The 72,089-nt window shown below is 39.3% G+C and overlaps 3 protein-coding genes across 3 annotated transcripts; all 3 read right to left on the bottom strand.

Annotated features, from left to right (window-relative positions):
• Positions 1-2,314: 2,314 nt before the first annotated feature.
• Positions 2,315-3,724, bottom strand: LOC139741869 (uncharacterized). Its single transcript, XM_071652445.1, has 2 exons — positions 2,873-3,724; positions 2,315-2,824 (listed from the first exon to the last, which is right to left on the bottom strand). The coding sequence occupies exons 1-2, from the start codon at positions 3,722-3,724 to the stop codon at positions 2,315-2,317; spliced, it is 1,362 nt and encodes a 453-aa protein (XP_071508546.1).
• Positions 3,725-16,953: 13,229 nt separating this feature from the next.
• On the bottom strand, positions 16,954-23,615 carry LOC139741867 (netrin receptor UNC5B-b-like). The gene is made up of 7 exons (XM_071652444.1): positions 22,955-23,615; positions 22,267-22,535; positions 21,308-21,544; positions 20,387-20,533; positions 19,232-19,396; positions 17,869-18,044; positions 16,954-17,125 (listed from the first exon to the last, which is right to left on the bottom strand). Exons 1-7 carry the CDS (start codon positions 23,613-23,615, stop codon positions 16,954-16,956), a joined length of 1,827 nt encoding a protein of 608 aa, XP_071508545.1.
• A 1,642-nt stretch (positions 23,616-25,257) lies between these two features.
• LOC139741866 (netrin receptor UNC5C-like) lies at positions 25,258-69,807 on the bottom strand. The gene is made up of 6 exons (XM_071652442.1): positions 69,789-69,807; positions 68,390-68,509; positions 53,539-53,823; positions 51,488-51,655; positions 50,249-50,398; positions 25,258-25,460 (listed from the first exon to the last, which is right to left on the bottom strand). Exons 1-6 carry the CDS (start codon positions 69,805-69,807, stop codon positions 25,258-25,260), a joined length of 945 nt encoding a protein of 314 aa, XP_071508543.1.
• Positions 69,808-72,089: the final 2,282 nt, after the last annotated feature.

The following is a 72,089-nucleotide window of genomic DNA, read 5'->3' as shown; positions in this document are numbered from 1 at the left end:
ATATACTGTATTTCTGTCGTCAATATTGCAACCGACACTGATGCTGCGCTTCTCAACATCTTTTTTTTTTTTTTTTTGAGGCAAAGTTGCATGCGTAGATCGAATACAAATACTGTATGCTTCATTTTCATTTTGTAAGACATCACGCCCCACCTGCGAGTGCTTCACGGCCTACTGCTTGAGAAGCACTGCTCTAAAGGGAGTAAGCTTACTATTTGATTTTTATTGTTTAACTACCGAGACATTTTCGGGGTCTTGTGTGTGTGCGGGAGCAGGGGGTGTGGTATTGGGACCCACATTAACTTCTTGCTGATTATGGATGATTTTAGATACAGCTTACAGTGCATGTGTATATATATATATATATATATATATATATATATATTATATATATATATATATAATATATATATAATATATATATTATATATATGCATGCATACATACATTTATAACCATACATATATCTTATATGTTGATAAAGTAAGAAATGGTTATAATATGAACTGTGATCCTTATATAGGTGAAATTTGATGGAAATATGAATTACGTGCAAATGAGGATTTTCTCTGTTAATAAACTCGCTCAGTTTCAGTCTATTATACAGTTGTATGATGTCACAACGACTTTGCAATCTTTTGTGAGGTGATAACTATACATGGTGTCAGCTATCATGAGGATATCAGCATGCTTTTCCATGCTCAAAGAATTTAACATAATCTCATACGACTAAAGGTTACATGTGATACATTGTTAGAATAACAGTTTAAATGGACAGCAAAAATAGATCAAACCAGCGTCACCGTTGAGAATTGAATCGAGTGAGAATTGAAAACTATTATTTTGTCTCGTTTCGGCCTGTCATAATAAATTTAGCTTGTTAGGGTGATAATTGAATATGGTAACATTTTATGTTGACCACTATCAAAATAATGATGAGGTCACTGGGGAAAAAACATGTCGGAGATCCCAGTATGTTATATATGTATATGTCTGTTATATATATATATATATATATATATATATATATATATATATAGGCGTACCTCTGTTTTGGTGCCTTGTCTGCTGCAGCTGCTACCGACGGATATATACCCAACGGATATATATATATATATATATATATATATACATACACATGTTTCTGTGTATGAATATGTAATGTATAATGTATCATTGATGGAGAGACGAGAAATATACAGAGTCATTGAGAAGTCACATGAAGTGTTTGATTTATCATTTCCAGGATGTCGGATGGTATTGGTTCTAATTTGTTAAGACTTTTTGTAACAAAATAAGTTAGATTAACAAAATAAGTTTGATTGAATAATCAAATAACTAAGGTGCAAATGTCAGGTAAGAATGTCAGATTTTAAAAGGTCAGAGCCAGAGGAAAGGGGTCGTGTAAGAATTCACAATTTGAAAATAAATATCAATCCAAATACATGTGTTATACTGTTGTATTTTCCCCTGCACATCTTTCTGTTAATCTCTGGCACACTGAACAAACAACTCTATCAAATCGAATTGGAATGTGTCAACAACAGCTTCCGATGTCACGATTGTTTTCAAAGATTTCAAAGATTTGATGGTTATTAGAAGACCCAATGTAGCGTTGAGGGGAAAATTTCACACTGCATGTGCGAATCCAGTGAATGTAGGAAAAGTAATTCTGGATGGGCGTGCATTTGCTCCACGCTTTTTTATTCTAAATATCTTCAAAATAAATGATATCAATAATGCATTATGATATCATTACATCACAAACTGGTACAAAGTAAAAACCAGGGGCCTGCTTCACAAAGAGTTACGATTGATCTTCACGCTTGATATCTTGAGCGTAACTCTGCGAATCGGGCGTAAAATCCTGGTCATAAGTCTGTTTCATAAAGATACATGAACCGTGCGCTTGATTTAAAGCACAGATTAATAGCAGATCGAACATGTCGAACGAAACTTGTTGGAATTGCATCAATCGAAAGATTAATCTTACTTATCAGTGTTCATGAAACAGACCCCCAGAGACAGTGCGTGAAACCAATTAAACTTTCGAATGGATGGTCCGATTTTCGTCAATTTTTCACATAATGTTTCACTATTCTTATAGCATTTATTAAGTCCATAAATATTATAGTCCTACATAATAACAGTAAAATTCTACTTTCCACAGATCAAAATAGGTTTGATTTTCCACAATATTTCAATAGAAATAATGTATGACATTTCCTAAGGAAATGGATATGACAACATCGCCTGAATACTTCAGGAACGTTTCAAATAGGAAATTATCATTGAAAGCACATGAAATACTGTATCATCTTGCATTGACAGATGGTTCATTGTGTTCTTTCATTTTCTTCAAGAATCGTTTTGGCTTTTTCGTTGTGTCTATCGTCAATGCCTGCAGCTGATTGACAAGAGGTTGATCCTCGTTCAGCTCCTCGACAAGTTCCTCGTCCTGTCCCCATCGGATGTAGCGAACCTTTCGCATCTCGTCGAACAGTTCTCCTTCTTCCAGATCATCAATGCTGGGAATGTCATTCTCAAGGATCCCAAGACTCTCCCGCTTGAATTTGCGGTAGCTGTTGACGGATTTGATCTCACTGTGGAGAGCATTCATTCCAGACACGGCCGCCAGACTTGTTCGGCGCATGGACTGTAGACTCTGTCGTAGTGACGGGGGCTGTTTGTCCTCCTGGAATACATCCTCCTCCTCCTCATCATCGTCAGGGTAAGGCTCCTCCTCCTCCTCCTCCTCCTCGGTTACGCCTAGGGCAGTTGCTGGTCGGGAGTCGTTCTCCCACTTGGCAAGGACATCGGCTCTCTTTGGCGGTGCTGACAGGGGAGCATTCTTACGGCGTTGACGATCAACACGGTGCTCTTGGATAGTGGACATCCTGCGCTGGTGCTTCACAAGCTGTCGTTGGTACATGTCCAGAAAGTTTGTCCGCAGGACCTTGTTCTTCGGATCCTGGGCTTGCTCAATCATGAGGGCGGTCGCGTTGGGAATAGATTCGCGTCTCTTTCGCCGCCTTGCGGCTTTCGGAATAGGCGAGCGTGCCCGCTGCTCGCGCTTTTTTAGTGCCGCTAACTCCACGGCGGTTTTGGGCCGCGGGGGCAGGACGGGGGATTGTTCTGGCGTTGCTGAAGGGACGATTGGTGTTGCTGGAGTACTCCTAACATCCGTATTTACTTGTCCAGTCTCCACTGTCTCATCAGCAATACCTTCTTCCTCCCCTTCGACTATAGCCTCGCTATACAATGGCGATGAAGCATACTTGTCACGGAGGGACTCGAGGGCCTTGCGGTAGTGGTAGATGTTCAAATCATCCGTGGACATTGACGACAACCTCCTGCGGGACAACTGAGTGTAGTTTCCCGCAGACTGTGTACGCTGCTTGGCTTTCTTGTTAGGCAATAAGGAGCTCAGTTCTTGCGGCGTTGGGAGTGTGGCGTTGAAGTGCTTGCCCAAATACGAAGGCTGGTAGTCATCTTTAGTGTACTTCTGTGCAGGAATCTTCGAGCCGGTGACGAGCCAAATTCTCTCCTGGTCCCTTCGGATGGCAAGGTCGCGGTTCCGCTCCAGACTCTTGACGGCGGTCGATAGCTGTTTGTCCAGAGTTCTGTTTAGGCTCTGCGCACGTGTGAACACCCTGGCCGAGCGCGCCCGCCACTTGTCTAGCCGCTTCTTGTAGTAGGCTTGGGAATCGGTTGACGCTGACATAGCGATGCTGCGAGTCTAGGACACTGCAAACGCAACAAGAAATAATTGAAATTATACACAAAATGAAATATTGACAGAATGAAAATGATACGAGCAAAGTCAGTGTAATAGGGCGCTCATGATATTTGAGAGCAACTTAAGAGAAGTATTTAAAGATCTTTTATTGCTGGATGTATCCTAGAACAGGATTAGAGACAAATCCATCCAGTCGAATGTCTTAATATTCCGGGGCATGGTGTCGGGCACATAAAAATATTTTTAATTAGGGCCCTTTTGTAGAAGATGCTGACCACTGGACAGCCCCAAAGTGACCAAAGTCGCGGATCAGCAAGGACTCGTATCGCTAAGCAGTCTCCGAGACCCCCAAAACGTTGTCTCATTGGTAGAAATGCTCTAGAGATCCTGGTACACGCATGGAGGGAGCAATCCCTTCTCATGCAGAGGGTGGTCTTCCGATAATTTTCAGCAATCTTCGTGACAAAAGGTTCATTTTATATGCTTTTCTATTTTCACTGGTCTTTCAATTATCTTACACTGATGTTTCCACTATTAGGGCGGCGAGGGGAAAATTAGTCAAATGATATTAAGTGTAAAAGCGTTCCTTGATCCGGATCGCTGAGAAAAATATGTGTTAGAAAATGTTTCGAACTATTTCAACATGAGACCATGCGAAAGAGCACTCACGGAAATATCATCATAGAATTAAGGGTTCATTGATCTCTCAGTGGAAAAAAACAAAACAAAATACACTATGAGAGATCTTGGCCCCGGTGCATAAAAGTTACGATCAATCGCAAGTCGAGAATATCAAACGTAAGTCCCAAATGCTCCACTCTGATTGGTTGAAAATCAAGTTGCGTATGATTTTCTTGACTTGCATTTGATCATAACTTTTATGCAACTGGGCCCTGAACCCGTACTGGACATTCAACGATGGTCTCTGACAACGGTCTCACCTCTGTGGAAATGGAACAATGCATAATTCTTGGATTGGCTGTAAACATTGGTATACCGTCAGGGAGATCTATGACATACATTTTACCAATCAAAGCAAAGTGTAGGCGTGCGGCAGCGCGGTTTGGACTCTCGAAAGAACAGGGCAGTTTTATCAAAAAGTTTGAATATTAGTAACTGATAGAAGTGAATGAATCAAGTTCATGCTTATGTAGACACCCACGTGTAGTCTCGCATAATTCCGATCACGTCACAAAATGGACCGCTCATGGATCGAGAGGGCTAGGGCCTATATATAGGGCCTATAGTTCATTATTGCGAAGGTTATTCGTTATTCCTAAGCTTCGTTATTCCAGAAGTTCGTTAATCAAAATATAAAATAAGGTTCGTTACTCCGAAAGTTTGTTTAGTATCTATGCACCTTCTTTTTCATTTTTGGATTGTAAACGAACCTAATTTCACTTTCGGATTAATGAACCTTCGGAATAACGAAACTTGTTTCATCTCGGATTAACAAATCTTCGGAACAATTCTACATAATTATATTTGGATAAACGAACCCTATATCATTTTCGGATCGACGAGCATCTAGAGAATTTGTATTTCAGAATAACGACCCTTCGGAATAACGAACCTATTTCATTTTCGGATTAATGAGCCTTCGGAATAACTAACATCATCCCACGGAGAGTGTGATAAACGGAGTGTGATGAAATGCTTCGCTTTTTTACTTGGATTTATAACTCTCTCCAGTTGTTATATTACAGTATCAATGTAGCCCTGCATCAGGCAAACATTCTGCAATTTGAAAGATAGCATACATCTGATCACCTCGCTATATATACTGCCAAAGCATCTAGGCAGTAGTGCCCCCTTATGGTTAGGCCTACTGTTGTATAGCATCTCTCTTTTTATCAATTTGTCGACTGCTGTGCAGAGTAACAATTTCACAGTCTAATAAGTATCCCTTAGTAATGTTACACGCACGCCTGTCGGAAACCTACGTGTAAAACAGAGTAAGATAATTTGACAATTTCAAAAGTATATACCTCTTCACAATTGACCCATGCAATGTATTCTAATACGTTCATTAGTTTTATGCTTCATGTCTTCTCATAAGTGAATATCTTTAGAAAGCGAGAAAATTGAAAAATGCAAGTAGCATTATTGAGATTTCAGAGATGTTTCGCTATACGTCAAGAAATTGTCATATATATTTGCATAAAAATGAACACGTGGTGCTGCTCTAAGTGCAGGAATTATAAATAGCATTGACTGGTTAGGCATATACATATTTTCGTACTGCTTATTGTTCAGTTCAAGTGTTACAGGAGGCCGTGGTGTCACAACTGGAATATGAATAGAGATGATCTGGAAGACATTTTAGAGGTGGGGTTTGACAGGGTTTGACAGAAAAAATAACGAGAAATTGATTGAAATACATGGCACATATATGTACATATATTTTTATGAAGTATTTAGCGATTAATTGGTTACGTGCATACCAGAAAGCATCAATAGAGGTCAACATGCATTTTGGATCGCAGTGACCATATAAGTCTGCAGACAAATGGTATGATATAGCATAGATAACTAAGTATTCAAACACGATTATTTACCGTCAGACCGATGCTAGATAGTGATCCTTTCGTTTGCTGTGTCTTCTGGAGATGAGTCAGTGGTTCGATTGTCTCTGACCATGCCCTGACCACCTGTCACTGAAGGTTGGTTAATCATCCAGCGTGGTAGAGACAAACAAGCCATAGTCACAACGACCTTTGTCACGAGTCAATGTCATTTCATCACTGGTGGACAAAGGTACCAGTGCATTTAGAATAAGATGTATAGGGCCTATAAGTTTCGATATAGACAACCGTCGGCTGCACACACGGACGATGAACTTGTTTAGTTGTGACAATTTTTTCCCGTGTAAAATGCTGGCGATCTGACTTTGGTGTCCGAAAGGTTTGCAGTACATAATATGTGTTCAAGTCACGCAGGTGGCCCCAGACAAACCGCTGTTACCATCACATGGTTCGATGTCCTCTCACTCGATCGTTGATGTCTAGTTTATGTCAGATGTTGTACATGACGTATCCTGCAAGTTTTCGTCTGCTGATATTTCAGTGCGAAATCACCAACATCTCCAAGGGCGCCAAAGCTTGGAAGAAGATTTGATGAAAGTTTTACAACGCTGATTGTGAATATAACGGTATCATCGACATAGCTATGATGAGAACCAAACAAGTCAGGTTAGCTTCCCTGAATAGACCCCTCGTTGCTACCATTCCTCGGCTCTTTGTTGTTGTCGATGACACGTTCATAGAATACACAATGCCTAAAATCAATCAGCTATCGCAAATGCAATCGAGGACAGATAAAGTATAGAGAGAGGCGATCGATCAGGCAGGGTGAGTGGAGGAGACCATTGTCGGTAATCGATGGCGTCATCCCACGCTTTTGTCTATGAAAGGATAATCGCTTCCCCCATTATTGACCCAAGGGGCCTGGATGGTAAGCTACGGTCACTCGTGTCTTGACCCTGCCGGGACGGAAAGCCACCCGTCGACTTATCAAACATAATATTTGGCACCAGATCAAGGCAAATCATTGCGTTTTCGATTGCAGTGGTAAAATGTTCACTCTTCAGTTGAACTTTATATAAGACACATGGATGCCGTAAAATCGAAACAACGAATCAACATAATTATGCCATATCATTATTATATGCAAATATATTACTGATACGAAAAGAGATACTAGTGTATAAATAGCGCGCTATCACGGCCAATATAGGATGCTTAAAACGGAGAAACATTCTCGCCCTGAAATATACGATATTGAAAGTGCACGAAATGCAATGAGCAGATATGTAATGAGATAATATGGTCGTAGTACGCAACTCCAAATTTTAATGAATTTGGTCACATGACTGACTTTGGTTACCTGTTATTTTTCATGAAATTTAAGAATAATTTATTTTTAATAATTGTCTAGATTTCGAATATTCTATTGTTTTGAAGTTTCAATGGAAGGAAATGTTTTTATTCATGAAATAAAACAGTTTCATAACAAAAATGAATACGGAATGGGGAATGGATTTACTTCTTCTGCAGCATAATGCCTTAAGTGCACGTCTAAAATTTAAAAAATTCCAAAAATATTTTGATTTTATAAATATAACAGAATTTCGTAATAATATGATTTATATCTCTCAAAGCCGGTAAATGAGTGCAGCAAAACTAAAAGGTAATTGAGAAAAATGGGACAATCCTTTTGAATTTATTCTTTTTCACAGTTTGGTTGACTCCATATTGATTTCACTCTGGACGGGGAATTGACAACAACGCATAGCAGTAAAATGATATGTAGAACATCGAAAAGGAGATTCACATATTTATCTGATTTCCTTTAATTAAAAGTAATATTACTCTCTTGCCCTATTTCTGAGATATATTAAAGGAAAACATCCACAATTCATTCAGGGGAAGCTATAACAGATTATCTTCTTTTAATGTTACCGAGGAAGTGACTGAAGGGTAAAATTCTTTTGATATTTTCACTGCACTATTTTCCTATCATCCTGAGTCCTTGTAGAGTTTTGAACTAGAGTAGCTACTCGTCGCATTAACCAAGCAAATATGAAAATTCAAAACTTTTGAGAACCGACAGTCCGATTTTCCTCACTATAACTGTCGTGGAGTGTTTCATCAATAATTTTGCGTTGGCGTATGCACTATTACTGTATTTTTATCCCGAAAATTTCACACACCTGTCGTAATACTGCGCCATGGAAACATGTCAAGAACAAACAAACAAACAAACAACGACAGAATGCATAAAGGTAAAGAAGGTTGTGTTCGTTTTCCAACTAAACCATATAACCAACACATAACACCATCAGTCTTAAAATTTGCAATGCTTTTTCTTTTCATATAGTCATGTACTCCGGTTCGCTATGACATCGGCTGAAAATCCAGACTGTGCTTGTGTTGCCACTGCTATAAACTTACACAGTACTGTATACTGTATACTGTATTCTATTAAATCCTCTCTGATATGTTTTTTCCTTAGCTAGGTATATAGGTTTCGTCAACCTCAGAATTTATCATCCACCCACCAATCATTCAATGACTGAATACATTATTACGTAAAGAAGTAGCCATCACAATCCTTGCACAGCTGCATGCAGCGCCAACTCTATGAAGCACATTCTCTGCCATCCCCTGTTCCATTTCCCTTGTTCAGCGTGTAGACATTCTCTCATTCTCTCTTTTTCTTTCTTTCCTTCCATACTTTTTATCTATTCTGGCAAGTTGTGTCATGTTGTTGTGTTTCTTCTGTTTTGTACCGTCCTGCCGTATATCATATTTGTCACAAGTGTCTGTAAATAAGTAATTCATAAGTTTTATGAGTGGTTCACAATCTACAAGCTTTGCTTTTAAGTGGACCTCTCTATTCTTTCTTCCTTTTTTCAACTGAAGCATGACTTTGTATTTTTTTTTGCCAGTATGCGTTCTTATGTTTATCGATATAATTTATTTATTGCAAAGGCAAATGTTTTGTTTATGATGTAATACCTGATTTATCTTGTGTTCTGTTTTTGTTGAAATAAAAAAAGAAGAATAAAAATAAATGAATTGAAACTGAAAAAAATTGAAAATCTTATAATAGTATCATTACCATTCTTTTGCTTTTGTTTTGTGGGAATTTTTCCGCACATAAGCTAATGATATTCGCTCTTCGACTATTATGAGCAGCCATTAATCATTTATTAAAATATATACAGAGAATATAACGGAGCGTCATGGTTCATAATTCATAATTATATTCATCTAAATTTGGACCTTAGATTAAGTTTATTAAGATGGAAAAGCCCTTGGTTTTATTTAAGAATCGTAAGAATTAATTTCATGCGCAAAATTGTATCGGCACGTCACAGAAGAGTTTCATCGTGGTATATATCCTGGCCAAGCCACTCACTTCTCCTTCTGCTTTATAAGTCCAGATTATAGCAAAAATCACAGTTCTATCTAAACAAGTCGGTAGTGTCAGTGGATCCTGATAAACCCGATGCCAAAATAGTATCTCCTATTGAAATGGTGGAAGGGGGGGGGGGGGAATTATAAAGGAGATAAATCGGATATGTTATCTTAAAACATGATTAATATTTTTAGTCTGCCTTCCCGACGTAAGGTGTTTTTGTGTGTGTGTATGTGTGTGTGTTTTAGCAATTTTAGCAATTATAATAACAAACTTTGTCCGCATGAAACCTGTGTTCGTCTCTGTGTTCAATATTTGCTCTATACCAAAACAGCCACACACACACACACACGCACACACACACGCACGCACGCACGCACGCACACACACACACACACACACACACACACACACACACACACACACACACACACACACACACACACAGAGGAGCATGCACATCCAGCCATGATCATGCACAATAACCACTTTCATCAGGTACTGATAAGGGCAACAAGTTATATTGTAATACCATCCACTCTCTCGGCATGTACAAGTGAGACATTTTATTTATTCCATACAAACAAAATTCTTCCTTTAGTACAACAGTTTTTGCACATTTAAAAGAATCTCTGCTTGGATATTTTCATAAACCACCTTAAATTATTGAACTGAACACATAAATTCATATAAAATCTCAGAAGTTATTGGTGCTCTCAATTTCGAGAGTTCAAACAAACATTTAAACTCTTGCTTCTTTACTCTTCTGTTTCATGGTGTGATTATATTGAGTAAGAATAAGACTCAGTGAGGAATGGTAGTGGACTCTCGTTGCTTAGCAACAAACTTGATCAGTTTAATAAAACACACACATACAATATGCATGCACACAAACACACTCATTCAAAATGTACTGGAGTAGGACTAGGATTCATTTACAGCACTTGGAGTAATAACACCAAAAACCAAACCCAAAGCTTTTAATCCAGATCAGAGAAAAAGTGTGAGCCTGTTGTGTGATTTCTTGAATATCAATATTTCTGTAGACTAAAATCAGATTACTGATTACTATGAGAAAAATAAATGATCAAACGAAATGAGTGAAAACGATTGTCCAAAGTAGCTGCAATTCTAAAGAGCCAGACTGTTTTATTGGGCATTCTCGGTTTTATACTTCTATTGACTTCTCAATCAAAACAGGGCATGCAATTTTATTCTTGAGAGGTGAAATCAAAACGATCTAAGACACCATTAAGACCACGCCCTGCAGCTTTTAGAAATTCCATTTCTCACTGACGATTCACAACCATATTGAAGAACTCATTCAGGCAACACCAAGGTTGCCTGGTTACAAACATTATACCATCGAATTTGTCATAGCATTTTAAATTGGGCCTGAAAAGACGGTTACAGTTTGGTTTTAAATAATATTTTGAAGGTTCATTGTTCCCAAGTTTCCTTACATGGAAAATGAAATAAGGTCTGTCATTCCCAAGCTTTGTTAATTCCTAAATGAAAAAAAAAGTTTGCCACCTGTAGGTTCATTAATCCAGAAATGAATATGGTTCATAAATATGAATGTTCGTTAGTAAACACCTTCTTTTCATTTTCTGATTAAGGAGTTTGTTTTTTTTTCATTTTCGGATTTATAAACCATTTGAATAATGAACCTATTCTTTTTTTTTCAGATAAACAAACCTTCTGTGTAACCAAACTTCGGACTAACTATCAAAATGTTGGAATTGACAAACCCTTTTTTCCTTTTCCGATTAACAAACATCTATATGTGTATGGAATTTGTGTGTTTCCGAATAATGAACCTTCGGAATACCAAGCAAGCTGTAATCACGCTAAAACTCGAAGACATGTTTAATCTATTTTTATTTACGATGACAGTAACAAAATGCTTATTTTGTTTGGTGTTATCATACTTGTATCACAGACACTTCCTCACCTGGCAGGGTTCAATCCTAGTAATCAAACTCTCAAACTTCGATGGTGTCTGTAAATTATACACTTGAGAGTACGCTTGTATTGCTCTGCAAATCACTAAAACTACTCATGAACATTGGAAGGTAGTTGGAAAACATTCACAACTGGTGAATTAAAGACTTCCTAGGCATTGACTTCCCATACATGCTTTAAGATTCCTGGCGATCAAAAAGAGATGTTGATAATTGCTACAAAAAAAAAAAAAAAATGAAGACATAATTGTGAATGCACTCAAACAGCCTTTACCATTAACCATGCATAGTTTAAAGAAGTATCAACACAGGTATAGAAGACATATGATCAAGCGAAGAACACATCCCAGTTTGGAAATCAATTTGTTACTTCAATAATCAGAAGACAAATCATAAATCAAAGAAATATGTACGTATTAATGAAATAACACACTCCAGTGGAAGAACGTACCAGTCCTGTGTCTTTTGCAAATGGCAGCAGCTGAATCTACAGCCAGAATCAAATCAATCAATTACAGTATGCCGATATGGTGGACTCTCATTATTTTTACACCCAAGAGGGACCAGAGGAACTACTTTCTCAATCAAAATTCGTTTTATCACCGTCTGACAAAAATGATAACATATTTATCAACTTTTGAACTCTTGGGGCAAGAAACATACAAATGTAACTTCATTAGAACAAGAATGTTTTTTTTTTTCATGAGAGTCCACTGTATGAAAGAAGATAAGCTTTGTAATTAAAAGAGCTTGTGAAATGGAGACCAACGCATGCAAGTTTATCTGATGCCAGTTTGACTGATGCAGCAAAATGAAATATAAAAGCAAATCACACAACGCATGATGGGTAAAACACCTGGGAAAAAAAAGACCCAAACCATAATCACTGATGCCACAACACGCACAAGCAACATACACGTAAGAGAGACAAACATACAAATAAACAAAAAGAGCGTGTGTGCAAACATTTTAAGCCAACCAATATGCCTCTGTATTTAACCCTCCCCCTCTCCCCATATCTTGCCCACATACATTAGAATGTCAACCATAAAACTAATGATACAATGCTTTCACCCACACATCATTGAATTGCCTAAATACAATGTATTCCAAATATATATATGAAAACCTCAAGTTTTTATCAACATACTGGGACATAGACTTTTTCTGTGTCTGTTGCCATTTGACATTTAAAAATCTATCCAATAAATATTGCTGTTCTTGGGTCTCGACAAGTTCTCATGGCTCATTAATTCTCAAAAACTGTGCTATTTAGGGTATTTACCAGTGACCCTGTGACTTAAGATCCACAATCAAATCTTTATCTGGTCACATGTATACCATGTTTCACTAAAACATACATACAAAGTTATGTTAAGAAGAAATGGTTATGAATGGATTGGTTAAACTGATTGAACATCATGTCTTTGGTATTACTTGATAGTAGAAGCCTATAAAAGAAAAAAGCATGAACCACTTATGAGACATTTGCTTTGATGATTTTTTTTCCTTTAATGAGAAGACAATTACCAACATAATACAGAAATATTTCTGTTGACAGGCTCATATAACAAACAAAGAATTTCACATGCACCATAATAATAATCTTTGTCCAAACTTTCAGAATGCATTATCTCTCTCTATTTTTTTTTTTACCATGAAAGCCATAAAATTAAACCCTAATGTATTATTTGTGTTGCGTTTTTGAGATGTTTTTGTCTACAGACAATACATTCTGTGTGTTCCTCACTTCGTTTGATATTCAGAAGATGTTTGATGATGCTTAAAACCTTTCACTCTTGGGTGACCAGCTATTGATAATAAGATATTCCCCATGCAGAAAGCAATGCAGCTAGCTCTTATATTTGCGTAGTCTTTTGACAAATTCATCTTCACAAATTTCTGTTCATGAAAGTATCAGCACATCATTTCATGTAAACCAAGCCAATTTCACCTCCAGGATCACTACTACATGCAGAAAATTCTCCAAACAAGATAAAATGAATCGCTCTCAGATAAAAATGGGGTTACATGTCAGCAGAGAGCCCACCTCCCCATAAGTATAATTATAAAAATATCATCACAATTCATAAATACTTCTATTAAAAGAGTTGTACATAACTTGAACAACTTATACAATCATCATATAGATCTGTACTTGATTTCACACGGAATAGATGGGCAAATCCGAAAAGAAGAAACCCACCACCACATTCTCAATCACATACATCAAACTTATTATAGCTTTTTTTCTTTCTTTCGTAATCAAGTCCTAATTTCTGTACACATGATTTACAATAGTTGTTCATAGTGATAGTACATTATATTTGTACAGATTCATATACATATTTCACAATGTACAAAATGGAATCATGCTTTAGAGAAGTTACATAATCATATTTATCAATCTACTACTCGATAAATCATTGCATAGTTGACTTCATAAGTCAGTAAATCATCAGTAATCAAAACTCAGTCTTGTTCATCTATATTTTTTCTTCAGGAAAACAAGTGAAAAAATGCTCAACAAAATCTGTATGCCTAACATGATCTTGCTGCATTATTACTCTCCTGTTTCTTTCAGGAGATAAAACCACCAAGACCAGAAGGAATAAAGAAAACATCACCGAATTCGAGACAAACTCATTTATTAATAAATTCTTAGTCAGCATGGTTGAGGCCATTTTTGTTTCACTGATACGTATAACTCAAAATGAAAAGCCAAAACTGTGTTCCTCCTACAGTATGTACCTATTCGTGATAAAACAAGCCAGCACTTACTGTGTTGCTATTGTGACATAATAATTATGCGACTACTCAAAATGCTGCAAAGCCTTGCTCATTACTATACGAACATCATAGTTTGTCTTTTGTGCGCAAATGCAATAGGAAATCTTTCTTTATTTATTTTTTACATGTATATAACATGATAACAACAAGCACTTGTTCTATAGCATACAGCACAGGTACATAAACAAAATAATTATGTACAGCATTTCCCATCCAGGAAAAATATCTACACAAACCCCTCGATTTGCTTTCGAAAAACATATCTATGCTCATACTTGGTATGTAGTTTGTAACTCAACACACACAGCATTTATCTAAGCATATACAGCATAACACAAGGTGAATTTTGTGTGTGGTGAATTTGGTCTGTGATGCTTGGAACTACTTGTTACTGTTTAAATTATAGCAAAATGCCAGCAAAAGATGAAGCATACCCCTTATCATGTAAGTAGTAACCATCATTTGCAAAGGATCATTCCAGAAATCCGAGTACCAATAGTCTTATATGAGGATAATTTGTATTGAAGAAGTCAACAAGTTAATGCCATGTTGAGCTGAACTCTGTTGCTGAATGATGGTTAAAAACACTTTGAGGCCATGTAAAATGGATTTCTGTGAATATTTTCCCTTTTATTGTGGGCCTGAGCTGAAGGCAGCCTTCTTTGGGTTTGGAAACACAGGGCTATCAATTCAATTTTTGCATGAATTCGGTAAAAATGCCAGTGCTTGCAACAGAAGACTACTACCTCGGACACTTACCGAAAGTATCATTCAACTCCTATGCATTCTGCACAACAATATCATATTGTGAAGATTTTTTTTTTCATTATGATCCCCCAAATCGTAAATTTCAAAGGCATAAAAAGGTGACCCTGCATAAACATCATTTGGTACTATTTACAAAACCAAACCGAACAAACAAAGGCCCATCTACAACAACGAGTGTCAGTACTAGCATCTCTTCGGTGATTACATTCTTTCTAAACATTACACAAAATCAATGTCTAGGAGGCCAGAAATCATGAGATCTGATTTCTTGTACAGTCAGACTTAAACATAGATTTGCACACTTTGCTCACAGCATCTTTCAAATTGAGCACTCATTTGGTTTGTCCTCTTTCACCTTTGCCCTAACCCTGTCCTCACGGAAGGGACGAAACCCTTCAGGGAATCTTTTCCCATCTGAGCATCATCCATAAACGCTGTTCCATTTCACCATTTCTGCATGAATTCTGACATTAGGTGAAAATACCATCCTCCTGTTCTTAGATAAGGCCATCTGGTCATCTACATCACTTGCTCTTACGCTTTTTGGCTCTAGCATCAAATATCTCTGATGGCACCCTTACGAGCACTGGCAGCTATATGGGTCTCAAACAGTGGTTCAAAAAAAACCCCACCCAAATATTGGTAGGGCCTATATTGCATTTCCATTTCTGTAATACAAGATACTGATCATTCATATAAAACTCACTCCATGGAAACAGAGTATGGAAGAAAAGGGAACTTGTGATTTGTCCAACATTATATGGTAGTCCCGGAGTAACCTAGGGTCTTTACAGAGGAATTCTGAACTTGGAGTACACCTGTTGCATCTCAAACTGTGTTAGATGCGAGAAAACTACATGAAAGCATTGTCAGAGGGGTCATACTTTGGACATGGTGCATGGGTCAAGGCCAATCTAAACAGCAACTAGCTCAAGAAATAAATCACCCTAGGGTTTATAGAAAATCCCTGTTCACTCTAACTCCTGGATGATTCATTTTAAATTTCACAGTGAAATGAATGAAGATGCTGCTAGGGCCCGTCTCGGATGTTATATTTCTTTTCTTACAGCAGGACAAAAAAAAAATGTGTTTCTTTGGCTGGTAGAGAGGGATCAGTATACCTTAGATGTATTTCAGCACTCACTGTTTAATTAAATTTTAGACCATTTTGTTACACTCATCTTCTTTCCTTTCATTCACTAGGACTGTACATTTATGGCCATTATCTTTCCTCCAACCTTAAAGCCACTGTCAGCTGCCAAAACTTGTGCAACATCAGAAGAAAAAAGAAGAAGAGATAAGCAAACAAACATGATGCAACAGAAGTATACAAACTTGAGACGAGCTACGGCCCTTGCCTAGAAAGAGTCTATTAGTTGTCTCATCTTCCTCCAAGTAGGTGGAGATTCCACACTGGAAGGCAGTCCAAGTGCCATGCACCGTAACATGGAGTACTGGTTTTGTTTTTCAGATTTTGTCTTACATCACGTTTCTGGCTGCTCTCATCCTACTATGCCCATGATACCACCTCCAGCCATCCTGCCTGGAAATCTGGACCATGTCTGCATCTTTGCAAAAACAAGTGATGGGCGATCAGCAGCTCTGGGCAGAGTCAGTTAGAGCACTGCGACGGTGCCTCCTTTTCTGGTTGCGGATTTTTGCCCCCAACTTCCAAGTCGACCATTTGTTCGCCGCAAAGCTTCGCTCGCAGTCTCAAATGACACTGCCTCCGTCTCTTGAAGGGGTCGGCACACAGGCAGCTTTGCTTCGTCACATCCATGATGGCATCTGCTTCTGGACTATTGCTACGGCGTCGGGTCGGCCCATTTCCTGCAGGGCTCCGGCTAGCCTCATAAGGGCACCTTCTTCACAGTCGCGGGCCTCCCACAGGTCCAGGATTTGGTCCGTGGGACTCGACTTGATGGCAAAGAAGTTGATGTACCTGTTTTAGGATTCATGAGGGGGGGAGGGGTAGGGAAAGGAGGTAGTAGAAGAATGATGAGAAGTTCTTATTCCTAAATGTGTAAATATTGGTGTGATTAAAACCCTGATGCATGATATATGAGAGAGTGAAAAGAAAAAATGCTGAGCAATATATATCACAAATTTCAAATTTGCAAAACAAGCGGAATGTAGAGTTACACATTTTGATCAGGCTATGATAAAACAAGCTAATGAATCACACAAACTTTGCTTAATATAACAATGGGAGAGCTTATAAGATTGAAGGACTTTGACACTGGAGCAGATAAAAAATATGGGGTTATTCAACCAAATGCCTGTAAAATGACTTGGCAAGTTGTGGTAAAGTGTATGGGCACAGATGGTAGTTTCTCTTGTACACAGAGCTAAATCAATAGATATCATCAATTCAATACTATAGTATTGAATTGATGATATCTATTGATTTCTCATTTTTTTACACACTAATAACATAAACCATACATATGCTTAATGATTTACTGCATACATGCAATATTTTGCAGTGTACAAAAGCTCAAAAATATTCCACTCTGCAGAGCCAATGGGAAACAAAAGTAACGCAAATATATTGGGAGGTATTAATCTATTTACAAAAATACTCTCCCCTGCAAAAATCATATGTGATCTATATTCACTAATAATGGCTTTGTGGGATATATAGATTACAGGAATATGTTTCACTTTTCCGGCGACGCTACTCACCCATCAACTCCCAGCTTCCTAGCCAACATCCTCCAGTCGTTACCCTTGGCTTTGGGCGTGTCCAGGCAGGAGCAGAGGGCCGCTCGGACCGGCTTGGACAGGTGGAAGGCTTTCTGGGGAGGCTCCATGTTGCAGTTGATGTAGCCGTTCAGGCACAACTCCTGGTCACCGCAAACCTGCTGGTCAGAGGGAGATGCAATGCGAAATATTTCTTTCGGCATCTCCCAATTGAGTTTAAAAACCATAGTTGTTGTTGTTCTTTTTCTCTCTCTTTTTTAGTCATTGTATGCCTCTTATGTGAGAAACATGCACATATCAGCTACAGGCTTACATTTGCCATTAAGAATGTGAATGCTTTGCCACGTGAAGGATGTTTATGTGAATAGGTAATTGGCCTCTGTGCTTTTGCTTGAGTGACTGCACCTGCTGTTTCTTGGAACTGAGTTAATGTAAATCTGTTTCTTGGACCTGAGTTAATGTATAATTTACAAAGTATCTTTTAATGAACTTGCAGTAATTGATTCTTTATATAGTTTCCTGTGTATGTATGTATATATCTCTTTTTTTCGCTCTTTTCACGTTCAACCAATGATGATAGTTTGTGTTGTGATGTATGTTTAGTTCCCTGTATTTTCTTTTTTGAGTATTCATTCAATGTTATATGTAATTTGTTGCTTATCTGTTGTCAATATGTGTTTTTGAATGTGTGACAAAACCAATTTTTCATGCCATGTTTTAATACATAATTTGGACAAATAAAGAAATGAATGAATGAGTGATAATCCGAATGAAATCTACTGACTATAACATAATCATCCCATGCCTGTGTTTTATTTCATAACTGTAAATTACCAATAGGCCTATTTTATTCACACATTCAAATTCATGGATTGTTTGCTGTTTCACGCTACGGAAATTTCTAAGTGTAGCAAAAAAAGCTGCTGAAAATTGCTTATCCAATAGTGGCGAGCCAATGGAGTAAAATGGAGTCAAAAGGGGCCTGAGCTTTCAAGCCTAGCACAATCTTCGTCAGAGGTAAAATGAGTACGGAAATTTCTGACAACAAATTGGATATCACCATATGTATGTTCACGAAGATGGGGTTTCCTCTCTATGACCTTTCTATCTCTCTCCCACAAGTTTGGCAGCCACTGCTGAATTAATTTTACTATAACTCTTAAAAACAGCAACATTTTAATGATAACTTCTTTGTAAAAAAAAAAAACAGAGTCAAACTTTCTCATCCATAATGACGAGACTTAATTATCCATGAAGTATACAGTATGCCATCATCCTGTGAATGCTATGGAAAGCTTCGCACAACAATGTGACATCTATTTTGTGATGCGCTTTGACCACTTACACCATCAACATTCCTTTCCATGACTTGCATACTGGTGGTGTAGGTGCCCTGTGTGACCTCCAGCCGACACCCGATGGGACCGATTCCAGGCTCCGTCTTGGCCAAGGCAAATGAACAGTGTAACGTGTTGGACGTTCCACTCCATACATGATAAAACGGAATCTCCTACAAATCAAACAGACACGGTAATAGAGGTGATTTTAATGATGAATAGGTTTTGTTTCTGTAACATCATTCTCATCAAGGGTATTATATGACACACAGTGCTGCTACTACTGGGAAAAAGTAGAAATGAAGAAAGATTTAAAACTTACAGTCTACTTGTTGCAATGTAGCATTAAGCATAATTCTTGAAAGTCTGGAATTACTGATTGTACATATCATGCACTTATACTTTTCGAAGTTTGCAATTTATATATCATTTTGCAACTCAAAATTGGTCTTTAAATTGATTTTTTTTTTGTCATTGTTGTTTAAAAAAGAAAGCAAAATATCAGGGTCTCATTTCGATTCATATAGGTTGTTGGGAAAGCATTTCTTGCTAGAAAAGTAATTTCTTGTAGCAACAGCCAATGAGGAAGCAAGAATCATATCATCATCAAGACACTTGCCATTGCAGCAAGAATTGCTGTCATAGCAACTCTTTATGAAATGGAGCCCAGGACTTTCTAGAATTTAGAATTATTATTATTATTATTATTATTATTTATTCGGCAATTCAATATACAATATACAATACAAGCTGACATAAAATACAAACAGAAAATCGTAAATACATGATATAAAAATTGTGGTGGTTCGAGGTGCATGCTGCTGGTTGCCAGAATCTAACTTGAATTGGAATTGATTATATACATATACATATATATATATATATATATATATATATATATATATATATATATATATATATATATATATATATATATATATATATATAATCTCAATTATAATATACATTCATATATTTCATCTCAATTATAACTCTGCATCTTTTATGTCAACATTTAAGATGCAAATTGACAACTTGATGACTGAGGAACAATTAATGTGCACTTTTCCAAGCCAGATACAATTGCCCCAGTCTCTTGTTCCAATTCTGATCGGTGAACAGTTTTGTGAGAGTGCACTGCTGGTGTGATGTCCGATACCAACCTGACAGTTCTTGGCCAGCTTGCATTGCCAGCCAGACACAATGTCATGGATCTCCAGGCGAAGATTATTGCCGTTGTCGTGGTAATCGAATTGACACGTTCCCTGGAGAGGCTGTCCACCCAACCTCCTCTCTACTTCTTGGATGTGCTGTTAGGGGAAAACAAGGAAATGGGGTGTGAATAAAACATTCTCCTCAAATAATTGTTGGTGAAGTTTCAAATTGGCAACCTCCCAGGTTCTGCAAACTTCATCCCTGGAAAGTTCTTGAATTGCTTATCTCACAATAAGTGAAATATCCTGAAGCACCCTGCTAAATATTCAACTGTTATATTTCAAACATCATTCCAGCACTCATTTGCAATTTGAGAAAATAATGTTTGTTTGTTTTTTTGGGTGGGTGCGCATTTGAGAGATACTGTGCAATGTCATGCCTTCTAATGCAGGTGCCATGTTGACTTTATGTACTACACATATAAACATCACTTTCACCCTTTTTATCGGATACTGCAGATCATTCACTCTAACGGCAAATATATTTTGAGGAAGTTCAGAGAGTTCTTTAACTATTAAAGAAAGTGCAAGATGTGGCAAAAAATCGGCACATGCATTTCAAGCAACATTAAGCCATCTTAACTGAAATTTTGTGAGGAACTGGAACAGAGGACTATTTATCTGAATGTTGCATTTTAGTACAATATTCTTCATTTTGGAGATTTCGAAGGATTTTTTTCTCAGGCAAGATTGTCCACACTTCACATATTGCACATATGGAACTTTATTTGTGAAAACATGTGAATTGAATAAAGTATTCTGATTAAAAGAAATGAATACTTTTCTTACTGCTTTCTTAAAAATTATTTTCCAGTATTAACTTTTCTCCATTATGTAGCCTTTGCATACAAGAAGAGATGGCTCGCTTACCTCGAGAGCGTCAGGCGTGTCCTCCGCTATGTAGACCTTGATGTGGTAGTCCAGCGTGGAGCGCAGCGCCGGCCCAAAGGCGAGCAGCTTTAACCGCTTGGCTGCCTGCCTCTCGGGCTGCGACTCGCCGCTGAACGTGTACCACCCCAGCTGGTCTGTGACGATGCAGCAGCGGTGACTATCCACCTGGCAGAAGACGGGCGAGTTCAACGTCTCCTCCCCGACCGTCGTTTGCGTCTGTCAGGTGACAATGGACACATCTCACTAGTTAACACTGTTTCACTGCTGTTTAATGTGTTACCAGTACTTGCAGGCATGAAGAGTAAACATATGATGCACAGGCTTGAGTGGCCTGGTGAGATATACATTGTATACAACAATGGATGAACAGACTTCTTTTGAATGTCTTAAACTCACCTGCAAAAGGTGAATGTGTTTAAACAATTCTTAAACCTTAAGAAATCGGCATTAATGCAGACATAATTTTGCTTTTAACTATTAGTTTTGTCACACTAGAATAACCATGTCGTCTTTCTCTTACTGTTTTGATTAAAAAGTCAAAGAAAGCTGAAATTGACTCTTTGTCTGCCATGGTGTAAACACCCCTGTGTGCCACATCATTCTGACTGCAACACATTTTGGGAAAACAGTCCATTCTTCAAAGCCATGTAGCTACTTACAGAAGATTTTATGCTCAAAATGCAGTATAGCAAAAGGGTGCAGAATACTGCAAACTTTGCTGTGATGTACATTTTACGACAAAATTTGGCTTTTCTTTTCTTGTACAAAGATAGCCAGTCTTCAAAACAAATCGGTTAGTGCATAGTCATGTGCTTGAGCAAAATATGTGAAATTTGAAAGCCATCATCTGAGTTGGATGTGCCAATGCGGCACAAAAAGAGTTCAGCAACATTGTCATCATCCTGAGCATTTGAAGATACCTTCAGATGGAATCATACCTCCCAGCATTTGTCGTCAGTAGGGTGTGTGCCACTGCCGAAGACAGAGAACCTCCAGTCATTCTTGCTCATCTGGGCACTGTGAGGCAGGACCAGGACCACAGACTTGGCCAGGACCACAGTTGGCGGACCGCACAGGACCACGGGGCTCAGCAGAGTCTGGTTGTGCTCCGTGTGAGGGCGGTCCATCAGCTCGTGGGAGACGGCCAGGTAGATCTCCTCCGTCTGCCCCCTCGGTATGGCACCCTCGGGTATCATCAGGCTGACTCCTGCGGGGTGGGAAGGTTAGAAGTGGTTCGGCCTTAAATTACTGATAGACTTTTCTTTTGAAGCATGATGAAAAGTGAATATTTCAGTTTTCTTAGAAATATCATCACTGAATTCATGGTTTTCAAATGCATTTTTTAACTAATCGGCATTTTTAGGCATAGGCATTTTTAACTATTAAATATAGGTAATTTGAATTATCAAATATTACAAAAAAAGAGAGAGAAACACAAAAATATTTCACACTCACATCCAAGCAGGAAGGCAAACCTTATGAAATTTGAAGATGCTATTTTCATGCTAGCAGGTGAATTAACCAGATCATGCTCTCTCTTACAAATTCTTATAACTACCACTTTCAAGCTTTCTGACATCCATTTTGAATGGCATGCCCTTGCCCACAATCTTGCAAATCACACACCTGCATCTTGTAGGACCAGTCTGCCTCCTCTGAAGCCCACATGACCCTTGGCTATGCTGAATTCTGACTGTGGAGGGAGCCCTCCGGCACTGCCCATGGATCCCCTCCCGGGGTCCGAGTCGTACATGGACTGTGGCTCCAGGCTCTCCTCTGAGGAGTGGCCCTGCAGCACATAGTTCTCGTCAGCCTCCTCCATGATGTAGCCATTGTTGTCCTCCAGGTCGCCATAGCAACGGGCCTGGCAGTACCGGGGATCTTGGGGATCGGGCGGGTTGAGCGTTGCATATATGTGCTTGTCCTGCCCGGGCCCGACCAGCGGCACGTACGTGTGACTCTTGGTCGGCGACAGCGTGTGCGAGTGCGGATGGGAGTGCAGGGAGCCGTTTGTGAGGGAGTACTGCGAAACATCCGAAGACCCAAGGCAGCCCAGCTGCGTAATCGTCCCGCCCTTCTTCGGGGAGAACGAAACTGTGAGCGGGTGGGGCAACTTCCCGTTGGTCAGGTCCGGGTGATGCGGATGAGTCGGCGTGCACGAAATGGGGACCTTCTCGTCGGGGTTTGGCAGGGCAACGTGGGTAGCGCGCATGGAGTGAGTGGTTTGTGTAATGTCTGGTTGCGCTGTAAGCATAGCCAGGTTACATTCTTCTGTTAGCATCGGCATGGCAACGACACCCCAGACCAAAATAAAAACAAAAAAGAACAAAACCAAAAAAATCTCAACAAACCATGCAAAATGAAATCAATAAGGATATGATAAAACAAAATAATTTCAACACTATCACCACTTGTACTATTGGATCAATAACAACATCAACAACAAAAAAGTTTGTTGGGGGTTATCTAGAAATCATAACAATACAACATATCAATAAGGGTAGAATATATTTTAAGGGAAAAAGACATTTGGAAAAGAGCAATCACTTTAAGCCTAATAAGGCATGAAAATAGCATGGACTATAACATGTTGTAAACATGGGCAATGGTCACATTTAAAAATCATGACATGTAAAAAACAACTTTTTGGAAGTATCACCATGAATCGATGCAAAGCTAATTTCAAAATTGGTCACAGTGAAAAGAAAATGTTATACTAAAAACAGAAATGTACTGTGACTGGCAGACAACACAGTGTGCGGCTTTTATTTTACAAAGCAGTTCTGACTGTATGTATGCTAAAACAGGAAACTTGTCTGGTATGCACTACTCTAACTTCTGTTTGTTTGTATACATTCCTGCTTGGAATGATTATATTGCACTGTTTGTGGCAAGTGACAATCAATCACAGCACTGTAAAATCAAGACAAGGAAAAATAATTCTATTCAATCTATACAAGTAGGATGTGGATACGTACATTCAAAGAAATGACTACCTGGTCCAAATTTGACAAGCACAGAATAACAGATAATTGAACAGAAATGGTACTAAAAACGAAAATTCCAGCACCGTCTATCCCCATACACCATAAAACATGTCATTTTTATCAATAAAAAAGAGCTGTCAGGGATACTCTACGGGTGGTAATGTGGATTTTCCGACTATTGAAAGTTATGACATAAACAAGGAGTTCTGGGAATGGCAGAAGGTGGGATTGGTTGGATATGCAATAAATTTTGCACAGTGGAAATACTGACGTATGCTGATGTTTTCCTTTCAAAGACTTAATACATGCATGTTGAATTACGCATTCGTTTCCCTATAACCAGGACATCTACCTTCAAAGAGAGCAATAGATTTGTTTAATGACTTATTTAAAGAATTAGAGCATGAACTGCCAATAACGAATTGCTTGTCTTGTATATTCAGAAAGCTTGGCCACGCCTTGCCCACTACTGCAACAACTACGGCACCCATACTTGATTATAAAGATGGAAATTATATAATGGTAGAACCAGGCAAAGTGAATAGCTCATTACCTATGAGCCCTCAAGGGTAAATAACTATGAATTTGGATATATCACTTATCCTGCCTATAATATTAAAAATTTTCACAGTTGCAAACCAGAAAGGATTTTTTTGTTGTCCTCCATTCCATTTCTAGCCATTTCTTTCAACCCAGGCTGTCATCTAAATTGCAATCACTATAAGCCCGTTCCTCTTCTTCTCATTAGTTCCATGACATTTGCTCCTGTAACAACTGCTCCCATGAAATATCTGCAGGCTTAGCCAAACATATATTCTACCCACAAATATAATCCTAACCCTAATCCTCACATCAAATTAAGCCTAAAAAACGATCACAACCCTAACACTAATGCTAACTAAATCCTTGTAGAAAACAAGAGCAGAGCAATTGTTGCAGGAGCTAATGTTGTGTCACCCTTCTCTTCAGCTCACAAAGACATAGGAATCGAGTCCAACCTGTTGATGTGGTGGTGAAGCTGGGCGTGTTCCGTTTCCTCTTGGTGGTCAGGTAGATGGCGATGAAGATGAAGACGAGCAGGAGGACGATGACAGCCAGGGATATGCCGATGTAGAGCGGGATCTCGGAGAAACCCGACTTCTTGGCTGAGCAACAGAAAGAGGAGAAATGAACAGGACATGATGAGTTTGAAGTCGGCATCACCTGGCTGCACGAGATGCCAGCAGCCCCCTTCCCCCATCAGTAACTCTTTTGTTGCTGCTGTTTACTACACTGCATGCAATATCAGTGGCATTTCACAGCAGAGGGTTTATCACCATTCAATTTCCAATTCTCTTCTTGTGCAAATTATGCAGTTGAAAGGAAGGGATAATTTGCTTTTCAACTGTACAAAGTCTTGACAGAATAGGCCAGATCAAAACTAATTGACTTCATGGTAAGATTACCATGCACATTGTAGGTGGCAAGGATCACAGGCCACTTTTCCATCAACTCTACGTCCTAAAGGTACCAGTAACTGCAGATTTATAGCAACTTTTGCTGCAGCATTTTCATCAATTCAGAAGAGTAGGGCTAAGCCAAAAAAAAAAACAAACTACTACTAAAATACTCCAATCTATATTTTCCTCATGCTCATCCACTACTCTCTGTAAAGAATACAGATGGAAAATGTAATGTATGACGCGTGAAGAAAGAAGGAGAGTGCAGAGAGAGAGAGAGAGAGAGAAGTGCAAAAAAGAGCCTGAGGGAGATAGGGAGCAAAATATTGAAGGATATCGCCGTGCAGATATTTGACGATGAGATGAAGTGACATTTCAAATGAATCGGGGAAATGGACGGATAACTGAAACTCATTCGTGTGCCCTCCCAGCCTTCACAACCAATAACATCCTCAAACTTCACCTCTGCAAGCATATTTGTGCAAAAACAAAACAAAGAAACACACAATATCAAATCGCCCATATCAACTAAGAAAGCTGTTTGGTAAATGCATTGTGTATTTCATTCTTTTTTTTGGGGGGGGGGGGGGAGGGGGAGATTAAAATGGCTTTAATTATCTGTTTACTCTGAGTAAAAATCCATTATCCTTTAAGTGATATTAAGAGATACAGAATTTTACAGTTGCAAATTTCAAGTACATGGTTGGAAAATATGAAGTAAAAGACAGCACTAATTGTTCACTTCAGGTTGACAAATCAGCCCAGCTAGCTACATGACAGGATGTGAGCTGAATTTTATACAACAAATGGGAAGATCGCCCTCTAGTGGCAAGATGCTGGACAAGTCAGTGAAACCACAAATTCTTGCAACCTTGTTTTGGGCTGCACTCCCATTGTTGTTAGTTGTTGCTGTTGCTTTTTAACAATGAGCTTAGAATACTATGCAATAGTACCAATAATCATAGGAGAGAAAAAGAAACAAAGATTGAAAAGTCATTTTGCAGAGATTGTTCACATTCAGTCTGATATAAAAAACAAAGGAGTTCATCAAATTAGCGCAGAATTACACTCATATGAACACACATTTACCTTGGGTCTTTGCTACAAGATGAAACCAGTTCTTGTTAATATCCATCCATATACTGGTAGTACAAAATTGTGAGTAACAACAAGTGTGCTGAAAATGGGGTGAAATCACTCAACTACACATGAAGCAAAAGAAACAACAAAAAATGAAAATAAAAATATAGGGCTGGATAAATTCATCTCGAAAAGAAAAGCGACAAATTTCTCACCAGAAGGGTTTTGTGAGGTTGTGTCCTCTCCACTTGGGGATAAGAGGGTCCTGTCTTCAAACACTGAGCGAGGGAAATAAATCATAATCAAATCAAATCATAGTCACATCTATCCACCAGATGTTAAAATATCCATGCAAACATATCATTTGGGGAATGGTTACAAACTTACATGCATCCATTTACAAGGTATGATAATAGGAAAATATGCACACATAGGTGTAGAGTTTTGGTACGAGACATCAATAGCTAAAGGGATGGTATAGTATTGGTTTATATGCAGATTCAACTTTTAACTTTTTGTGAGATACTTAGAAACCACTTCATGAAATGTTAAAAGGCATGCAATTCTAAGAGGAATTCAACGTTTATTTGATGAAAATCAGTTTTGAAATGGCTGAGATATCAAAAAATAAGGGAAAACAAAGCGTTCCTAATCAAAGGTGGGTCCCACCCTTTATTAGAATCGCTTTGTTTTAAATATCTCAGCCATTTCAAAACCATTTTGCACCAAATAAAATTTGAATTCCTCCTGAAATCATATGCTCTTTCATTATTTTATAGGTTTCTCATTATCTAAAAAAAAAAAAAAATCATCGTCAAAAAATGTTGGAAACCTGAAGCCCTATCTCAACCAAAACAGTATCATCCCTTCAAGAGATGGGAGAACTGAGAAGTACACCTGCTAAGAGTTGGGAGGGTAAGTGTCTTTATTCTTATATCATTCTGGTACTGTAAAACCACAAATATTCACGGCATGAAACTTTCATGAATTTCAGATATTGTAGTGTAACATGGTCTTTGTCCAAACATAATTATACTACCTCATTAAGAAGTGACATAATTCTTTGTCTCTTTGTAGGCTTTCCATTCATCTTTTATTTCACCTTCTCTTGGGGACGCAAATTTAACCCTTACGATGATACAACTTTTATTTCATGTGGCCAAATCAATTCAATCATAATCTTTCAGTCTCCCTTTACAAGGGTCATACTTCACATTTCCATTAATCACACACAGCAAAATTCCATCAAAGTATCCTGCTGTTAAAAAAGAATGGTGGAAATGTTAGAGCACTTCTTATCTTGCTGTTTTACCTGTCAGCTTCATTTCATATAATTCTATGTTATCTCTGCACCTTAAACATGAATGACAGATAATGTACTACTACCCATGGGTCTGCTACTTAAAGGAGACATAAGACGTGATTAGCTCTCGGCAAGACGGATTGCGCAGGATAAGGTTTGACGTCCAAGAAATACATAATTGTCAGCAATCGTATGAGGCGCATGAACTGGACAGAACTGTGCCATGACCGGGTGATGCTATCAAAACTCTTTAACGCAAAATGCTCTCATGATCGGACCTCTCTTCATTAAATTGCATATTTGTCGAGAACTGATCATATCCGACATGACAAAACTAAAAGCAGCGATACAGCCAATTTCCTTGTATGATGCACACAGCTGCTTCTCCATGAGTGTACATTACAGAAACGTGATTAAATCTATCACTGCAATAGGGGAGATTTCCGTGAAATCACTGATCATGTTCACTCAGGTAAGATGTTCTGTCATCTTTGCTGATTGTCAACACCTTAATTGTAAGTGAATGAATAATTCACATAGACAAATCTTGTTTCAAGTTATTTGGATGTTGTATGTACACACCAGTATAGCATCATGCAATTTGTGCATATCTTTCCACACTTTCAAATGTTCATTGTCTAGAATATTTGTCATACTCATCTTGCATATAGGCAATACAGTTAGCCTTTGCAGCAAAGTAAAACATGATGCCACATGCAACCTAGCTGGAAACAAAGACCCACCTTAAATTACATGAATATACTCATACACTTGATGAGAATATACAATGCATATTCCCAAAATGTAACTCACAGACTTTGGAATGTTATCAATCTAACTTTGTATATATCAACTAAGTTGTTTCAAGTGTGAGGCAAGGACAAGCTTGCATTATTTGCCATTTGGGAAGCAGAAGGATGTTCATTCAAACATCACCAGGGACATGTTTTGTGCCTTTTTGCTTCTCACAGAACCAAATAACTATACAACAGATGTACAGAGCACATTCTTGGTGTGCTGAGTGGAAGACACCTTCTTTCGGCATAGAGTTTCAAAGAGATGAGGAGAATTTGATGTATGTATAAAGGTGAGTGCACAGGCTTTAGTAGACTGAACACAGACATACCAACACACATACTGTACATTCACACACATTTAGGCAAACACAAAAGCTGATACATTTCTGTCAACAAACGTAATGCACCTCTTTCAGCAACTGCTTTCAGGAAGGGACCCTTTTGACACCACACTTTACCCCCTTCCCCTCCCACGAGCATCCCAACCACACCTCACGACCTCACTTCTCCTGTGCAGTGCACAGAGGAGGAGTGTTTTGGAAGAGATGAACAAATCTATCGCCAGTCAATCTGCTTAACTTTGGAAGAGAGGTGATGTTAGAAAAGCAAATTATTGGGCTTTGGATTACATTCTACATTTTCAGAGAGAGAAAGAGAGAGAGGTCATGAGAGAGGGTGTTGAATCTTTTGAGAGGAGGCTTACTTTTACGCTTTGTGGTATTGAGGGTAACGTATCCGATACCATCTGTCTCCTCACTGGAATGAATACTATTGTCTCTTAACGCGCAACACACAAGACAAACACACACACACACACACACACACACACACACACAAAGTGCTGTTGAGACACTCGTCACGCTACCATCTGCTCCATATGTATATTTCCCAGAACTCAATGACCATGCAGCAGCATTGCTCAACAGTGAGTGGACTATCACAAATTTTGTTGTTAATAACTTTGTTTTTAGTTTTTATCTCATATATCAGACACACCGTCACTCAGGTTGAGTGTGTAAGAATTGGGAGAGCTGAGTTTGTATAAACTCTACAGCTTAAAGACAATTTCAAAGGCAGACCATAGTGGTGGTGACTTACACTAGGCACCACTGTTTTACATAACAAATTTTCCCCTATACTTTTTGTTCTATCTTTATAAAATACAAAGCTTTAAGATGTGTTTCATAAGGCAAAGTTACGTGTAACGGTGAAATGTGAGAGAGTAGATTTCACTTTAAAGTGATTTGGTTTGTTTGAATATCTAGCAACTTCAACTGGCTCCCTCTTTGCAAATATCATTGCTAAGTATGTGCAACTTTACACAAACTCTTGCTTCAAAGGACGTAATTTATTCTCTTTTAATGCATTTCAAAAAGGAGACTGCGTAAAGTTTTGTGTCCAGGGGACTTGTGAGGTGATGACATCATCAATCACCTCATCTAATTTGCATATCAGATTGTGACCGGTGTCACTGATTTGTGACTACATGCAAGACTTTGAAAGTTGATAACTTTTTTTATTCCATGTTGGATTTGGATAAACTTTTCAGGATACAGGGACATTGGATTCAAGAAGGCACTGCTGCATAAACCCACTCTTTAAATTCCAATGCATCTGCCAAGTTGGAAACGCTCAAATAAAACAGATTTATGTGGCTAGTATGTCAAAAATTGGTAGAAACAATATCAATCTTAATTTGTCTCTTGATTTATAGCCATTGTTCCTGGCTGGTCCCGCCAATTATATACAGGTCCCTTCAAAGACAAATCTTAATTGCTAGCTTTAGCAGGGGAAACCTGGGTGTAAATACATAATCAATTTTCGATTGACGGTTACCTGGCTTTAAATTGTCAATCTCTGTAATGAAGATGGCAGCAATCATTGTGCCATCAAACAGCTAGCGCTCTCTTGAACTCTGGGTCTAGATGTAATTGATTCTACTCTAGATATTGCAGTAAACTTTAGAATGAGGAGTGGCGTTCTACTCCAACATTCTTCGCACTCTTTCGGTTATGGTTGGGGAAAAATCCTACCGAAGGTTGTCTGAAGGGGTCGAGGAGGCGCTCAACCAGAGATGTGATTTGAGTTGAGCCTCGTGTCCCCGGGCGGTCAAAGCGGAGCGCGTCTGATGCAGCATTCCACTGCTGCTTCCACTTTACCCCAAATCCCCATCAAAGTCGCAATCTAAAACAAATGTCGAGATTGCTTCCAACGACCTGGCAGATAATATGTGACAGAATGATGGGCTGCCGAGGCCGATAAAGGAAATTGGCGAGGCACTTTTTGTTTCTTTTCACCCAGCCGAGCAATTACTCAATCCCCCGGCGACTGCGTGCATGATGGTGCAGGCACGTGGGACCAATGAGTGGGGGTGGAGGAATATATCGCTTGGGGTAAACACACATGTACAACATCCACACCACAGCCAGAAAGATTATGATGGACAGTTACCACGCCATCACACTCACAGGCACTGGACATATTGATTCCTTACCCAACGATACAAGATAGCAACTCCCACACGTAACATGGCAAATTCCTCTCTGAAACCTTAAACTTGACATTACAGTGGGCATACATCAGAGAGATCCTCCACACGTGGACAAAGATATACATTCCATTCACTTGTAGTAGAAATTCAAGCAATATGGATCCATTCATATGTCAGATTTCTTCTTGAGTGAGGCATGTCGTATACTTTCATAAAATGCATCACATGCCAGATCATGCATGAAGATCATAAGTCAAGTATTTTATGTCAACTTCTGAATGAACCCTGCATGCAAGCTGTTTGAATTCATGGCCATGTGATGATGAAGATTGACACTACACATTCATTTTTTAATGATTGTTCAATATTAGAAGTTACACATTGCAAAATGCACCAAAATATTTACATTCAAAACATTGTTGATGCAGCATTCATAAACGCAATGGTTGACATGTTTGACAAGTTTGACATCATACGATAAAAATGAAGCAAGATTTCACACTTGCTACACTAATCTATCACAGAATACATTTGACAGGAGCATCATACTAATGATTGCAGTATGACATTGAATGTGATCCTATTGATATGAAATCTATACTTGAGCATGTTCAAGCATGTGCATGTAAAAGCATAGACTCTTGTTTTTCTCTACATTCTGCCTGCATGGAGGCTATGCATCAAGTTGGTTAACATGTTTATGCCTGCCACTACTGTAAAACGAGGAATGTTCGCGTGTATTTTAGTTTCGCGAATTTTGCGAGCGCCAAGATTCGCGAAATTAAAATGCACGCAAAATTTCTTGTCTACACTATGTGCATTGAACACTACGAAAAAGGCCGTCAGCTCCTATTCGCGAAAATTTTGTGCTGTGAATATATCATGTTTTACAGTAACCTGGCCTGCAGCAAAACCAGGGGTCCATTTCATGATAGTCTTATGAGAGACTTCTTGCTTATAAGACACACTTATGCGAGACTTCATGGAATGGATTTCAGAAGTATTAAACTCTCATGAATGGATTCTCTGTAAATAATGACAGGTGAACGTTTAAATGTCCTCTTTCTGTGGGCTCAGAATGATAGAGCATATGTTTGCCTTCATTACGTGTGATACAAAACGCATCGAGCTACTCTTTCATTCCAGCAAAGCTTCCCTACGACGACCGACGGCAAATTCCTCGCCCAAGACACGACAACCTGGTCAGCGCGCAGGCATGGAACCTTTGCTACCCTTTTACTGTGTCAACGAAACAAACCATTCCAAATTTGCTCCCATCGACAGTTGGCAAACTTCTGCGAGCTGCCCGAGAAAACACGACTTTCGTGAAAAAGAGAAGAGGAAAAACTATAAAAAGAAAGGACAAAAAAAAAATTGCAATCCAATATTCTAGGGCAGTTTGATCAGAAAAGAGGAGACTTTTTGACACTCGCTTCCCTCATGTCGGATTGTCTCTCTCTCTCTCCCTGGATTTGACATTCTTTCTTGACTCTTGTCTTGGACGCGAGTGAATACAGGCCACACTCTCCATATTTGTTGCATTACTCACATGTGTAGCACCAATACACTGTGCAAACTGTGATCTAGGTAGGATTTTTTGTGTGACATCAAGTACAGGGAAAAACATAGCGCGCTGGTGTTATGAATGCAATATTTGTCTTACTGGTCTTTGGCCCGAGGTTCATTTTCGTGAAAGCTCTGGTTGAAAACGAAATGTGGGGCAGCCAAAGTTATATCCATAGATCACCAAGGATGAAATTAAAGTGGGTTTGCATTAAAATATCATTGCAAAGTTTACCACTGCAGGCCTAAGTTTGGAAAACGTTTGCATTTTCACCATTTAGATTTTTTAAAACTTTAATGAAAGTGAACGCTGGAGCAAAATGGTGAATAATTCAAACTGAAAAATTAAAGCCATATCATAGATTTGTAAAATTTTTTGGTAGATCCAAACTGGTTAGTGTATTCATGACCTATGACAGAACAAACAAACAAATAAATGAAAAACAACAACAGGAAACTTCATTACAGTGTTACCCTTGCACCACCAAACATCTGCTTTGATGGTAAAGAGTGAAAATACAGAATGAGGAATAAGTCGGTTCATGCTCTATTACCAAGGATACGAGGGAAAAGTTGTTGTCAAGAGATATGCGAGATCTACGGGTGGAGCATGAGGATGGTGTGGAGGACTTGTGCAAAAGACACAAGGACACATACACATCCACACACACGCACACACACATACACACGTCCTCGCCACACACTTTCGGGAGTTGCGGCACCCTCCTTACGGCATTCCCAGATGGGGCTGATGCACCTTCCTCATGTTCCCTCGGTGCTAAACCAATTAACACCGCTGACATATGCACCAAATCTCATCTCTTACTGCTTCACATCTTGTTCACCCCCCCCCCCCCCCACTAATATCCTGCAATATGACTGCTTCTAGAAGTGACTTCTTCACAGGTAATAGATTCACCTACTCAACGCTAGCCATTCACACTGATGGTGGAAAAGACAAGACTTCGGGCACTTGGCAACATTAGGCAACTTGGCAACATTACAGTCATAGTTGACAGTAATGGAGCCAAAAGATGTTTGAAATGGTACGAAGAAGATCACAAACCACGCTGCAGTTGTTTGCCTTGATGTGAAGTTTGCTGCCACACTTTACGATAATGACCCTTACACAAAAAGAACAATATCTGGATTACTCCCTGCGGTTGCGATGAAGTATGAATTGTTGTGAGCCAGCCAGTCTACTGTAAATGCATAAATTCTGTGCATTTCACACTACTTTTGGCTAGCGTGAATTCTAAAACCTGCGAAAATATCTTCATGATTTTCTCTGAACATTTTGAATGGGTTGTGGTACAAATTCAAGAACCCAATAAATATGTTTTTGAGCCGCTCAGAGCAAAAAAATTAATTGCACTGACAGCACAAATTGATGTGGTATGCAAGGAAGAGACAGAAAGAGAAAGAGAGAGAGAAAGAGAGAGGGGGGAGAAAGAGAGAGAGAGAGAAACTGTTGATCTTCAAAGGTGTACCATGGAAAGATGACGACCAGCTTAACTAAAAGGAATGCTGGCTCAAAGGTTTAGGCAAATGACAACATTATCACATGGCTGGCAGATGGGTTTTCGGTTGAATGTTCTCACGAGTCACACAGTCATGATGACGAGAAAGAATTCAAAAGATGATGCCAAAAGGAAAATCCTCACGAAACAAATGAAGAGACGGTAGTCATACAGACGGGACAGACAGAGGTGAAAAAATATTCTGATATATAAATTTTGACTTATACACTAATCTGTGACACGTAGATGGAGACACACAGACAGGAAAGCATATACACACACACACACACACACACACAAACACACTCAAGGGGACAAGCAGGACAGACAGAGAGTGGGTGGAAGATATTGCAAGAATGGCACGACCTAGATTTTTAATCCTATTTGTCGTTCCGTTGCCCCAGCCCTTTAATCCGACATGGAGGTTACATGATGCTCCTGTGCTTTACAGGGTGGTTTTTTTTTTCCTTCAAAATCCTGGCAGATTTTGAATTCCAGGACATCACATGCAGACAAATAACAACATCCATTGAAAACAAGGTGGAAAGTAACAAGAGGGAAAAAGAGGGAAAGAAAATGGAGCACATCATCTCTAAAACAGGGCACTGATCTGAAACAGTTGGGACAATTGGGTGAATGAGAACACTCCTCCATCATACCACTTTATACTCCATGCATCCCAAGCTTTCCTGATTAAAGCTTCGGCCACTTTCATCCAGACCCCGGCTGAAGAAGACAGCGGGTCCATTCGCGGCATGGCTTCAACGAAATTGGCGTAACAGAATGGCCAAACAAAACCCCCGCGCCCTCCTACTCACGGTGACACATGTCACACGGTACTTTACCTCTATATGTGTGCTTCTGACCACCTCAATAAATAGGGGGGCATTTATGTACTCCAGTTCCCTTTCTTTTCTTCTCTTTCCCCCCTCCATTTCGAGCCGACTCATAATCAACGACTATCACAAATCCTCCTCTCTTCACGGGGACAGAGAAAGGAGAAGAGATGCGAGTATTTCATCTGAATAATACGCCCATCCTCTCTCTGTCTATTTCTCTTTCTATCACCAAGTCTGATATGACTGGCAGGAATTCTGGCATAATTATTCCTTGTTTCACAGTGTTGGAAAAATATCACAACATTGAAAATGGCAGAACTGCATTTGAAGGAGAAAGAAAGGACAGTGCTTACATTATAGCATTTGTTGCATTGATATACCTTATGTGCCGTCTTGCCAAATGACAATCTGTTACTCAATATCATATGAAATTTAACCAGATATCAACACAAACCTCGACTATCAATGCTATAGGCTGGGATGTATGCAAATAATATGCTCCAAGAATTTTCATCATAATTTGTTAATTTTTAAAAGGACTACTGAAGGAAAAATATGAATGACTGAAGGAAAAATATGAATGACTGAATGAAAGGCAACATAGCAGTCTTTCATTGTCAAATTCAACAGAGTGGATGTAGGCACTGTCCTTGGTATTATTTCTATCATTTATTTCTCATAACTACACTGCATCTGTGCTCTGGATTCTCCTCTTCTTTTTTCACATCTGTGCTATGGTTTCTTCTTTTTTTTTTTTCTTGGTAATGGAAGGGAAGTCATCTCTACTATGCAGACTTCTCTAAACATATGGTGTAGTGTTAGGGAGATTTTTGTAAGAGGTGCTGATGGTGGGGGGGGGGGGGGTCATGGAGTGAGTGGGGAGCACAGGCCAAGTCAAGAGGGTTAAGAGTGGTATCAGCGTCCCTTAATCCTGGCTTTTAACAATGACAGGAGGACTGTCATGGACTTTCAGCCTCCCTGCTCTTGTCGCAGGGATGGATACGAGGAGCCCACCCCACTCGACGACCGACCTCGCGATGAGATGCCCAGGACTGCCGCATCCTAACCGAATGCCTGCGATGACACTCCCGACCTTATCATTACAAATAAACATTTCCCCGGCATAGCTGGGATGACGAGCTCGACATCTTATAGTCGATTACATGTCATTACACACACATATCATATCTGTTGCAGGCTTCCCCCCTCCGCCACCCCCCTGCTACCATTAAACAACTATTACACTGCAGCATGCCAAGACAGGAGGATGGGGATATAGTGGAGGAGAAGGGGGCAGGGGGAGGGGGAGGGGTGGGGGTTGGATGGAAGTGGGAGGGGGGGAAGCAAAGCAGCACAGAAGAGCGACAGAAGGAAGCATATGGCAAAAATCTTGTGACTTCCAAACACCATCAAAGAACGAATACCCTTAACCCGTTCCGTACTGAATTCTGAAAAGCCCATAGACTTAATACGCAGGCCATCAGGTTCCCGTACGCAACAGGTTAACTCTCTACACCAAGACATGTTGGGGGGGGGGGGTGTTAAAGGAAAGGAGGGGGAAGGAATATTGGTAGAAGGGATAGGTGGAGGTAGAGAAGAGAAAATGGGAGGGGGACGAGAGAGGAGGACAAGCAAGGAAGGAAGAGGAAGAAAAGGAAGAAAAGGAGAGAGGTAATGAATTGGAACGAACAGCAGAGAATCTTACAGAGAAACAGAGAGGGGAAATCATTACCCCTGAAATCAGTCTGTTTTCTAACTATCTTCTCTGTCACTTCTTCAAGTCTGCCCCTCTTTACAAGACTATGACATCATCTTGACATTACTAGAATTTGCAAAACTCCTCACTTATTTTTCCCAAACCACATGGGTTATCCATTCACACATGGGGAGAGAAAAAAATCAAATCACCCAAATAATGGTACTACAGTATTCATGAAGACATACTGCAATGTCTACATTGAAAAGGTGTACAATTCCTTTACAATTGCATGGAGATGTCGGATATCAATGTATTTGTATAAGAGGAAAAAGATGTAGAGATGGGGGGGGGGGGGGAGGAGGAGTAGGGACGTAGCTAGCAAAACCATTTGTTGTTGTTGCCCCAATGTAAACCCCAGAACTAACAAACAAAAGACAGACAATGAGCAGACATACAGACATAATAGCAAATACTGGTGAGAGAAATCTCACAGATGCACATTGTACAATGAATCTTTTCTGAAACGGCGCACACAGAATGAAAAGGCACTAGTGTATCTTAATTACATACTCTGGCATCACTCTTAATCTTAGCCACTCCATAAAAACAAGACGGGGCACGAAGGAATGCCACACAGGCACCTACGGAAACAAATCTATGTCATTTGCATAATATGGAGAGAGGAAAATATGTGACTGAAATAATTAGAAGGGGGAAACTTCACTCTGACAAGTGTTTATCCTGGGCCTGTGGGTTCTCCCGGCCTGAGCACGACACGCAATCCAAACACAGAATCGTGGGTAATCGCGTGCCCAAAGGCGCGGCCTCAATCGAATCCCCCCGACCGACACCGTCAGACGAGAATCATTTGCATGCATTTAGCAGGCTATTTTGCCCGTGCCTGGCGTCTATCAGACTTAATTCCCAGCCTAAATCACATCAATAATCATAACTGCTGTCTCTATGAGAGACTGCCATATACTCCTGCTCTGCTCTGGGTCCTCTGATGGGGGACGACATGAATTTGAGCTGAAGTATTGCATCTGTTGCATCAAGTATCAAGCTTCACAGCAGATTTTGCGTGTGTGTGTGTGTGTGTGAGCAGTTATGCAAATTAGCTCATTACCAGGATACAAAACACGACATCAAAGCGAACCGCATCCTGGTATTGACACTTGTGTCTAGTAGACGTTTGATGTTTTCCATGCTTTGCAGTACTTGATGCGTTGCTAGGAGACAGGGAAGAATGAAGATGGATTCCATCAGCTTCTCTTTGCTGCCTGATACAGTGCCTTAACCCTATATTTTGAGATTGCAAGCTCACCTCAGTTATATTGTCTACTGTCCCCTGACGTACAATGTACATCCTGACAGTTTTTAGAAAGGAGTATACACACATACACACACAAACAAACAAACACATACAGACACACACATTCACACACACACACACAAATAAAATAACAAACACATACACATATACACACATCCAGTGCTAGCCAAACTCCTTCGATGCACTGAGCAATGCTGATCCAGCACAAGCACAACATCACAAGTCTTTGGGAGCCTTCAAATCGAAAAACAAAAAATCCCTCCGACGGATTGACTTCTAGTACTGCTACCAAGATGCAAAAGACAGGTCTGGCATTCTGGAAATGTCGTCATCTCGGACTCCACTCTTTGTCCTCGCCCGAGGATGGAGGGGCATGGGGGTGGGGGGGGGGGGGGGCATCAAGGGTCAGCTAGATGTCAATGAGTTCATATCTTCATCAGCCAGCAAACTCACTTAACCTACAAGACACGTTTGAACCATAAGGCCAATGGGTATACTTTGGGACACACCCAAGGAATACACTCATTGTCAATGGTGGCACGCTACATTCAGGGTGGGTGGGAGGGGGGGAGGAAAGGGGACTTTTAGATGACAAGAATTTGTGCATCATGAAGAAATCAGGTAGACCCTACCAAGGAGGGTAAAAAATTTAGTCAATAAAAAGATCAACATTAGATAGATGGAAATCTGGATCTTTAAATTGCCCATCCTCAACTGAGTAAAGTGCATATATTGATACATCCATTTGTGCTACCAAAATTTTGTAGGTCTATCTAGATCTATGTAGAGAGGATCAAAGAAAGATGTGAGATATAGATACTGGGTCATTTTTGTTTGTTTGTTTTGTTTGTTCATTTGTTTCAGAATGAGACTGAGGAGCACTTGGTGCTGATAACACTGCTTTGTCATTGCCCTATTCATCTAACACAATTTACTCTCTCATTCCTTTGGCTGTCGTGACAATGCAGCACAATCTCTCCTCGCCCCGATTTACGTGCCCATCCCCCACCTACTCCTCTGGAAAGCAAAGCGATTGATGGTGTTTGAACAACCATCCATTAGAATCTATGGCCCTGGAATAATTTATTGGCGCTTTCAGGCATGACAAACTGATTTATAACAATGATTGTACAAATAGTAGGTGCTACTCAATCTCCCTTGCCATATTGGCTACTATGACAGAGAACAAAAACTCTGTGTAACAATTCGATCAAAGAAATTTGATCACATTCTCTCTCCTGCACCTCAGCTTCTGACGACAAAACAGCGGCACTTTCCCTACTAGATAGATCAAGAAATTTTAAAGAAGACAAAATTGAGTAAAGAGGAGGAGTGGGAATTATACAATGGATATAAACATTTCCTTGTAGGTGCCACACAAATTTCATGAATTTATAAACAAAGGAAATCTGGACAATATTTTAAGCCACTTTGTCTCTACCATTCTGAATTTCCATATGGCTAAAAATCTTGTCAAATCATTGCATAGCCATAGTGTATTTTATGCATAGACTTGAATTTTGGCTAGGTGTATCCAGTAATTTTCATATTGCAGAATATGCCTTTGAATTCACAGAGAGGTTAAAACTAAAGATGGAGAAAGAAAAAAAAGACTGTGAAGAGGTTCATTATTCAAGACTCATTGCAGAGTCTTCTGTAGTGTCGCCATGACAACATCAGGTGTGCTCAGGACGGATGATGAAAGCATGATTCCGTCAATGTGCAAACACGGACAAGAGACGCATATTTCGACAGCGCTGCTCCCCGTCAGACGTGGCGATGACATTCCCACTGGCAATATCGTTCATGTTCCCGTGTAATTGATCGCTGTTGACTGAGACAGTTACAGCGAGAAAAAACACCTCTCCGCCTTTAAAACATCATCGCCTTACTAAGCACACAGTTGGCAATTTCTGAGGGATATTCAGTTACCCACATATTTGGGAAACGCCATGTAGCACCACCTATTCATTACTGCGCGTGCATCTTTCCGTCCTCAAGTTTCCGTGCGTGAATAAATACTTACACCAATATGATCCCCTCCTTGAAGGACTCCATGGAGGAATGGAATTACCTCTCGTTACATCACAATGCTTCCCACAATTCATTGTGTCTGGATCGACAAAGAATTGGGTGTTTCCTTACACTGCCCGGCATAGAGAAAGTTTGCAGTCGACTGCTTTGCGTCTATTTGTGCCTTTATCGGCAACATAGTGTGCCACTCGTGTATGGTCCTTGTGAAATATTTTGCTTGCTACTACAGACAATGTTAACTCCATCACACAGCATGTGAGCATAAAAGTCAGCAGTTGCTATAAGATACCCATGAGCTCTGAAGAATAAGCAGATTGTAACAGCTTTCTATGCAAGTGTGTATTAGCACATCCACAGTCTTGGTGGCGTGAGAACAAACTGGAATGGGTTCATACAATGCAGAGGTTCCCAACATATTTACCATGAATTCTCATTATACCAAATCAATACACTGTGGGTGTCAGACCTTTTTTCCTACAGAGCAAGCAAGCAAGCAATCAAAGAGAAGACCTATAAATATTGCATACCATTGTATTTTGATACATTTCCTGTTTTGGTTAAGGGAAGGGTGGTGGTAGAGCATTTGTGGAGCCACTTTTAATTTCATAGCTTTACCACTCAGACCTTTATCACAGAAGTAATGAAATTTTGTTTTCAAAACATGATATCCAGAGGAATGGTATTTGAATACTATTCTTCAAGGTGGACAACCAATGTCTCATAATTCTTGATCTCTTGGACTAACAATATCTAGGCAATATGAGGAAAAGCAATTTCTTATATTCTTGTTAAATCAAAATGAATCAATGTGTACAAATCTAAACGATATCAAGATGACACATTAGTACAGTGACAGCAGTAATTCAAATTTTTTATTATGGTTTCCCAAAACAACTGGGCCTAAGGGTCAGAGTCCCCCCCTTTCTTTTTCTGTCTCTGTCTGTCTCTCCTCTTTCTCCATCTCTTGGCAAAGTGTGATGACCTCAAACAGAAACTTTCATTGTAGATTCATGTGACATATTATCATCATTTTACACATTATTTACCAAAAGTTTTCACTATGTTATGACACACGTTCACACAGGTTCTTCAAAATTCATCATGAGCTGAGAGAAATCAGAAACAAAAAAAAAATGAAAGGAGAAAACCAGAATGAACAATGTATCACCAGGGGAGCACAAACTAAACTTCTGAGACTGGTTTCGTCATGCCGGCACTCCCTGAGCTGCCTAGAGGTTGACACACCCTCCTTCAGTCTAGCACCACTTGGCGGTTCTGGATGAAAATTGTCAACATTTGGATTGCTTGCATAGCAAAGGAAACTACTATTCAAGAGATAGCTGGGCCTTTTTTGATATTTTCCACGACATTCATAAAGATTTTTCCAGAATTTGTTCTCACAGGGGAATGCTGTTTGAGAGAAAAAGATGAGAGAAAAGGCAGAATAAAGAGGGCAAGAAAAGAACGAATAATTCCACATCGTTCTCATCATCAGTTTCTTTGGTGTGTGCCTGTTCAAACGGAAGGAAGTTGTCACCTTTTTACCTTTGCACACAGCGGAGAAGAGTAAAACTAGAAAAAAAAAATCCCACCAACGCCAAAAGGCATACACTGTTTGATGAGAAATCACTCCAAATCACACACACACAATTTCTCCCTCAAACAGAGTACTTTAAAAGGTGGGAGAGCAGGCAATATAGCTCTATCAACACGAGAGGCGCACGATATAAAGATGGAAGCTGTGACACTCTGCGAGGAGTTATAAATTTGCCGCGGCACAGCGCAGGAAACACGGCGTGTTTGTTCTGGGTTCATACTTCGTCAAAAGCAATCTCATTTGCATATCATATCTACAACTGCAGGTGTGATCAATGCCTGCTTTGTTGGCTGGCCTTGCGAAAGTAAAACTTTCTCAGATTCGTTTCACGTCAGGTTCACAGGTGGAGCCACATCAATTTTGGTGTCATACAAAAAGATGACATGCTCGCGACATGATATCATGGGATTGTGATCCTCAATATTTTTATCATGTTATTTGGTTCAATTCTTAAACAAGAAGGGCAAGATAAACATGTCTTTCAAAGATTGTTACACCTAAGATTTCTTTGTCTTTCTTGCTTGGCCAAATATATTGCTGTGCCATGGGGGACTTCTTACTTTTGTGTCATTTTGCATAATTGCAGTTGAAGACTGCACCGAGGTCTTGTCCAAACATTTTTGTTGCCATGGTAATTGTTGCTGTGAACTCTGCTGTTTAAGAAATTTGATGCAAGAGCAAAACTAAAAAATGGGAATGTCTTTGCCAAACAAGTTTTCTCACCTAGTTCTGCCTTATGTGTACTAATATATTCATGATGAAAGTCACCATGAAAACTAAACACTCTGTTAACCATTTTGAAGGCGCACTTTTGGAAATACATCATGTATGCATGGAGGGTCCGTATGTGTGTTGGGGGGGGGGGGCGTATCTAAAATGGAAGCAGATCAAATTTCTTCTCCTAATCTTTGGAAACCTACATGATACAGCATTAACAAAAAAAAAAAAACCAGTATCAGAATGCGCTGTTTTACTTACAAGCAGATTGATTTACCTCTTTGCTACATTCAAGATTAGTCATCCATAGAGAAACTGCTACGATTCCTAAGAGACATAAATCATCCGATCTAAACTGTAAAGAGGTTGTATCTTGTTCGCATGCTAAACTGGAGTAGACGGTTCCTCATTTTATTCTTTATCCCCCCCCCTTTTTTTAGTCCCTGAGCACAAACTATTTTCAAAATCAGTCGGAGAAATGGATACAGGGCACACGTAGAGATACAGACAAGCTGGTACCTCAGCGTATCTCTCCAGACGAGGGGATATTGTAAAGATGAAACCGGCAGACTCAACAGGGACAGTAGAAGATTAATGACCTGACCTCCCACGGTAAAAAGAAAGAAAAAAAAAAAACGAGGCTGAAACTTGCCTTTTTTATCAGAAAAATGAGAGGGCAATGAATTTGTTTCTTCTTCCCCTAAATATTTTAGCAATTTGAAAAATTGATGTGTGATACATAGCTCAATGACAACTCCAAACTTCTGCAACATGCATATATGATCCCCTTGTAAGGAAAGTAATGTGTACAACTCCAAAATAAAATACGCTTCAATCGATCTCCACTGCATGATATCATATGCAACTCAAGGGGCCCACTGAATTAATGTTAAAGTTACAAAATCATTTTGTTTAGAATTGAACAAAAAAAGTGATTACCTATAAAAATGGTTATAAAAAATCATTACAATAACATATTTAATCTCATAACACAGCACAATTTCTTTTATTAGTTGCAACAAAAGTGAAATGTGTCACAAGGAGAGAAATCATGTCATTAATAGTTGAGTGTACCCTTCAATAATTACTCTTAAACATTACACCAAAATAGTAGCAAGCTTCTGTGCCTCGAACATAGTTTCATATAGAAATATCTGTAATTTCTTATGTACGAGACAGATTGTCAGCACTGAAAGACAAACACACATACATAGAGACAAGAAGATAGTCACAGAGACCAACATGCACAGCCTTGAAATCCTGACCTCAATTGCCACACTGGAAACACAGCAAGATTTCAAATAATACAGACCAGAGGTAGGAACTATAACAACTGCCACCAAAAAACATACAGATTATGACAAAATGAATGAATTTACCTCAAAATATCCATCGGCCTTTCTTGTTAAAACCATAATCAATTATGCACTTCAGTTCCTTCCCCAATAAAAACTAGGGTCAAAAGCAGTTAGCTGGTGTGTGCATTGCTAATTAATCCTAATCAACCAAGGCAGATACAGTAAAACAGATGGACAACTGTTGACTTTTCTGCCATGTACATGTATGCTTCCCATATCTCTTTAGCAGTCTTGTTCTGCCTATTAATCCAATTCTCTCTCCTTTCCTCTCTCTTTCTTTCGCACACACACACACACACACACACACACACACACACACACAAACTTTTTATATTTTTTCTCCCAGTCTGTCACCATGTCTGTCTGTCTGTCTGTCTGTCTGTCTATGTCTCTCTCTCTCACACACACAAACAAACACGTATAGAAACATATGTATCTCCTCTTTCCTGTATACTTAGTATATCCCTGTCTCGGTCTCCCTCTCTCCCCTCTCTCTCTCTCTCTCTCACACACATACACACATTTCTCACTCTTTCTTTATCTGTCTGTATGTCTGTCTGTTTGTCTGTCTGCCTGTCTCTCTCTCTGCCTCTGTCTCCCTGAGCCCTAAAACCAACCACCGCACTTGGCAGTGATTCACGCCGTCCGGGAGACCCGAAGTCTGCCCCATATTTTCGCACATCGTTCCCGTGTTTTTTCTGGATTTCTGACGATGCGCTATATAGGCCTCGATGTGAGCGGGTAGGAACTATACCAAAGCCCCCCTCCATTAGGATCCGGATAATAGCCCGAAAGACAATTGGTCTCCCGGACTATATTAACTGACAAAAAAAAAAGAGAGAGAAGAGAAAGATACTGGGCGAGAGAAAGTTAGAGAGGGAGAGAGAGAGAGACATACAGACAGACAGAAAGTTAGAAAAAAAAAGAGATAGATGGAGAAAGAGAACGAGAACGCGATGGAAGAAACTCACCGCAACTTGAACATGAGCATTCTACACGACAATTTATCTGGAAGGAAATACAGAAAATAACTTGGGGGCATCGGATCAAATTTTGCAAAGTGCACAGGCGATGCCAAGAATGCTGTATGGGATTATTCACCGATGTTTGTCATCATGCATTCCCCTAGATTCTCCCCCCCCCCTCTCCTTCCATAAGAAAAGAAACAACAAAAATTGTATTTCCTCCTTATCTTTCCCACTGTAGAGTGCCAGAGACATAGATTTGGGGACAGAGATCAAGAAGAGATGCTTTCAGATGACAAGACACGATGACAGGTTGTTGGAGTATGAGGAGATGGTTTATCAATACACCCTGCATCTAATAATGCTAAAAGCTCACAAACCCACTGAGAATTTCTCTCTGCTCTTTTTTTTTTAATGCCCACTCAATGTTTACACATTACTATTTAGATCTTCTTCCCTTTTATCTGTTTCTTTTTTTCCTTTTTTTTCCTACATTCAACTTTATTGTGTTTAATTCCCTATGCAAACTTAGATGCCATTTCACAACTTCTTTGCATATGTGTTTCCTCAGTCAAGTGGTCAACAAAGTGGAATGAATAATGACTGATATCCAATCATGACATCCAAAGCCTCATATACTCACAACTCTTGAGTTAGATGGACTCAGATTGTTTCTTTTCCTTTTTTTTTTACAGCACTGCTTCAGGCATGTTTCTAAATTCTTACCTTAGGAGGAAATCAGAAACACTCTGGATTGATTGACCTGTATGACTAACAACAGGCTTTTTTTTCTAAGTATTGTGTACTCAAGGTAAAAGAAACACTCTTTTTGATGGTATTATATCAAGAGAACCAGCTTGACACGGCTTTAGTGCACTTTAAGAAATAGGGAAAAATCAAACATACAGAGAAGTGAATATTTCATTCAAACCTGATATGATGGCATTGGAAATCCCAACATATTTTCACACAGCAATGTTTACCACCCTTACAGGATAGGGAAATGATGTCATCGCCTCACATGTTTTTCAAAGACATACATACAAAACAAACAAACAAACAAACAAACAAACAAACAAACAAACAAACAAACAAACAAACAAACAAGTATCCTTTTAATGGTATCATATTCCAATCAATAGGCCTATATCAATTCAATTCTGAAATGAGACATTATTGTCAGCATTAGATTACTGCACACTTGTAATAACCAAACATTGATGACTTCTCTGGGAGAGAGGGTTGAAAAGTTGCACAAAAAAAAAAATGAATCCCAAATATACCTTGGATATGTTTTTTTTTTTCCAATAAACCAAAAGGAAATTTGGAGGTGATGACATGGTCATCTTTCATCTAATTTGTAGTTGTTGTTTTGCTCAATGTCACTGTTTGTGAGAACATGTGTATCTTGAAATTCTACAACTACAACGTCATGAGACATGGCTGCAAATAAATCTACTGGAGGCAAGTGAGTTGGACTTGACTTGTAGCTTCTGTAGCTATGATAATATGAGCATTAATACACAACCCAGTCAGATAGACTGAGACAGGAACCAATGAGAAATGGGAGGATTGAGAGGAAAAGAGAGATATATAGATAGAAACATACACAAAGAGACATATATGTATAGATAGAGAGAGAGAGAGAGAAACATACACAAAGAGAGATAGAAACATATATGTATAAATAGAGAGAGAGAGAGAGATAGATAGAAACGTACATAAAGGGAGATAGAAACATATATGTATAAATAGAGAGAGAGAGAGAGAGAAACATATATATATATATATATATATATATATATATATATATATGTATGTATATTGAGAAAGAGATAGAAACATATCAAGAGAGAGAGAGAGATAGGAACATATACAACCTACAAGGAGAAAGAGATAACTTTGGACAGAAGAAACAGATTGTCCACATCAATGTTGTTTGCTTTACACTTGTCCTTCTGTCGCACATAATGTTCCCAGTTTGACGATCAGTAACATTCTTCAGATGACTGTCAGTGTCAATGACAACGGCACCCAATTACTCACTTGCTCCATAACTCAACTGCCTGGGTAAACATGTCACTCCTACCGCTAAAAAGAGAAACTTCAAAATCTTTACTGACTTGGAACCCCACAGTCATTTGTAAACCGGAGATCACAACCCCCTCAAAAATCATGGTTTTCCTTCAAAGCGATGGTTTTTAGTCAAGAATACAATAGCCATGCCTTCAGGTTGCAATTCTTTCTAAATGGCTAGCACGCAAATAGGTCATTGCTGTGAGAACAAAGTTATTGATATTGAACGAAGAAAATTCTTTCTTCTTTTTTTTTTCAACAGTCACTAAAGCGAGGGGTAATGTTCAATGCACGATAAAACTATTCAAATTCATACACATCACAATAGATGCAAGCTTGCATTTGAGTTTACATGATGGATGCATTACTCTTCTTTTACCTGTTTTGTTAAGCAGACAACTAACAATTTTCTTTATTGTCATATTTTTAAAATACACTATAAAACACATTCTGATCAGAAAGAGAGATAACTTACACTAATTAGTCTATAATTGGGCCATGAATAACAGGGAACTTTTCAGGTAATTGATTGCCATCCTCTAATCAAAGCAGATATACATTAACCCAAATACAAATGTAAATACCCCACACACCCCTCTCCCACAAACATATTTATATAATGCACCAATAACATACAAACATATCAATATCAAAAGCAAACACAGGCATGTACAAACTCACACAAACTCATACACACACACACACACACACAAACATTCAGGCCCTATACACCAACATAACAAAATATCTTTACCCATACACTAACATACAAAGCAAATACATACATTTAATCAAACTCACATTTAATCATGCTCACACAAACACACTGAGACACATACCCAGTACACAGAGGCAGTCTTCTGGAATAACTAGGTCAATGACCCCTGATGCCTTAGGACCCCATGGGGGCCACACTAACTCCAGCTAGCTACCTTCACTTTTATGACCAGTCTACGGAGAGTCTGGTCACATGGTGTGGGCATGAGAGAGAATCATAACATCTGGCCATAGCCGGGCTCCTAGACTTTTGAGATTTTTTTTCTCTTAATACTTACAAATCATCAGTGAAGAGGTTGCTTTAAAAGCTTTATGTCACCTACACTGTCTCTCTACAGGGTAATACATAGCACAGATTGAGGAAATTATTAACTCCTTTATTACCACTAGCAGTTATAGTGCATGAGAATATCACAGAGTTGTGACAGGACGAGGATAACTACTTGTGAGGGGGTTAAACGCTCCACTTCAAGGCTTCTAAACACAATGCTTTGAGGATTAAAGGGTAAAGCTTTGAAGTTAGGCTATGCCAGAAGCCAGGACAAAGTGAGTGGCCCATGTCACACAACCTGCATTTTTTTTTTCATCTCTCTCTATCTCACACACACACTGAACTTTTGATTTTTCTCTCATTACTTTCTATGGCTACACAGACCGGAAACAATCGCAATATGCCGGGGATATTTTTTCCCCCTTCATTTTAATCAAAGTTCCCTCTGCTGACCTGAATGAGTTCACTGCTGCAGAGTTTTGTGGGTCGTGTGGTGGTCAGCTGCTATCATACATTGTAGTGAGGAAAACCAAGTGCTAGTCAGACTTACAGGATACAGAAATTGTACATCAAGTCTCCTCGCCAGGGGAAGTTGCACCAAACAACTTTTTCTGCACTCGTTTGTAGTCTCTAAGGGAAGCCCATTACATGGCTCTGCTTTTATTTCTGACAGTGTCTTCTACCTTGACCAGTTATTTATGACTTTGATAGCAGTATTAATAACCAAAGAAAACCATTTTATGAAGCGATTTGTACTCTGTAAACTCCTTCTGTATAAAGAGTGTACTTCTTCATAGTTAAAGGTAAGCATCACATATACATTTGGAATAGGAACCAACATCCCCGCAGGGAGGGTTTCTGCCCTATTTTATCTTTTCTTTTCAGCAAATAAGGCTGCGGAGCCAGTTTTATTGGTGCCAAAACCTTATCTGCCACATCATGTAGCCTTGTATTGTTATTGTTGTATTTTCTTTGGAAGACAGGTTCTCTTCCATGACTGGGAGGCGAACGAGACGTCAAATTTATTTCCAATTATATGGGTATTTCTGCACCAATTACGTGCCGGAATCTGCTATTGGGAGGGAGGGAAACGTTTGAATGAGGCTTGAATGATTTTCATTAGAGCGATGCCCATAAAAGAGTCACTGGAGCTATCTCCACCTCAAACATTGCCTTTCTTCTTCCTCTTTTTCGCCGATTGGCGGTATTTGCCGTGCAATATCAAACTTTATTGGGCCTTGTTGAACTCCGACCCGAATCCTCACAGAAATAGACGCCGCCGCTCGCGACGGTTGACTCATTGATATTGATGTCCTCCCTGATACCAATGAGGGTTACCCGTGTCTGGAGGTGTCGCAGCGCAATCGTGACACGGCCGCGAAAATGTCGTCGGCGATGAGGGGAGGAGGGAAGCCGCGAACGATTGGCTGAATCATGCGTTTCCGATCGCCTTTGGTCGCCGGCGCACGCAGGACATTGACCCAGCCAAGGAATCCCCCAAGTAAGTGGGAGACGGAGCAATAATGAACCATGGTCCGACTCTACCGATTCCTCATCATTCTGGGAGAATCTCTTCCCCCCTCCCCCACCATCCGCCCGCCTTTAGATCTTTAACCCCAAAGTGAGGAAACGCGTCCCCATACATCACAAAATTCTTGCGCCTTCAGTCTGTCACAGAATGGAACGCATTTATCACGGCGATAAAATCTGCCTCATAAATTGATTCCGGCAAGTGCGGTTATAAAGAAGAATATCGGCAAATGCTGGAGCGCACAACTGATGCGAGAAACATTTCTTTATCACCCCTCCCGGCATAATTTGGAATCAATTCACAGAAATAAATCAGACAGTTGAAGTGATGAATGAGTTGGTGCCTCCTTGAAAATTCTTCTTGAAAATATCCGTTTGTGTCGATTGCGTAATAAAAGTAAATGGTTTACATTCAACAAAGGGAAAAGAACTACACATGAAAACAAAATGGTGCTAAAATGGGAATACAGCTATTCAACAACCATATCAACAACAAATACAACACAGAAACATCTGGGGAGAGAAGACTACACGATGGTCCTACCTCCACAGAGTCCACCAGTGCAGTTGGCTCGCTGCAGGGACACGCCCGAACACAGCCGCATATCGGAACTCATACAGTCCCTCCTCCTTACGTGGTCACACTTTTGGCTGCAGTCCGACCACTCTGTCCACTCACCCCAGCCAATGGTACCTGTATCAAAAAATCACAGACATTATTTTTGGCACAGTTATTTTGATCCTACTTTCTTGTATGGGTTTGTTTTGTTTTGTTTGATTGTACATAATCAACATCACTCCACTACTAGTATCACTTTAGACAGGAAGTTTTTCGTTCATGATGTACAATGCATTGTCATGAACTCCCTCAGTCCAATATCAGACTTGGATTTTGTACATGCTTCCTTACCCATCAAGCATCTGATAACAGCCAGGTATGCAGGCTTTATAGGAATGAAGAAGGCAAAACAGTTTCAAGATCTTCGAATTTCCTACAAAGAGACCATCATCTGGCCCACCGCCTTTAAACGTTGACAGATACACCCACTTCAATGCAGATGAACATATCAGTAGAAAGCAGTATCTCCACCATGATAACAAATACAGAGTATGACCCCTAACCTATTAAGGATGGACTGATTTTGCTACAACACGTATTTCCCAAAGACACCTGCCCGAGTATACTCGGGACTCGTCCTCAATGGGGTTAAGACAGGGTGTCAGTGAGTCTGCACCCGTCTTCATTCCTAGGACAGTGTCCAAGAAATGTGGACGAAGATTCTTATGGAGATTGTCGCTGAGTGGGATACCCTTCCAAACATCATCGCCATGGCAACACCATGGAGCCACGGCAGCTGCTAGCTGACTTTCCTTGTCAAACGTTCCTCCTGCAGTTGCTGGCATATACTTTACTCTATTGCTAAAGATCTTCACCGGGCACATCCCATATACCATCAATTCCTGTGTCAAGTATAATGTCGATGCTATATTTTTCTTCTTCTATCTATTATTACAACTATTCATCTATCTATCAAGTCATCTTTTTCAATACAAGCTCTAATTCCAGTTTGATTCATAAAATGACCTCTAGTTTTGTTATTTACCTCCTTCACATATCTTCTTTGCTTGTATCCACTGTGGAATTCCCAAGCGCCCTTAATAGTACAACCTGGTCTGCCGAGGCAACTTTGTTTGATAAAGTACCATGTGGTGTGGCTAGTGCAGCAAGCAGCAGAAGGTTGCACAGGGTTACCAACACACTCCTACCCAACTGTCATCATACCTCTGCAGTTCTTGGAACATCTTTCACTCTGCATGGAGCGCCCCTGGCACTGGGCACCTCCGTTCACCGGGGTGGGGTTGGTGCAGTAGCGCATCCTTTTTCTCGTCGTGCTCCCACATTCCCCGACGCAGGACCCCCACTCGCTCCACAGTGACCAGCCACCATCCTCTGGAGTGGAAACCATGGCAACACGAAACCCATCATCATTGGCATTTTTAGGAGCAAATAGTGCAAAGTATATACCTCATCAGTATCTACCAACTGCTTTTATTTCTCTAAAATCTCTGTAGCTTTCATTCAAATGGCTCTGTGAAAATATGCATTCTAGGAAAATAAGTAATGATAATAAGATAAATTTCTATGTATTATTCTAAGTATTTGTTATCATTTCTCTACAACTGTCATAGTAAAGAAGAAAGTGTTCACATATCAGTAAGTATCATCTGGACTATTGCACCTAGTAGGCCTAAGTATACAAGTAATTTGTATTTTCTGTGAATAAACAGTTATAATACACAGCAGTCAGTAACACATACTAAAGCTTTTGGCTGTTAATGCACTTGGTCCTGAGCCCATGCCTTCAACTTTGTTTCAGTATTTTGGGGGTGATAAATTTATGAGTTTTTGAGCCCATGCAAATTAAATGTTCTAAGCCTATTTTTCTGGGTTATAAAGAAAGAAAGAAAGAAAGAAACAAGGGAATATACTGACCAAAACTATCTAGCAACTTCATAAGCTGTAAAAAGCAACATGTCACAGAATCTACTTCTGTGCCAGAACCTCGGGATGATTTTGGAATGAGTGCTACCATCATTGGGAGGGCAGTTGCATTGTGGGACTGCTGTATTCACAGCTTCTCATCAGCCCGACCAGTAAAACCAGCTGGTGCCCATTTGAATGCAGACATGGCTGAGACAACTGGCGCCCCGTGGCAAATGGGGAACACTTTTGCTGGTTGACATTAAAAAAATATATAATAAAAAAAAATCCACCACACTCGAACAGAAATTTTCTTCAACACAATTTCTGGGACATTACCATCAACAAACCTAACTTAGTTCTTTTGCATTCTGCAGATCATTACAACAATTGACAAAACAAAAGTCTGTTTATGGTGGCAGTGACCTGTCTGTGAAAACCACCCATTTGGCTTTACTGGAGTGGTTGCTGCATACAGGTTTGGTGAATGTGGGTGTAATAATGCACACATTGGTGGGTTGCATACAGCTTATAAAAGCACCCACAAGAACTTGGATATGAGTTGAAAAAAAAAATGACCCTAACTCTCTGGATACACCCACATTATGTTAGTAAACTGTGTATGTCATAATTATATCTAAGCAAGTCTATTCTTTTTGTGTGAATTGGGACTTCCCGACAATTTTGAGAGAGGTTGAATTTGCGATCGTGGAGTACAGCCATGGACAGAGACATGTACACATGCACATTACATTCATGTCGAGATCAGAATCAATATTTTTGTGTGTTTTAAAATTTACAAAAAGCACTCGACTTATGAAATTTGCGAAAATGAAAACCCTGCAAGATATATGGTTTATACAATATCAAAAGTAACAACTAGATAAGCACTCCGAGAGCGCAGACCTCCGCCAAGCAGCTCATTTTTACCATTGATCTTGTTCTTCCATACGTTCGTATGCGTGCTGAAAGTCACCCAATTTCCCAATATAGAAGCCTTTTGATACATCATAAACTTCCATCTGCACGACGCGCCTCACCCTAGCAGAAACTAGAGTACGCACTTTAGTGCATGTATGAAGACCTAAAAAATGCGCAGCTTGATCTCCCAAGTTCATTGACCCTACATGCCAAAATATCGAAAATCCTTCATGAAATCTGCAAAAATTGCCGGATCAGTCACTACCAAAATTTAATCATCTGTTACTTGTGTCATTTTCAATTTTTCCTGTAAGTTTCATCCAAATCCGTTCACAACCTTTTGAGCTATTTTGCACACGGACAAACCAACAAACACCGAAAAAAAATCATAACCTCCTCCCGTGGCAGAGGCGATGATATCTGCTCCTTACCATAGACAATGACCTGAGCAGGATCACTCTTCCTCGTTGAGGCCACGTTGCTTGCCACACACGTGTAGTTGCCAGTGTCGGCGATTTCTGCCTGGCTAATGATAAGGCTGCCCTCGTAGGTGACATAGTAGTGGACCTCGTTCACGTGGTCGATGAGCTGCCCGTCCTTCTCCCAGTGCACATCAGGAGTTGGGATGCCCTCTGGCACACGACACAGCAGATTAATCGGTGTTCCAAGCTCTATACGCTCTCCTAAAGGCATCTGATGGAATAGCTTTTTTAAATCTGAAAAAAAAGAAAAACAGAAACAAGAAAATCATCTCATGCCATATATGCCCATCAATGAAAACAACAAATGGTCAACAACTACAACAACAGCAACAAAAATTCAACAGTTTATTTTAATTCAGTAACGATCTCGCCCATTTCCATCCTATTCTGGGAGATATTGCATATGCAGAGAAGCTCAAACCAGCACTGTGAATATCCTTGGAGTATACCGCAGAAGTGCTAATTTTTGCGCACAGGCGGGTATGATGGATCATGCATTTTATAAATCTACAGAATCAAAAGATAAGATAATACATGTCTGATATATGACAAGCACAAAATTTATGTACCTTTATTTTTGCACTAATTTCATGTCACATGAAAATGAGTGAATATTTCCACACAGCAAAAATGTCCACTTCTACAATAATGTCTCATTATGATCAAGGTGAATTTGATAAAATCAAGATCGCACAAATGGAATGGAGGAAGCCTAGGGTTCACCACCATTGGTTAGTTGATGACACCACCATGTTTGCATTTCTGCGTATGACAGAATCATTATTTGGTTAAAACATGAGAAATATTAAACCTCCATAACAATGTCCCCAAACTTGATGAAAATTCTTCTATTCTGTGTGTGTTAAAGTTGCTTACTTTCTTTATTAAGAGTTAACTTGAATAGGGTGTGTTGGAGGAGATACACTTTAAGTGTAGAGTTGTTGGTTTCAGCATTCTATAAGTCCATAGTTTGATCTCAAAGGGTCAGCTGGTAGCTCAATTTAGTAGAGTGTTTTCAGTCATATACTTGCGATGTAACTGGACCATCTAACAACAATATTAATAACCTGACCTTATTTTCCTCCTCCCCCATTTTGGGGTAAGTAATCCTTGTGCTCTAAAATAATGGCACACCATCCTCTCCTTAAAACACTTGAAACTCTACGCAGGACAACATTGGCTGCAGCATCCAGTACCATCCAGTCCCAACACTTGCTCTCGAATCAGTAATGAAACTAGCAAAAAAAAAATCATGGCAACTTATCCCAAGAAGCCCGTATCTGGGCTTGCCTATCAGTCAAATTATGATAGAGAAATTTCTTGACATCAAAATGAACAGCCTTGATTCCTGCTAATTTCTTAATACTGTGAAATGTAACTCAAATGCAAAAAAAAAAATGATTCAGATGTTTTTAGAGAGATGAAAACAGTAACTTCTTGATGTATGCTACCTCAGAAGAAATGCTACTTTGATTTGACACAAAAAGCACATAGTAATGCAGATGAAATAAACCTGAATAAACTAGGACATTTTGAAATATCTCTCTCTGCCTTTGATTCCTTTAACTTCCGAACAGTTATGGACTCGAAGACACAGAAGTTTGCTGAAAGGAAGAGGGTAGACAGGTAATGAAAACTGCGCAAGGTTGGGGGGAATCTCGGGGAGAGGAAATTTTTCTTCGGCTTCTCTGCTTGAGCGATTCCGCAACAAGGTTCTGTCAGCGGGTCTAAAATTACTCCCCTGAATAAAATTTCCCTTCTCTCGTCAGAAGCTTAGGCCCTCCAAGAAAAAGATGTATTATATTTCAAGGTGACAAGTGAGTGGTGCTAGGGCGAGCCTACTTTCCCCTCTCCATCGAAGCACAAAAAGAGAGAAAAAAAGAAGCTTTCCCTCTCGCCAGCGCGCCGAGGGCGGCACATGCCTCGCCTGTGGGGAAGACACGCGACAGTCTTGTTCATATCTGGCCTGTATGAATACATTGACTTCACGGATATCACGTTGCCGGATGCTGGATACATAGGACTCCAGGTTAGGAGTGGATACTTGATTGCTTGCTGGAAAATTTCCCCAGGAAGAGAAGAAAAAAAAAGAGAGAGGGAGAGGGGAGAATGAAAATAATTACCCCGGACACAGAGCTACCAGAATCCTCCGGATTCCGATAGATTTTGAAACTGTGTTTCTCGACAAGAGGCCCATTTCTTCCTTGATGAATTAACCCGAGCAAATGCCCCGGGAGCAGAAGATATATTTCATAATTCTTCAAGACATTCTTGTAATCAGTTAGTGTGCTCTAGAAACTGTCAATAATATAGTCTTACAGCCATTTCATAAACTTTGTTTTAATAGCATACTTCCCTATAGAGACTTTTTTTTTCATTAAAAGTGCAAAGTTGAAGTGAAACAGAGCAACACTGGAACTTGAGATCACTGCTTTATATGGTAAATACAAAAGTAGTGTTCAAGTTCAGTTCAAAACATTCATGATGCAATAGCTTAAAATCCCAGATATTTTGATCCCTTGAGCATCTGCAAAAATTTCTTTTGATGTTGGTATCACAGTTGTGATGGGAAACCTCTCCCTATAGGGAGTAGACCAAGTAGCAAATGCTGTCCAGTCCCTAACCAGTCTAAAACATTATCTATACTTGAATGGCAAGTGTGAAACAGATCGTTATCCCTTTCGGGGAAAATAATTTTCAAGTACCGCTGTTATTGTATGCAACACAATTGCCAGTGGTCGTGGCAGAACCACAAACAGACAGAAAGACAGAGTTAATGAATACATGAATAGTGGCTGCAGCACCAGAGAACATCTATCTAACATACACCACATTCACTATGCGATAGTGATAAACAAAATCCATGCCAAGCCAAAATAAGTCAAATAAATCATTACGAAAGGATCTCTTATCAAATGATATATGAATGATCCCCAATGAAAACCTGTAAATATGTACATATAACATTGCTTACGTGAATATGCTATATAATCTATATCATTGAAAGGACTGGCCTCGACTAGCCTGCACACTACTGCCTGTTCTTTTTTTGCCAAAACTGTACTTTAACTATTGACTGTTTTGACTATGATGACGATGTTTGTTTGGTAAATAAATTTCATTTCATTTTATTTTATTTCATTTCATTTCCAGTCATAGCCAAGTAGGACTTCACTGCTGTGTGCAGTGTCATTGGTCTGTGTATTACTGCATGCATCATGCATTACACAACAGACAAAAAGACTCAATGAGTACAACTGCTACAATTTTTTCTTTACCGAGGCTTCATAATCACTACGGCATGGACAAAAACATCATGAAGCCCTAACTTTGGGCAACTTGGAGAAGAAAAAAAAAACAACTAAAAGATCTATGACAACTTCTCGAACTTACACTTTGAATAGTTTCAGCTTTAAAACAATACTTTGTTTTATTCTATTTAAAGGGACTGTACAGTACTGGTTGAGGTAGGGATTCATGTTTTGAACATTCCTAAGTGAGATGATGAAAAGCTTCTTATGAAATATGAAAGAGCATGTAATTTTAAGAAGGATTCAATGTTTATTTGATGAAAAATGGTTTTCAAATGGCTGAGATATCCAAAACAGTGCTAACAATAAAAGGCAACACGCCACAACTTTATTAGAATCTCTTTGTTTCACCTTGTTTTTGGATATCTCAGCCATTTCAAAACCGATTTTCATCGAATAAACTTTTGATACCCCTTAGAACTGCATTCCCCCTCACATCTCAATAGAGTGGTTTCTGAATATCTTGCAAAATGTTAAAAGCTAAATCTACACCTCAACCAGAACTGTACACACCCTTTAACATTAAATACCATATTTGGACAAAATCTAATAGCTGACAATAAAGGGCAATGGCCTCTCAGATAACAAAGTCGAAATAATCCGTGACAATATAAATACCAAATAGACTGAAAAAAAAAATAACTCACAATGTTTTGTAGCAAACAATATATGTACCCTCATCCGTCAGAGGATATAACCTGGATGCATAGACACAATGTCTGCCTTGTATTTTTTCATTGCTATTACATTCTATTTATTGGGTCATTATGTTCTTTTTCTTTTTGATAGAGCAAGAATTTACCATCTGCCTACTAGAACCTATTGTATGCCCCCATATAAGTCTTTGTATGATCATATCATTGGAAACCCAATATGTACCTGTACAAGTTCATTTCTATCCTCACAGGGCGTGTATTCATAGCACGTTGCGAAGTTTCTGCACACAAAAAAAAAAATCTTAAATGCCCGTGGGCATTTCTCACATGTGGGCAAAAACGCTAGCATGAAATTGTATAGGAGGATGTTCCAGATTGACACAGGAACCTGTTTAAAACTATTCACATCACTAAAATGTATTTTTACTTGCACTTTAAGTCAAAGTTTTCAGACATCTAAGCAGACTTCCTCACAAACAGACAACCGCTAACAACATTCCACTCAACAGCTGCATCATAAACTATACTTTCTGATGCTGAAATTCGCAACGCTTGTTGTGCTCCTGTGCAAGGGTACAGGTGTACATGTACACACTATGGCCAGAGAGACTAAAATGTCAAGCTCGGCATACATCTCCTAAATCATGTTTTAGAGGGTGAACCATTCTGACCCCACGCACACACCCGAAAATCAAACACAACTTTTAATTTGATATACAGCAATATAGGGCGTGACTGGCCCAATACATGAGGAATGCAATTTGAAGAAAAAGCACCTGATTAAATCAGCTTTCAGACTTACAAGCAAAAAAACAAACCTGACCAGCATAAATTGTGTTTCTTTATATGTTTACAAACTTTAATGAGTAAGAACCACTCCAATCATCATCTCAGCTTTCCCTGCCTGCAGATCTAATGACCAATTACAAATATTTCATAGATCACTAAATAATTATCAGGTAGTAATGCCGACTCTGCCTAGGAAACGGTTCCTTTTGTATCAAACTGGTCTTGTTTCTTTTTTAAACCAGCCTATCGAGTTACACTTGTACACCTGCAAAGATAATACCATCACTTCCAACATACTTTGTTAAGTTCTAATGTTGACTACTCATTTTACAAGGCGAAGGAAAAACATTCAAGTTAAGCAGCAAAAAAAAAAAAAGAGAATTAACAAATAGATGAAAATAATCTGAACAAGATTGCCACTGGTACCATGATATTTGTCTCCTCCTTTTTACATGAAATGTGGTATAAAATAACATGCTTATTGCACCTGAGCCATAATTGCAGGAAAAATGTATTGGATTACAAGAGCATGTAGAAAAGAAAATAGTGAACCAGCTTGTACTTTTTATTGGGTAAGATGATAATCATGACCATTTGGAAGTCTGGCCTCATTTTCAATCATTATCCTTCCCCAACTTCTCCATTTAAAGGACAAGTTCACCCAAATATATATTATGTGGATTAAGTGAATGTAGCAACTGACTTTTAATGAAAGTATACATTACCTCAACTTGGTACTAACACATGCTGGAGGTAATATTGTCCCCCCGGCTCTCTGAAAGAGGTATAAAGTCAAGTGCTCTTTCATTTTTATAGAAACATTAATATACGATGAATTCTGTTCATATTTTCTTTGTTGTCCTACAGTTATGTCATAAACTGAAGCAGTCTTCTCATCCTGTGATTACCGAACTGAAACTTTTAAAATTCATAACTTTTACAGAGACTGACTAATTTTCCTCAAATTTTCACTGATGAGTTCTACTAATATTGCTGCATTCACTCAATCTACACATTTATTTGGGTGAACTTGTCCATTACTCCGTATCTTTTATGAATGTACTGGCATATCAAGCAACTACTGGGTTTGTTCACTTGTTGTTTCACCCGCCATGATAGCTCAAACCACCTTTTTATACACACACAGGTCCTACGGAAGAAGTGTACTCTGTACAAGTGTACTCTTTTAATTCATTTGTATTTGCTGGGGAATTGAGAAGCAGCCATAGATAAAAGCCAAAACAACCGAATGCAATTTAAGCTTGCACCTATCTCACTCACAGGAGGGTACCGATACAATCATTTCTATCTATCATTTCCTGCAACTTTAATTTTAATTCAATATCATCTGAAAGTGATGCGTAATATTGTTGATTTCACAGAATTTTTTCTTCGTTACTACACTGTATTGATATCATGTTATCAGGAGTATGTAAATGTTTTATATTGTTGGAAATGAAATGAAATGAAATATACACTTGACAAATTTGAATACCATATCAACTACAGATTTCACAGAAAGATTTAAACACAAAGAATGACAACTTATGGCAAATATTGAAGCAAAAATGTTAAATATGGTTATAATATCCTAAAGCTTCTCCATACTTTCTCTTTTTCTTTTCTTTGTTGTAAGCATGGATCCTGTCTTTCTCTTCTCCCCCTCTCTCCCTTTGCCTTTTCTTTTCTTCTTGCTGGTGGTAAGTTCCTCTTTTATATCAGTTCATAAATTGAAATGCTTTGATTTAAATCATGCTGAAATCACTATCTTCATACTGTCATGAATGTAATTCACATTATACTGTTAAACAGGTAGGTCATGCAGTAAAAACATGAACACATTCACCTAATATCAAGCTATTGATATCAAGATTACGAAAAAACAAAACAAAAACTCTGGGAAACTCTAATGGGGAAAGTTTGCTGCGGTAGGTGATTGATCGCTTGGAAATTTGTTGAGAACAATGAACCCAAATACCAGTGCACAGGCTGGAAGGAAAACAAGATTAGAGAACGCTTACAAAGAATGAGAGCAATGCCCGTCCAGAAAACAGTTGAAGTGTTTGACCAGGATCTAATTAATAGTCTTAACACGGACTCACGCTGTTTTCGCTCGGAGTGGAAAAATTGAAAGTGTATATGAAGGGAGCCGTGCTTCTTAGGGGTGAAGGGGGGGGGGGGGTGAAGGGGGAAGGGGGTTAGCTGTAGCCCCCATGGCAGTGAGACACAGGCAGAAGACCATGAATAACATATGAGGTTCCACCTTCCCCCCCTTCCAGGCCCGCGGGCCATCATTAATATACCATCACATCGTAGAGAATCCATTAATCAACCTCCTCCGTACGCACCGCCGGGCCATCGACTCAGCGGGAGTGCCAAGTACCCGGCGCAAAGACAACTCTCACCAGCATTTCAAAATGTCAAGTTTCATTGGAAGGACTCCACTCGCCTCCTCTTACGAGTCGCCGCCATCGCTATCATAGACTGAGGAAGAGGAGGAGGAGGAGGAGGAGGGGGGAAAAGGTTCAAGTTTAATCCAGACCACGGATGAGAGCAGGAGAAGGAGAACACTGAGACAAGTAACAAGACATCAAAACTTATTAACTACCAGCAGATCTTCAACTTTAAAACCAAAACGAGGGGAGGAGAAGCAACAGATTTCAAGAACTCATAAAAGAGAGGATATCATATCAATATGAAGCTGCTAACTTCTCGCGAATTCCACAACGGCGCCAAAAATTTAGTACCGGTACCAATGATTGGACACTCGCAACGGCATCAATGAAGTTTTATAGCACAGACACATAAATTAAGGTCATTGTTGGGCTTTAAATGGGGATACACAAGTAAATGCTTTTCTGAAAATGGGCTAATGAATACTTGCAATAAATACTTTCCACACACTATGAGGGTTAAGTTAATTCCCAGAAAAGTTAATGCTAAAGCTAAAGTTAAAGACTCCTGCTTTTGTATCATACCACTCCCCTGTTTAACTACTTATAAACTATTCCACAAGATTTATTGCATACCTATCCCACAATATTTATATCATCTTGCATGGCAATGAATGGGATACCAGGGGATATTGCACAAGTCAGGGCCAATATTGCAAGAATCAAAGATGAGTGCAATATTGGCCCTAATGAGTGCAATATTCTGTGGTATTCTATGAACTAAAGCCATCCAATATAATTTTTATCATCTGTAAACATTATCTAGAGAAGACATATCCTGTACAAAAGACTTAAAGTACCATACTTCTAGTAGTCTTTGAAGTCAACTCTGCACCCAAAAAGGACAACTCGCACTTGCTAGTTGCTTCATATGCAACTGCTTATGTAGCTAATCACAAGATGTTTGCACTCTGGTGAATTGCAACAGGAGTTTGTTCATTTAGTATTGTAGCAAGCGTTCACACACTTTCCAATGCTTGGGCATGCCGACGAGACGAAATACGGTGTATTACAGCATGGCCACTTACAACGGTACCGTAGCCTATGGGGAATTACACGTAATACGTTGGCCTATGCGTTTCGTTCAATACGCTCTCGTATTGCAAACTAAAAATTGAGCGGACGAGAATACGCGTTTCTAATGTGCAGCTAAAATGTCCTATATACATGTAGATGATAATACTTAATCTGTGTACTCATGGGCATGTCAATCTATTTTGTTGATCTAGAAACATCAAAAAGGAACTCATGGGCTGCATATCCTCTCTCTCTCTCTCTCAAAAAAAAAAAATCCAAATTTCATGTCACATGACCACAAGGCAAGTCATGTGACTAGGTAAGTGCACTCATGACAAACATTGGGAGTCTCGATCCTCACAATGCTAAAATCTCGTCTTTTATTAGTGTGAATGTTGCCACATGTAAGAAGAACCATCAATTTACACCTTTTAGAAACAGTGATCGCGTTCATGCGGATTTCGTAGCCAGAATCACAAACATGAATCATGATTCAAAACAGCGTTTCAAATCACGGTCTCAGCGGAAGAGCATTCATGCGGGCTTTAGCAACGCTGATTCTGGCTCAGCTCATCCTTTGCCATTGTGCAGCGCACTGCGCAGTTTGACCTTGTCTCTGCAACGCGAGCCAGACCTCCTTATTCCAACTGTACATGCCTTTACGTTTTTATTTCGGTTAATACTTTCCGATAAGCTGTGGCATTCAGGCTCTGCCCACAGATCGAGGAACAGATCGAGGAATAATCCTAATTCTTCGTCTCTCCAATTGTTTCCCTTGGTAGACACAGCACTGCAGCCATTACTTTTATCAACTCAATCGGAGAGTAATCACATGTATTATTATATTAAACAGTTAACGTTAGATACTAGCATAGAATCAGTGTATGGCATTGATGTAAACAAACAAGTGCAAGTATGGTACCAAAACACACGATTCATAAGACGTACACAAGCGCGCGAACAGAACTAGAAGCTGTGGGATACCCCATGAGACACGCATATGCACAGCGCACAATGACGTCATAGAATCATGATTGAAATCACGGCTGCGTTCATGCGGTTTCTGCGATCGTGATTCTGGCAGAATCATGATTCAAAACGCCCTTTTTTCCGCGTTTCAGATCAGCGTTTTGAAACGCATTTAAATTGAAAAATCGCATGAACGCAACGCAACTAAAGACGTTTAGCGACTAAACGTGTTTAGAAACACAATTCTAGTTTCGCATGAATGCAGCCAGTGATAGCCACTTGTATTAGAACATCATCACAACATCTGTTTGTGGTCTCAAAATAATCAGGAATGTGGATGCGCTTTTCTTTTTCTTTGCACCCAGAGACAACTCTGAACTAAAAGAAGAAAAAAAAAGGAAAAAGAAAGAGGATAAACCATAATGAGTGTTGTCATTTCTCATTGCCTGAAACTGGGACATCATTTTGATATGAACCATTGTGATGACATACCACCCTCTGTCAGACGAAGTAAGTGGCGATTAGAGGAGACAACACAAGAGAGAGGAGAGAGACAGAGCAGCAGCCTTTGAAAGACATCCTTCCTCCAAACACCAAGCCATCTGCCTATACTTTAACCTGTCCTCACTCATGCATGCAGACTGATCCGTTAGACCAAAAACAAAGTTATAAAATACACTTGACTATACCGCTGTGTGTGGCAAAATAATGGAGACAAATCCATTGCATTATATGTATTCTCTTCACAGGGAATTTCAGGTGTTTTAGCACTGCTTGTGGTATTATGATGTACTTTAATTACTCAAATTCCATATTCCTTTTCTTGAGCCACATCCTCAGTCGAAGGTGCTATGTTTTTGTTTGTTGTTTATTCTTTGTTTTAAAAACATTTAAAGTCAAAACCTTGATGGAAACATTTCTGTAACTCCTGTAATTACAACCAAAATGAAATTTACATTGTGGAGTTAAAGTATGGTCTGCAGTGCACATAGTTTGCCACAAAATTTTGAAGTTGGGACAAGAGCACTTATAGCTACTGTCTAAGAAGGAATATAATAATTGTCTCTGTATCGTAAGATAAAATACTGTATGAGCCGATTACTTTGCGAAGTTTTAATTTTCACAAATTTCGCAAGTTGGGTGCTATTTGCAAATTTAAAAACACATGAAAATATTACCTCTGATCCTGACATGAAGAATGTACATGCACACATACATTCTCCCTTTAGTCCTGTCCTCTGCAATTGCGAATTCAACCACTCAAGAAAGTGTCAGGAAGTCCTGATTTGCGAAAAATTAGACTCGCTAAATATATGGCATATACAGTACCCAAAGAACTATTGATAAAAAATGTGTGTGTGTGTGTGTGTGTGTGTGTATGTGTGTGCACATATAGCTTAACAACTTCAAGTGATTGAGAACTTTACCATAATACTGATTTTCAACGAGAATTCTTCATTTGTTTGAATGATTCACCCACCTAAATGGGGCTGATTTGTAATTCTGAATTCACTTTGGATGCATCGGTGACATTAAGAGGAAATCTAACCTACTTTGTACAGACTGCTCGTTCCAAAACAACCTCACATCATGAAAGTCGTCTTTCCTTCCGCCTTCTCTAAACAAATCTCATTGCATTGCATGACCATAATCACAAGAGGTGTACATGCATAATTCCTTCAGCTCATTCACTAATGACTTGTATATAGGGTCTACAGATTGGAAACGAGGCTTGCCTCAAAAACAAATACCGGAATGCTGCTCAAATCTTCCGGATTGAAAGAGTCGGTCTCATATGTCAGAAGATGGCTCTTAGAATTTCAACAGAATACAGACAGGTAAAAAACATTTACTGAGTTCTTATAAAGACAGCATCAGTACTATCATTAGCATGCAGGAAATGGGTCCCTAAATTCCCACATAAGTACTCATTAGTATCTTTCTCCCGCAAAATAATCCAAAGTAAGAATTAAGTCAGGATGGAATCGAAATGAACAGTCCTCTAATTATCCCAATGAGCCGTAAAACTGACAAACTGTCGACGCCACTTTTGTCACAAATGACGAAACCTAACAAATGAGGGCTCCTGTCCACATGAAATCAAATACATTTGCATCCACACAGCAGTTTGCTGCCTCTACATAAAAAAATGGTACAATCTTGTTAATAGATTATTCAGCAATATCAATCAGTGGCTATCCATCGCAATTAGTCTCGGATTAGCATCTGATATTGCAGCAGAAGCAGGGAGGGCCCAATGGATAGGCTGATTCTGCAATTAAAGCGGCCGCATCATGAGGGCGACATTTGCAGCAGGTTGAGGCAGGGAGCTAGCCGGGTTAAGGGGGAAAGCGTTGCTCCCGATCCCTCGTCATCCATCAAACCTGACCAAGCGAACCCCCCACAAACCTCATTAGTCTAAATCTACAAATAGAAGGAACGAGGCGGAAATGAGAGCTGGGGATAAATGACGTATGCTCATTCCTTGCAATTACGGCCAGAACAAGCACTAAAGGGCTTGCTAATTGGTGGCGGGTCACAACGGGGGTAAGGTGGGGGTGGAAGGAGGCACATGAAAAGTGATTATGAGACATCGCAGAACATCAGCCACTTCTCCAGACTTACCATGCATCATCCCTCCTTGGGGGGGGGGGGGGAGGAAAACATTTTGATAAACGTTGACACATTCTCTACAGAGTGTGGATTTTCTGAGCAATACATCTTTTGGATCTTGGTCTTTCTTGTTTTTTTTCAGAAGGCAGAAGGAGGGATGAAGGATGAGGAGGAGGAGAAGTGATGTTCAAAGAGGTAAGGTTGATTGAGAGGATGTCTTGGGTCATCCTCCGATGATGAGCTTTGAGTGGTACTGTTTTCAGGGCTGTATGTCCAAAACAAAACAAAAGGATTACACACAGACAGACTCTGTCTCCTATTTCCATTGATCAAGTTGAGAGGAAAATGAATAGTGATAGCTGGGATATCCCATGTCCACGTAATGACTGTCAACCTGACTTGCACTATCACCGACATCACCTCGACGAGGTCCCTCTGACAAAATCATCTTTGCTGTCTCCACCACCTAATGATGGGGGACCCTCGGATCGATGGACACGATTCCCATCCACGGAGGGAGGTTACTACAGGCCAACCCCATCACCAAACCCACAGCAAACCTGTTCTTGGTTGACATGGGCAGATTACCTTATTCATCACTCCCACTAACCCCCCCCCCCCCCCCCCCCCCCCCATGGAGATCGGAGATCTAACAAATGAGTGATGGTTTCAGCTCCTAATTACTCGATCACATAAATCCCAATCATTCAACCCCATATTGATTTTGCTCTCCACGCAGATATGGAGAGGTATATATACGTGAAATATATGTTGCGCCCGTCAGTTTCGCATTTCCCACCATATCTTCTGTCCAGTCCAAACACCCACAGTTTATGGGTTTTGCAGCGCAGACAGAGCATGACATATGACATGTAAAAACAAAACTCCCCATCTAATCAGCTACCAGTGGAGAAATATGGGCTGGAATCAGATGAAATTAGATACACTATTTTTAATGGCCATCTGTGTTATCTGGAGCTTATCGTGTGCCGGTGACCGGAATACCTGCATTCCGAGTAGATTCTGAATTCATTTCCAACTTAAAACATTTTCCACTGTAAAAAAGAAAAAAAAAGAAAACAAAAATGCTGCCATGCCTGTTTTGGTATTGGCATCATTTGCAAAATAAAATGAAAATGGACACTTGTCACAAGGGCAAGCATGAAAATGACTTTACCTTTAATTACTTTCCTCTTCAATTTGTATCCCTGCTGGCATTACAAGCATTCATTTACCATTCCTCTCATTTTAAACTTTTGCAGATTTTTTATTTGATTCTACTAATTTTTCTGCAAAAAGATCCTCTTTGAGGCCAATTCCCCAAATAACCCCTCCAAAAAATAAAAACAACAACAAAAATCACTGAGTATGTTTACATGAACAATGAAATATACTATGACCACTTCAAATGAATTAAAACAATACTTAGAAAATACATTCCGAGGGCATAATGAACTTAATGGTAAAAACGCCAAAATCCACACACACGACCACTCCATTTATCCGTAAATGCAATGAGTAGAAATGCATGTCATCCCGAAAAAAACACAACTTTGTGTACACCCAGTAAGTATGAGTGTCTTTCAATGTGCCTAGAATTCCTGCAACGAGTACATGCAAAACTGAAATAGTTGATATAATACCTTCTCTGAAGTGCTGCTCGGGATAATTGTTTGAAGTGTGTCACAAACAAAGTTGCCAGAGTGTGACAACATAATCACATTAGAGAGCTTTTCCAATATTTTTTCAAAAAAGTGCGCACCCAGGGGAAGTTGAGGCTAATGCATTTAGTAAATTAAACAAATCAAATTCCATGACTTGAACACACAGAGTCGGGCATATGCTAATTGCCAGTGAAAACAATCCAAGCACTTCGGGAAGCATTATGAACTGCCATAAATTAGATTTACTACAGCATGTAGAAGCATCCCGGAACACAGCAATGGATTCATCTCAGAATACTTTTTCTGAGATTTCTAAGGAGTAACAGAAAAGGGGTAAATAAAGAGGGGGAAAAATCACTTACTTGAGGAGGATTTGAGGTGGATTTGATAACCCATACACATGCTGCAAATTATGACAAATATGGTGATATATGAATGAAAAGGCCTAATCAGATTTTTGCCAGAACACCATGATTAGGTGGCTATCTAAGTTTACCAAGCTGTTGAGAATATGTCTGATCATACATTTTTGTTTTTCCAAAAGCAATCTTGTCTCTCATAATTCAAGACTACAACTATGGCATGCATAACATCTGAGAGACAAGTTTTACCACAGTAGACAAATCCTACACTCATTTATATTATTCTCTAGCACATACCCAAGCTTAGCTCAATTATTATTTTTTCCTGTGCACTAGGAAGCTGACAGTGTGTGGCAGTTACGATGTGTATGTGACAAAACTTTCAAGCATTTAATTGACTTCAAAAAATGTGGAAACATACAGTTAGTACGTTGATACTCCCAATGACATAGACATAAACTGATATAGATGTAACCTATACTTTCATGCATACCCAGGAATGAGTTTTGTTTTGTTTGTTTTTCTTGCAGTTTTTACCTCATCACTTAAGATCACAATGATTTCAGCTAGCAATGCCCTAAATAGTTACCATTGTTCACCTGTTGATATTTTACCAGAGTGATTACTGACCCATCAAGATCCGGAGAAATTTAGCTGCACAATTTATTATCCTGTCATCATTAAATTGGCAACTTTGAATTTCACTGCATGTACTGATATTGAAAGAAAAAAAAGAATGGATGGAGTGGGTTATAAATTCATGAAAAAGTAATTTAAATTAATTTACCAAAAAAAAAAAAAGGATTGCCAATTTGATAGAAAAACAGGAGCTGTACGTAATTCTAAAAAGGTTTTGATGATTTAGGAATGAATCTGTCAGAATTTTGGTGGGAGATTTGATGGGTAAAGATGTTTGGGGGCTGATCTTGTGCCAGATAGCCAGAATACCAAGGCTTGGATACTCACATGCTATAGTGACATAGGCTTTGTCAGACCTGATTGGTCTACTTGAGGGAGCAGTTGCCTCGCAGGCACACCAGTAGTCTTCTTCTCCAAAATATGTCTCCACATCGTGTTTGGTAACCGCTGAAAAAAAATAATAAGTAGGAGAAAAATGAAACCAAAAAGTAATTATTTTCATTCATATAAGACCTTGGAACATCATACATCTAAATTTTATAACATGTTACATAAATTGAAACATTACTTTTTATATAATGAATATCTCCCTAATGTCAGGGAAAATACACTGAAGTATAAAAACATGTCAGCATACACCAGTTCTCCAACATCTTCTACCAGGGCTTTTACAAATTGTTTTACTTGTAATTTATTGTAAGCCATATCAGTCTCTACCAGGTCAATCCAAAGATTACAATGAAATAGAATGAATATCATTTTAACCTTAAGATTAATTCCAGGTCAGTACAAAGCAATTAGGAGTATTTGTTGATATTTTCTGTACTCTTTTAATAAAAGAGTATGCCTATCAATATGATCTTCCATGTTAAGTTTGGAGTATTCACATTAGAAAATCCCAAACTCCGTTTCTTGACAAAGCATTTTAAACAGACTTTCATGTCTTCTTTTTTTGTCTTCTTCTTCTTTTATGGTATAAGTATTTTAAGTTGTTGTTTTTTTGCTTTGGTATAAAGCGCCTTCAGCATTCAATCAGAATTCGAAAATGGTGCTATAGAAATTGTATGTATTATGTGTATAATGTGTTGTTGTTGTTGTAAAATAATAATGGGCAAGATTTCAGTGACACAATTACATATATGCACATCAGAGTGAGACTACAAATTCTAACACACTCCCACTTCAGCTTTATCTGTGTCTTCTTAGTATACACAGCAGGCTTGAAAGAGCAGGCATTCAGCTACAACTGAGGAAGTATTTGTCAGCTATTTGGCGGGAATCACTTCCTCAAGACGATGACATCACACGCCCATTAAAGAAGGTCCACCGGATTTTGCGATGACAGGCCTTTGCTCTCAGTACAGAATTTCATAATGCATATGGCAAAAACAAATGATTCCATTCCTGGGCGGTCAGGCCCCAAAACCCAAAATAGTTGTCGTACAGAGGTTCGGATCAGCCGTAATTGTAAATTACGACGGGCCTCAGCTGTGCCAATCAGCGGAGAAATGTCTGACAGACACGGTCGTATCCAGCAACAGTTGCAGCCGCCGTCCTGATTTACAGACGCCACGGTGGGAAGCGAGCGTGATCGACACACCCTCGCCTCACGCAAAGCGGCACGGACTGCCCTCATTTCTCTGTGATTCCGGAGCACGGATGCAAAAGAGCAAATCTGACAAGCTGCATCGCATGCCTTCGATACAACATGGCGGCAGTAACTCACATTCGCCCACAAATTCCATGCTCGCATTCCTGTTTGACACATTAAAAGTGGGAAGTAAATTTCGGCACACACATCCACTCTGACATTCGTGTTCGTATCATAGCGGCAGTTATCAGCAGACCAATAAACTTTGCTAACAAGGTACTCTGACATCCATACAAGAGTTCACCATCTAAACTTCATGCATAATATAAAACACAGAGGATGTAAAAAAGCATAATTTCTTCTGATTTATTGGGAAAATGCAGTGATTTATGACAATTTCATATCACACACACTTGAGAATATTAAGTGTAGCACTGTGATTGCAGTTCAAAATACTCTGCCATGCAAGATCTAATAAACAAATTCCAGTAGGATGCCATTGAGTACCTTGCAATGTCAGAAATGTTTGCAAGCAATACAGATGATAAGCAATTGAAAATTTCATTTCCTGTTTACAGAAGCTTATTCAAGAAGATATCCTATTTGCATTGACCTTTGACAGTGCTGGAATTAAGCCGTGTTAACCATCTCTGCATTGTATAGGAAGCCCTATGTACCTAAAAGTTGCAGCATAGTATTTGGACCCATGGAGAAGTACCTAACTTGATTTTGATAATACTAATAATTTGTCTGATATTCATGGGAACTTTTTCCACAAGCATTAATTTAACTAGCGGATGTGATGACGTCTTCACCTCATAAGACTCCCTTGGACCTGCACATTAAGTTTTATATTCAAACATGAAATCTTTCATATCAAATAATCGGGGTATATTTTAGCATAATATGCATTCTTGATAATGTTTCTGGGGTATTCTTTTTTTTTGGGGGGGGGGATTAAAAAGTTTTTTCTCCATTTTTCAGCGATGCGGTGTGTCAAAGTATGAATATAAACCCTAAAGAAACTGATAAAACAGTCAGCAGCAGCTTTCAAGCTTTCCTATAATCATGAATAGAACAATATTGATGAGTCTAAAAAGGTTAAATATGTTAATCTAATAATCCCTTTAGTATGGTTGCCATGGAGACACAATTTCCTCTTTTGCTCCACCCACGATATAGGGTGATTTATTGATGTGGACTTGAATAGACCACTGAATGCAAGCTCCATTCAACAAATGAAGCATTCCTACATGCTTGATATTCCATTCTTTATTCTAGTGATGTTAGAAACAGTTTTGAAAAGATAAATATGATTTAATATCTGAGCATTTTATCTTTCAGAGTTTGTTCCTAAATTAAGCATATCTTATTTGGTAACCTATATAAAATACTAAGTATTCCTGGTTAAATAGATTACTGGTGTAGACGACCCTTATTGTGCCGATAATGACTGCACACACTGTCCCATGATGAGACCGCACGCATCATAGGAGGGGACACCATAGCTTCCTTGAGAACACAAGATTTCATACACCACTCAACCACATTCAGCACCCAGCATGCAATGTTCATTGCAATGTCATCACCATGCGAGAACACATACTTGGAAATTCGTAGCACCTTTCCGACGTGTCATGAGACCAGACTGGCCTTAGATCTGCCTCGGCAATAATTAGGCACTTGCGCAATAAACATCATGATAATAATTCATCTATTTGTGTTCGTTTCCATGAATTTTCCCTTAACGAACACCATTTGGCATGCACATGTGGGCGCGCCCTTACTCACATATTCTGATGTGGTGAATATTTTCGAAATATCTGTCGAATGTTGATAGCTGTTGCGTCCGTGTCTCATCAATTTTCTCATCGTTGCACACAAAGTAGACAGACTCGGCTGGCCCTGCCTCACACTCCAAGTCCACAGATTTCCTCGTGATGTACACATTTGATGGAGTCCGGTAGAACATTGGCTGAGGGGCTGGTGTTGTTGTAGCTACTGTTGTTACTGTAGGAATAGATAAACAAACAAAGAAAGAAAACCACATAAAAATTCTGCCCATCGTAAATACAAACAAACATGAATTTAAAAATACTCCAGGATGCTAGAGAATTACGAGAGAGCATTCATTCAGTGAATCTAAGACAAAAATTAGAGATCTCCGTTGAAAAAAAAAGAAGAAGTGAGTTTAAGCACAAAAATTATATTCACAACTTTGTAACCCAAAATGGTATTTATGGCATGCTGATTCCCTCCTCCCCCCCCCCCCCCCCCATTCTAAGGTAGTCAAATCAATGATAAACAAATTAAGAATGCTTTTGATGGAAACAGATTCATAACAATACCTCTCACACTGAGTCACAGCCTTGTTGCAAAGAGCTGTCTCTGTTGTATCAACTTTCAATTTCCAAAATTTCCAACATTTCCGTATAC

Source organism: Diadema antillarum, unplaced genomic scaffold, assembly GCF_040938485.1.
Source record: "Diadema antillarum isolate AM-2024a unplaced genomic scaffold, OU_Dant_1.0 seq00000958_RagTag, whole genome shotgun sequence".
NCBI lineage: Eukaryota > Metazoa > Echinodermata > Echinoidea > Diadematoida > Diadematidae > Diadema > Diadema antillarum.
Note: the sequence above shows the minus strand (reverse complement) of the source record. Positions and strands in the feature narration are given on the sequence as shown.

Excerpts from the sequence above, each read along its gene's own strand:
- LOC139741869 (XM_071652445.1), bottom strand. The coding sequence starts at position 3,724 with ATGTCAGCGTCAACCGATTCCCAAGCCTACTACAAGAAGCGGCTAGAC. Across the intron at positions 2,825-2,872 it reads CCACTATCCAAGAGCACCGT|AGAGCCGATGTCCTTGCCAA; the intron begins GTTGATCGTCAA and ends GCACCGCCAAAG.
- LOC139741867 (XM_071652444.1), bottom strand. The coding sequence starts at position 23,615 with ATGCCGATGCTAACAGAAGAATGTAACCTGGCTATGCTTACAGCGCAA. Across the intron at positions 19,397-20,386 it reads AGCTGGCCAAGAACTGTCAG|GAGATTCCGTTTTATCATGT; the intron begins GTTGGTATCGGA and ends TTTGATTTGTAG. Across the intron at positions 17,126-17,868 it reads AGGAAGCTGGGAGTTGATGG|GTACATCAACTTCTTTGCCA; the intron begins GTGAGTAGCGTC and ends ATCCTAAAACAG.
- LOC139741866 (XM_071652442.1), bottom strand. Across the intron at positions 50,399-51,487 it reads ATGTTCCAAGAACTGCAGAG|GTACCATTGGCTGGGGTGAG; the intron begins GTATGATGACAG and ends TTTTTGATACAG. Across the intron at positions 25,461-50,248 it reads CACTGGTGGACTCTGTGGAG|CCAAGAAGTCGGGTTTCTCC; the intron begins GTAGGACCATCG and ends TCTGTTGCTCAG.